Genomic DNA, 72,089 nt, shown 5'->3' on the forward strand with positions numbered 1-72,089 from the left:
TATGTTATCACGAATTCCTATCCCCTATGAATACTGTAAGGCCTTGAACAGAGTGGGTAAACTCAGCTCAAACTAACTAAACTGGATAGATGTGTCTGTGGCAGCCCAAATCCCATCTGTTGGAATCTGCATATAGATAATGTGTTGGCAATCCAGCAAGTTTGTTTGGTGCCTAGAGCTAAAGAGGAAGGAAGAGCAACACAGCTGTAATGTTTTTCTTACATCCAGTAAAGAAACCTAAGGCGCTGGAATCTTTCTTGGTCCCTTCACTGCTATCCAGCTATACATTGCCACTTGGGTTCCTGGACCCAACTTCCAATGTGTGGAGGTGGAAGGCTTCCCCACACATCCAATCAATGTACCAGGTATCAGCTCAGTGTCCTACAACTCAACTAAATTCTGGCACTATCTACTCAGAACGTTAGATTCCATTGGTTAAGGGTTTAGTCCTAGAAGACTGCTCTGCACCCCACCATTTCAGACACTAGCCACAATCCTCATGCTGTTACCTGTGCTACTGACCAACAGCTACAGGTTATGGAGTCTCCAGCCTCCTATTGGGTTGGATTAAATTGTTAGCGCAGCTCACAGAAGTCTGGGAAACACATTTACCAGTTTGTTGAAAGATAGGATAAAGGATAGGAACAAAGAACCAGAGTAAGGGCTATCAGGACAAGGCATGGGGAAAAGACATGGAAGCTTCCATACCTTCTCCATGTGTGCCACGTGTTCACCAACCCAGAAACTCTCCAAACCCAGTCCTTTCAGGTTTTTATGGAAGTTTCATTGCATAGGCATGATAGACCAAGTCATTAGCCATTGGCCGATTCAACTTCCAGCTCTGGCCTCCGGAGGTGGGTGGGGGTCAGGACTGAAAGTCCCAACCCTCGAATTACATGGTTGGTTCTCCTGGCTCACTCTTGGGGCTAGGACCTAAAAGTCACCTTCATTAATAACAAGACACCCATTTCACCTTTTTGTCTCTGAAGCATTTTCAGGAACATTGGATGAAGACCAAATATGTCTGAGAAATAATATTTTGGTCATCTGAATGACCACATCTATATTTATTACAAATCATTTTATTACAGGCTCCATCATTAGAGATTAGAATCACACGGACTGGGGTGCCTGGGTGGCTCACTGGGTTAAGGCCTCTGCCTTCAGCTCAGGTCATGATCCCAGGGTCCTGAGATCGAGCCCCGCATCGGGCTCTCTGCTCAGTGCGGAGCCTGCTTCCCCCTCTCTCTGCCTGCCTCTCTGCCTACTTGTGATATCTTTCTCTCTGTGAAATAAATTAAAAATCTTTTTAAAAATTTTTAAAAATCGGGCGCCTGGGTGGCTCAGTGGGTTAAGCCACTGCCTTCGGCTCAGGTCATGATCTCAGAGTCCTGGGATCGAGTCCCGCATCGGGCTCTCTGCTCAACAGAGAGCCTGCTTCCCTCTCTCTCTCTCTGCCTGCCTCTCCATCTACTTGTGATTTCTCTCTGTCAAATAAATAAATAAATAAATCTTTAAAAAAAAATTTTTTTAAAAATCACACAGACTAATGCTTTACTAGTAAATATGCCTCAAGACTCAAGAATTAGGGCGCCTGGGTGGCTCAGTGGTTTAAGCCGCTGCCTTCGGCTCAGGTCATGATCTCAGGGTCCTGGGATGGAGTCCCACATCGGGCTCTCTGCTTGGCGGGGAGCCTGCTTCCTCCTCTCTCTCTCTGCCTGCCTCTATGCCTCTATGCCTACTTGTGATCTCTGTCAAATAAATAAATAAAATCTTTAAAAAAAAAAGACTCAAGAATTAAACATTTGTCATGCACTTTCCTACCTGTTAGAACATAAGTTATTGGTCCAAGAAAAAAGATAGGTACGCAAATAATTTTAACACAGAACAGAACACAATTAGGGAGAAATAAGCATAATGTAATAGGTATTCAAAGGGGGAGGGAATCATATGGAAAAAAGGCTAATAAACAACCTAAATAACAGAAATGATCAGAATGATAGAAGGTTGACAGAGAAAAGAAAAAGAAGAAAAGAAAGCAAGACTTATGTTAGAGAAAAAAGAGCTGTCAGCCTGCCCCAAAGGCAGGGGAGATACAGAGAGTAGAGAGAAATATGCCTGGGAAGGTAGATCAGGGTCAGAGCACAAGGTACCTGAGGATACTCAGTTTCAATTCTATTTTGCAGTCTACAGGGAGCCTGGGGTCTACTGGGAATATTTTAATGTATGATTACATCCATTTTAAAAGGAAATTAAATTCCAGGAATTGAATGTAGATTACTGAGGGTGACAGAAGAGGTACTGAAGGCAGGAGACTAACTAACTGGAAGGTGGGTAGTAACAGGTCAGGGTGAGAACAGTTACAGAGAAGCTAGAAAAGGACAGATGAAAGCGGTACTTTGAAGGTAATAGTCACAGTTCAGTAATTTAGAAGATGTAAGGTTGAGGGCAAGAAGGGCATCAAAGCTGCCCGTGCATAGCATGGGTAACAGGAAACACTGCTCCACAATAACGGCATTTTTTGGTAGGGAAGTTTTATGAGTTTAGTTTTGTACACATTGAGTTGAAACAAAAGGATTCAAACTTAAATTTTTTTTCAGCTATTTTGAAAAATTTTGCTTTGACTGCTGAGTTCCAAAATTAGCTCTGAGCTGTCCAGCTCCATGCTCAAATGCTTTTTGTGGGGGGGCGTTAGAATATCCCCTTTCTCTAAGACCTGCCACTTTTACTGTGCAAAAATTTCATTAAATAAAAAAAGAGGACATGGTAATTTAAAAATGTTTTTCTCAGTAGTCTTTCCCCTCTCTGCCATCAGTAGATATTTTAATTTTTACTATAATAAAATTCCAGATGCAGTAAATTTTGTTAGTAAGATGGGTAAACAAAGAACCATAAAGTTTGGGGTTCTAACCTTATACCAAAGCCTCTGACTCTAAAACATATCTTTTAGCTGTTGTGCTATCTGTTTAGAAACTAATGGTTTAAAAATAGATGATCTTTTGAAGGCAAATGACTAGAAAATATTAATATAGCTCTCATAAACCTACACTACAGAAAACAATGGTGTGTTTCAGGCATTGCTTTTTTTTTTTTTCTTAAAGATTTTATTTATTTATTTATTTGACAGAGAGAAATCACAAGTAGATGGAGAGGCAGGCAGAGAGAGAGAGGGGGAAGCAGGCTCCCTGCTGAGCAGAGAGCCCAATTCGGGACTCGATCCCAGGACCCTGAGATCATGACCTGAGCCGAAGGCAGCAACTTAACCCACTGAGCCACCCAGGTGCCCTTCAGGCATTGCTTTAAAAGACAGGATGAGACGATGTCACAATGAGATGCTTAATAGAGTATGTGTACATTGTAATGTACACAGATAAAGAGAGAGCTACTTCAAAAAACTTTTAAGTCACAGTTACTAATTAGGTATTTCCATAGGTCTCGTTCACACTGTTATTGCTGGTGATTAATTTGTAAACTTTATCTAGTAGTGTGTACATTCATACCTATATACAAAAGGTGACCCTTCTGTTTCTATCTTCTAAGTCTATACTAATTTGTAAAATATAAACATACAAATCTGTTCTACCTTGTCTACTATCTTCATCTTCCCTTTCACAACTAAATTCTTGGAACAAGCTACCCACATATTAGTCTCTGTGTCCACACCTTCCACTCACTCCTCAGCCCCCTGCAACAGCCCCTTCCACATCCACAAGCCCAGTGAAGTCAGTTCTCACCAAGATCAGCAGGATCTAGGTGATGCTTAATCTAATGAAGACTTTGTGGGGTTAGCACCCTTGCTTTGGGGACTGAGTAAGTTAATTCTATATTTAGTACTAAGTGTCTGAAATGTTAAAAATGTTTCAAATGTATCTTTCATTGGTCTATCCATACCTTCTATAGGTATTCCAGCAAGTGGATCTTCATTATTTATTTATTTATTTTAAGATTCTATTTGAGAGAGCGAGCGAGCGAGAGAGAGCACGAGCGAGGGTAGGGGAAGGATAGGGGAGGAGAAGAGGGTAAAGCAGACTCCATGCTGAGTAAGGAGCCTGATGCAGGGTTCCATCTCAGGACCGTAAGATCATAACCCAAGCTGAAGGCAGATATTCAACCAACTTAGCCACCCAGGCACTCCTTTGAGGGTCTTTTTCAAAAGCAAAATATGTGAGGGTAGCTACCAGCTTCTGGGTATGGGGCTTTGTGACTGTTTTCCTTGATGCCAAGAGGCATTTCTTTTCTGGCTTATTGTCTTTGTGTCTGGCTATAACTGCCAAAATTTCATGCCAGGGTGAATTACTGTAATGTAATACTTCTTGAACTTTGCCCAGCCCTACCTGTCTCAGTAAGGTCTTTACACTTTTGAAAAAATACCAGTTGCCAAGTTCTGTAGTCCAACTAGAACATGAGTTCAAAAAGTTCTACAAATTTTTTATTATTATTTATTTGACAGAGAGAGATCACAGTAGGCAGAGAGGCAGGCAGAAAGAGGAGGAAGCAGGCTCCCCACTGCGCAGAGAGCCCGACACGGGGCTCTATCCCAGGACCCCGGGATCATGACCTGAGCCGAAGGCAGAGGCTTAACCCACTGAGCCACCCAGGCGCCCCAAGTTCTACAAATTTTGAGAACCGCAGCATTTATCTTTCTCTTTTTCCCAGATTCTGGAAAATTATGTGTTGATGTGATTCTTGTGAAGATTTATTATTATTATTATTTTAAAGATTTTATTTATTTGACAGAGAGAGAGATCACAAATAGGCAGAGAGACAGACAGACAGAGAGAGGAGAAGCAGGCTCCCTGCTGAGCAGAGAGCCCCATGCGGGACTCGATTCCAGGCCCCTGGGACCATGACCTGAGCCGAAGGCAGAGGCTTAACCCACTGAGCCACCCAGGCGCCCCAGATTCTTGTGAAGATTTAAAGTGGAAGAGCTTACTTTACCTTATTCTTTTTTCTGATTAGTTCTAAAAATACAAGCGAGTGTAAATATGATGGCTTCTCAATTATTTTAAACAATGAACATCTAAAAAAATATATTTAAAAAAAAAGAAAAGAAAAAGACCAGCTTGTTAGACTTTGGAAAAGTCCCTTCAATGGGCTCTTGAAGACTTCCAGACAACACAATGATCAATGCACATAAAACAAACTGTGGTCAATAAGTAAAGATGATGTCTGGGGTCACTAGTTAGCAACCACAGTGCAGGAGAGTGGTACAAGATTTGAAGAGGTAGGTGGGGACCAGTACACGCAGAGAGGGTGGTAGAGAAATCAACGAAGGGCTTTAAAAGTAGGGCAGCGACGCCTGCTGTTATAGGAAATGCATTGAAAGGGATAGAATGAAAGCAGGGAAATCAGGAAATTGTGACGGGAGTAAAGGCAAATTATGATGGAGCTTGACTAGGATACTGCAGTAAGGATTGGAGAAGGCAAGGGATATAAGATACATCATGGAGTAGTCAAAAATGTTTACTAAAAGGACTGGTTTTATATACTTGAGAGAATGAACAAAATCAACACTGAGAAATGACAGTGGAAGAATGCTTAGTGTGAGGAATAGTGTAATTAAGAATAGTTTGGAGGACAAATAAAAAGCTCAGTTTTGGACATGCTGTTTGGTGTGGGAGACATCTTATGTAAGCAACAGACTTTCTGAACCCTCTGTTCTACTTCTTACATCTTATGTTTTGATTTTGGTCACAGCAATTGCGTATCATTTTTTCTAAAACCATCTTTCACTTTTTTATGCACATTGCTCAGTAAATTCCTAGGCATATAGGTAGTGCCTAATAAATGTTTACTAATGTTCTCAAAAATAAACATCTTCAATCAACTCTATATTCATCAACGTGTTCTCATTCAAACCGCAAAATTCTGGGTAACTCTAGTCTAGTAGGTCTACAGAACAATGCTTGGGCTTAGAGCAACATAGCATACTATTCTGGGTCCAATTCACTTCACAATCTGGTCCATTTCTCCCCCAGGACTGTTTTAAAGATTCCTAGATTAGATTCTATATTTTATGACTTACCATGAAAAATTCAGAATGCTCCCAGTAGGTTAATGGAGAATAATTTGCTTCCCAAAGTTAGCACTGGATCAGGGCACACTTCCTGATAGTCTCAAGCTAGAGTGGGACTCCCATAACTGTGGTCTTGACTCAGACCTTCTTACCCATCCCCCCTTACTCCCAATAAACTGACTTAGGGATTACTAATAGGGTTTAATTGGCAACAAACCATAATTTTTTTTTTTAAGATTTTATTCATTTGACAGACAGAGATCACAAGTAGGCAGAGAGGCAGGCAGAGAGAGAGGAGGAAGCAGAGTCCCCACTGAGCAGAGAGCCCGATGCAGGGCTCTATCCCAGGACCCTGGGATCATGACCTGAGCTGAAGGCAGAGGCTTTAACCCACTGAGCCACCCAGGCGCCCCAACAAGCCGTAATCTTCTTCAAGTTCAAATTCTGGAATCCAACATTCTGGAATAGACTTTAAAAAAAAAAATAATTTGAAATTTCTGATTTCTGTGGGATCTAACTTGCTTGATAACAGTTTTGTGGTAGGTGACTAAAGAGATTATACTTCGGTTTTCAGGAGCACTGCATACAAATCTGGTTAGTAGCAAAGTCTTGGTGATTATTAGCCCAGCCTTCCCTACTAGAAAGGCCTCCTTAGAATGGCTAGAGGGTAAGTGTACTGCTTACTCCTTCCTTTTTCCCCAAAGCAATGGTTTCTGCTCCATTTGCACACATAAATTTAAAATCTCTATAAAGGCAGGGAAATTCTTTTATGTCCATAGCTCCCAAATAGCTTGACATGGTGACCTACAATAAAGTGCTTATTTTTCAGTTAGGTCTCTCTTTTACATAGGAAGATAAAAGGAAATTGAGCTGACCCTCGAACAACAGTTTGAACCGCATGGGCCCACTTACATGCAAATATTTTTTTTGGATAGATCCACCAGAGTACTATAAATGTAGTTTCTCTTTAGATTTTCTTTAAAACATTTTCTCTGCTTACTTTATTGTAAAAATATAGTATATCATGCATATAACATATAAAATATGTGTTAAGCAATTGTCTATATTATTGGTAGGCTTCAGGTCAACAGAAAACTGTTACGTTTTGGAGGAGTCGAAAGTTACACGTGGATTTTCAACTGTGTGGGGAGTAGACACCCCTAACCATTGCATTATTCAAGGGTCAGTTATACCATGTCTTTTAAGTAGCTGCTTATGTAAGAGATACTTCAGGTAGCAGGGAGTATAACTAACCAAGAGTATAACTAAACTGTCTTCTTCCTGGGTTTTGTTATTTCTATTACTGGTAAGACTTTTTCAAGTTGAACCATTTTCTTAGAACAATTCATACTCCAAAGCATACTGCTTATAATTCCTTTCTGCTTAAAAAGTGAGGTCATATGATATTAAGATAAAAAAGATCAGCCTGTACAATCTTCTATTTCTAGTCAAACATGCTGTTATCAATTCAAAAATAATTAAACAGATGAGAACAAAAATTTATAGAAGTCCTCTTCCATTCCAATAATCCTATTGGTAATAGAACTGAAATGCTGAACACTCACTTGGCAGACTTACTGAAAAAAACTTCAGGTTGGGCAGTTGAGATAAAATCATGACTAAAACACTTGCCAAATCCACCCTCACCTACCTACTTTCAGCATTACCTCCCCCAAATAATTCCTCAAATAAAAAACTAGATGAGTCAACCCCCCAACCAGAACCCCCCGAACACTTTGCTGGGGCAGCTAACCAAGGCTTGGGGGTGTAAGCCACAGACCAGACACAGTTGCTGTAGGCTCTTTTATTTTCCTAATGTGTAGCAGATGAGCTGATGGGGAGGAGAAGGCATTTTGGAAAATTGCTTAGAGCAGCAAGTCTTTGAGCAATAGTTGTATCAATAGTAAACCACAGCACAAAACAGTTCCTTCCCTTTCACATGTGCTAGGCAGTCTTGGCTGGGACCATCGCTCATCTAAAAATGGTTCCTGCCCAGGGAGCACGGGGACCAGCCTTGACCAACAATGCACCCACTGTGGTAGTGAGCCAGTCACAACAGGAGGGCACATGCAGCCCACAAAGGGGAGCTCTTGATTCTGGTCATCAGGTCATCTGGGCTCCACAGGACTCCTACAGGTCAATCCTTCATAACTAGGAAACATAGCTGATTTACCTTTTTTTTTTTTTAAGATTTTATTTATTTATTTGACAGATCACAAGTAGGCAGAGAGGCAGGCAGAGAGAGGGAGGAGGAAGGAATCAGGCTCCCTGCTGAACGGAGAGCCTGATGGAGGTCTCGATCCCAGGATCCTGGGAATATGACCTGAGCCAAAGGCAAAGGCTTTAACCCACTGAGCCACCCAGGTACCCTGCTGATTTACCTAATACATAGAAACAAATGCAGAGAGGTGGGCAAAATGAGAAGACAGAGGAACATGTTCCTAATAAAAGAACAAAACAACACCTCAGAAAAAGAACTAAATACAACAGAGATAAGCAATCTGTCTGATAAGGAATGCATAATGATACTGCACTGAGAAGAACACACATGAACACAAAACTTCAAAAAAAAAATGAGGTTAGATCTCTGGGCTAACATCAATCACACTAACATTCCCATTATAGGAATCCTAGAAGAGAAAGGAGCAGAAAACTTATTTGAAAAAACAGTTTGTGAAAGCTCCCCTAACCTGGAGAGGGAAACAGACATCAAGGTCCAGGAAGTGCAGAGCCCAAACAAGATGAATCCAAAGAGGTCCATACAAAGACACATACTAATTACAATGTCAAAAACTAAAAATAGAGAATCTTAAAAACCACAAGAGAAAAGCAACTAGTTATGTATAAGGGAAGACCTATAAGACTATCAGCTGACTTGTCCCTGGGAAGTTTGCAGGCCAGTAGGGAGTGGCTTGATATGTACTACAACCAGCAGTACTCCAACTGGCAAGGTTATCAATGGCAACTAATTGAAGGAGAGATAGAGATTCCCCAACAAACACAAGTGAAAGAAGTTCATCGCTCCTAAACTGCCCTTACAAGAAATGTTGAAGGGACCTGTTTAAGCGGAAAAGAAAAGGTCTGAAAAGAAAAGCTAGAAGAAAATGATGAGAAAAAAATCTCACTGGCTAAAGCAAACATACAGTAAAGGTAAGTGGATCAACCACTTATAAAGCTGGTATAAAGATTAAAAGACAAAAGTAGTAAGACCAACTATATCTACAATAATTAGTTATGGAATACATAAGATAAACTATGGACAATTTGACATAAATTACATAAGACCTGACTGGGGAGGAGTAAAAATGTAGTGCTTTTAGAATGCATTTGAACTTGAGTGACCGCCAACTTAAAATAGACTGCTACATACACAGGGTGTTATATATGAACGTCAAGGTAACCACAAACCAAAAACCTGTAATATATATACAAAAAATAAAAAGGAATCCAAATATAATACTGAAAGAAAGTCACCAAGTCAGAAGGGAAGACAGCAAGAAGAGAGGAACAGAGAATTACAAAAACAACCAAAACACAATCAATAAAATGGCAACAAAAGCACACACCTAAAATATATATATATATATATATATATATATATATATATATATATATATATATATATATATTCTGAGCAGAGAGCCCGATGTGGGGCTCGATCCCAGGACCCTGAGATCATGACCTGAGCCGAGGGCCGAGGCTTAGCCCACCGAGCCACCTAGGCACCCCCAAAATAGACTTTAAAACAAAGACTGTAACAAGAGACAAAGAAGGGTATTACATGATGATAAAGATATTGATCTAAAAAGATAGAACAATTTTCAGTATCTATGCACCCAAAAAGGAGCACCTAAATGTAGAAAGCAAATATTAACAGACATACAGGGTAAACTGTAATAGCAGGCAACTTTAACACCCCACTTAATCAGTGGTTAGATCATGCAGACAGAAAATCAATAAGGAGGGATGCCTGGATGGCTCAGTCAGTTAAGTGTCTGCCTTCAGCTCAAGTCATGATCCCAGGTTCCTGAGATTGAGTCCCATGTTGGGGCTCCCTGTCTTTCCCTCTACCCCACTTCCTGCTCATGCTCATTCTAATAAATAAATAAAATCTTTAAAAAAGGACAAAAAAAAAATCAATAAGGATATAGTGGTCTTGAATGGCACATTAGACCAGATAGACTTAACAGATAATACACAGAGCATTCCATCCCCAAACAGCTGAATACACATTCAAGTACACATGGAACATTCTCCATGATAGATTGTACTAGGCTACAAAATAAATCTCAATAACTTTAAGATCTAAATCATATCAAGCATCTTTTCTAACCACAACAGTATGAAACTAGAAATCAATTGCAAGAACAAAAAATGGAAAAAACAAAATACATGGAGGCTAAACAACCAATGGGTCAATGAAGAAATCAAGGAGGAAATAAAAAAAAATACCAGAGGCAAGTAAAAATAGAAACATAGCATTCTAAAATCTGTGGGATGTAGCAAAAGCAATTCTACCAGGGAAGTTCATAACTTACAGACCTACCTCAAGAAACAAGAAAAATAAACAATCTAACCTTAACACCTAAAGGAACTAGAAAAAGAACAAAGCCCAAAGTTATTGGAAGGAAGAAAATAATAAAGATCAGGGTGGACATAAGTGAAAGAAAAACTGAAAAAGCAATATAAAAGATCAGTGAAAATAAGAGCCAGTTCTTTGAAACAACAAACAAAACTGATAAACTTTAGCCAGACTCATCAAGGGGAAAAAAAAAAAACCCAGCTCAAAGTTAAAAATAAAGTTACAACCAACACCACAGATATACAAAAGATTATAAGAGACTACTACAATTAGATGTCAACAAATTGAACAAAAGAAATGGATAAATTCCTAGAAACATACAATCTTCCAAGAATGAATCAGGAAGAAATAGAAAATCTAAACTGACTGATCGCTAACCATGAAACTAAGTCAGTAACAACAAAAAAAACTCCCCACAAACAAAAGTCCTGAACTAGATGGCTTCATAGGTGAATTCTACCAAACATTTCAAAAATAATTACTCAAACTATTTTAGAAAACTTAAGAGGAAGGAATGCTTTCAGATTTGTTCTATGAGACTAACATTGCCCTAATACCAAAACTAGAAAGATACTATAAAAGTGAAATGTCCATGATGAATACTGATGCAAAAATCTTCAACAAAATATTAGCAAAGAAAATTCAACAATACATTCAAAGATTCATACAGCATGATCGTTTATTTCAGGGATGCAAAGATGGTTTAAGATCTGCAAATCAATGTGATGTAAAACATTAACAAAATGAAGGATGAATATCATGATCATCTCAACAGATGCAGAAAAAGCATTAGACAAAATTCAATATTCATTTACGATAAAAATTCTCAAAAAAGTAGATACAGAGGAAACATACCTCAACATAATAATAGTCATTTATAACAAACCCAAAGTTAAAATCACACTCAACAGTAAAAAGTTGAAAGCTTTTCCTCTAATATCAAGAACAAAACAAGAATGTCCACTCCTACCACTTTTATCCAACATAGTACTAGCAGTGCTAGCCAAAGCAATTAGACAAGTAAAGATATAAAAGCATCCACATTGGTAAGGAAGAAGTAGAACCGCCACAATTTGTAGATGACATGATACTATATATGGAAAACCCTAAAGATTCCACACAACAAAAATATGAGAATAAATGATTTCAGTAAAGTTTCAAAACACAAAATATACACAAATATGCTGCATTTAAATACACTATTAACTATCAGAAAGAGGAATTAAGAAACAATTCCACTGACAAATGCATGAAGAAGAATATAATACACAGAAATAAATTTAACCAGGAGGTGGAAGCCCTATACTCTGAAAACTGTAAGATGCTGATAAAAGAAACTGAAGATGACATAAATAAATAGGTACACCACACTCATGAATTGGAATACTACTAAAATGTCCATATTACCCAAAACAATCTATAGATTCAGTGCAATCCCTATCAAAATATCAGTAGCATTTTTCACAGAACTAAAATGAAGAATTCTAAAATTTGTGTGGAACCACAGGACACCCCAAATAGCCAAAGCAATGCTGGGGAAAAAAAAAAAAAAAAAAGAACAAAGCTAGAGGCTAGAAGAACAATGCAACCAAATCACACTTCCAGATTTCTAATTATATTATAAAGCTTTAGTAACCAAAACAGTAGGATACTGACACACTTACAAATAGTGGCACACACAAAAAAGAAAAATCCACACAGTTCAAAAGAACAGAATAGAGAACGCAGAAATAAACCCACACTTACAGAGTTAATCTATGAAAAAGGAGGCAAAAATATACAGTGGGGAATATTCAATGAAACTATATCACTATTTATACCATATATAAAAAAAAAAACTCAAAATGGACCAGGGAACTAAATGTAAGACTTGAAACTGTAAGACTCCTAAGAAAAAACATAGGCAGTAAACTCCTGGACATTGGTCTTAGCAACAGATATATATATTTTATTTCTCTCCTCAGGCAAGGGCAACAAAAGCAAAGATAAACAAATTTTTATATAGTGAAAGAAACCATCACCAAAATGTTAAGGTAACCTATGGAATTAAATAAGATATTTATAAATCATGTATCTGATATGGGCTTAATATCCAAAATATACAAAGAACTCATACAAATCAATCAATCCAAAGAAAAAATAAGTAGAGAACCTGAATAAGCATTTATCCAAAGAAGACATACATATGGCCAGTCACAAGAAGGGATCCTCAATATCAGTAATTATCAGGAAAATACAAATCAAAAATACAATAAGAAATCAACTCACACAAGTCAGAATGGCTAGTATCAAAAAGACAAGAACAACTTGTTCCATTGAGCACAGGGTGATATATTGAACTGTTGAATAACTGTATTTTACACCTGAAACTAATATAACACTGTATGATAACTAATGGGAATTAAAATAAAAACTTAAAAAAATGAAATGGGGAAAAAAAAAAAGAGAAGAACAAGCGTTGATGAGGATGTAGAAAAATGGAACCCTTAGGCACTGTTGGTAGGAAGGTAAACTGGTACTGCCACTATGAATAACTATGGATAGCATGGAGGTTCCTCAAAATGTTAAAAATGTTAACACCAGATGTTTCACTTCTGGGTACTTACCTAAGAAAATAGAAACATGATTCAAAAATATATATGTATTCCTATGTTTACTTCAGCATTACTTACAATAGCCAACATATGGGAAACAACCTATGTGTCCATCAATAGATGAACTGATAAAGATACAGTATATATACACAATGGAGTATTAATCAGCCATAAAAAAAAAAATCGTGCCATCTGAGACAATATGAATGGACCTAGCGGGTATTATGCTAAGTGAAATAAGCCAACGACAAATACTGTGATTTCATATGTAGAATCTGAAAAACAAAACAAATGAACGAACAAAACAACAACAGACTCATAAATATGGAGACTTGGTGGTTGCCAGCAGGGAGAACGGGTGGATGGGCAAATGAGATGAAGTGGATTAAGAGGTACAGATTTCCGGGCGCCTGGGTGGCTCAGTGGGTTAAGCCGCTGCCTTCGGCTCAGGTCATGATCTCAGGGTCCTGGGATCGAGTCCCGCATCGGGCTCTCTGCTCAGCAGGGAGCCTGCTTCCTCCTCTCTCTCTCTCTCTCTGCTTGCCTCTCTGCCTACTTGTGATCTCTCTCTGTCAAATAAATAAATAAAATCTTTAAAAAAAAAAAAAAAAAAAAAAAAGAGGTACAGATTTCCAGTTATAAAATAGTAAATCACAGGGATGTAAAGTATAGCAACAGGGGATACAGACAATAATATTGTAATAACAACGTATGGTGACAGACTGTAACTAGACTTATGGCAGTGATCACTTTGTAATGTATACATGGCAAATCACTATGTTGTATAGCTAAAACTAATAGAATACCATATGTCAACTATATTTCAATTTTAAAAACATTAAAGTATATATATAAATATATAAAATACTAAAATACAGCAACCACATCTTTATCTGTCCCAGATATGTAATTTACCATTTCTTCCTAAGTTAGCCAAAAAATTATTTACTTATTTGTTGAGGGAGGGGGAGTATACAAGCAGGGGAAGCGGTGGGCAGAGGGAGAAGTAGGCTTCCTGCTGAACAAGAAGCCTGATGCAGGGGCGCCTGGGTGGCTCAGTGGGTTAAGCCACTGCCTTCGGCTCAGGTCATGATCTCAGAGTCCTGGGATCGAGTCCTGCATCGGGCTCTCTGCTCAGCGGAGAGCCTGCTTCCCTCTCTCTCTCTGCCTTTCTCTCCATCTACTTGTGATTTCTGTCAAATAAATAAATAAAATCTTTGAAAAAAAAAAAAGGAAGCCCGATGCAGGACTCAATCCCAAGACCCTGGGATCATGACCTAAGCCAAAGACAGATGATTAACCACTGGGCCACCCAGGCATCCCATAAGTCAGCAAAAAATTGAAGTCTTATTTTAACAAATTATATACCACCTACAGATACTGTGCACTTACAGCTACCAAGCCTTACCTTTTTTTTTTTTTAAGGATTTTATTTATTTATTTGAGAGAGAGATCACAAGTAGGCAGAGCAGCAGGCAGAGAGAGGGGGAAACAGGCTCCCCGCTGAGCAGAGAGCCCGATGTGGGGCTCGATCCCAGGACCCTGGGATCCTTCGGACCAAGCAGAAGGCAGAGGCTTTAACCCACTGAGCTACCCAGGCGCCCCAACAATTACGGTTTCTTAAAAGAATTTATTTATTTGAGAGAGAGAGAGAACATGAGCAGAGTGAGGGGCAAAGGGAGAACCATGCTCCCCACTCAGCAGGGAGCCTGATGCGGGGCTGAATCCCAGGACTCGGGGATCATGACCTGAGCCAAAGGCAGAGGTTTAACCCACTGGGCCACTCAGGTGCCCCAAGCCCTTCCTTTTCCTTTTTTTTTTTTTTTTTCAAAGATTTTTATTTATTTATTTGACAGAGGGAGAGCAAGAGAAGGAACACAGCAGAGGGAGTAGGAGAGGGAGAAGTGGGCACCCTGCGGAGCAGCGAGCCAGATGTGGGGCTTGATCCCAGAACCCTGGGATCATGACCTGAGCCAAATCAAAGGCAGATGCTTAACCGACTGAGCCACCCAGGTGTCCCACCAAGTTTTCAGTTTAAAACAAGAAATAAAAACTCAAACACATGAAAAATATTCCTACAAGCACACAATGTTTATCAATAATCCAAATAAAGTTTATTTGTAAGGTGCAACTTCTAAGGAATTTTATGTATCTAAAAAAGCATGAATAAAAAACATAGTTAGTTGGTCTGGATTTGAATCCTGTCATTTAGCATTTGTGAGAGACTGAATATTTATGAGAGACTGAATAACTTGGCCAAGAGCTTTTTCCTTCCTACAAAGTATTACTAAGAATATTTGCTTTGTGTGATTGTTCTGAGGATCAGATAATACTGAGCACAATGATGGGCAAGAACAAGTAATAGTTTTCAAGAAATGGTGGTTCTTGTTACATATAACAAAACAATTAGTTTGCCACAATATAGTCCAAGAACCTCTCATGGTATCCAGAACACGTGGTAAACAGAACATGGGCCTAAGACAGGTGGGTAACAATAAAATAAAACCCACAGGAAGAAAACTGTCATACTGCTATAGTTTCTTATAATGTGTTTACTTAACTAAAGGGGAAAAAATTATGAATATTTGGAGAAAATGGCACTTTCCTTCAATATTCAATTTAAAGTTATTAATATTTTAACAATCTTTCATACCATTATGTCTCAGATTTTAAAGAGCATCATTGCTCAATTTCAGACTGAAAAATGAACAAACAAAAAAAGATACTAAAAAAACTAATAAGTAATGCTAACTAAAAACCCATCATGGCTAGAACTGAACACTGACAGACAACTTTCTCCAAAGGAAGATCTAACTTGAATTATATTCATTTTTTTATACAGTCCAATAACATGTCAGTGAGGAATTCATGACACGAAAATGGTTTTACTCAATTACATAAGACTACCTAAAATTCTACTGAGCATGTCAGTTTTTACATCTTACTCCTCTGATATAATTATGTACTTCCTGAAACCAGAAATGAGTGTTTGCCTTTGAGTTTGTAGAAAACAGCAAAACAAATCAGTTGTTAAAGGTCTTACCTTTTCTTCACTATACAGCAGCTATTTCTACAGAGTACATGCATACTTTCTTTGAGCTCAAAATGAGAACACCAAGAACAGAAGTCCATGTGCATGAACATATGAATACACATATGTATCAACTTAAATTCCCCAAAGTGGATTTAAACCAGTAAGAATACTTCAACATTCTAAATTCAGAAAGCAAAAAGCAGACACAAACACTATTTTGTTTATAAATCAGAGACGTAATGAGCTAGTAAGTTTCAGTCAGAATACTATACAGTTTAGAAGTACTCTGACTGGATCCCGTTTAAAAAAAAAAAAAGTCATTCAAAATAAAAAGCACATTCTTCTAACAGCAAAGAATTCCCCCACTTTTTATTTATTTTGACATATTGGTATTTTCATAAACTTGCAAGTGGAAGTTAAGCTGTTCAATAAAAGCCATTTCATATATACAATATACAGAAATTATTTTAAAAGTCTGTTCATATAATGAATTCTTTTGGTACTGACAAAAAAATTAAGATACAAATAATTGACTAGAAATGAAACTATCACTAAACTAACACAGGAACTGCACTTCATTTCAGGAAAAAAATCCAGATCTTACTGTGTTAGAAGAATAAAGCACATTTGTAGTATACATTATCATATTCCCTTAAAGCAGGGACTATTTAAAGTTTTTAAATTAGAAAGTTTCAGGATTATTCTATCTGTACATTCAGGAACTATCATATCACCGGTTACACACAATTCTCTCATCATGCAAAAAAACCTGCTAGCTGTTTTCTAAGGTCTAATCAAGTCAAACAATAAACTAATTATAGCAATTTAATTAGCAAGCTGCAAATCAGAGAGGTGTAGAAACTCCACAGCTGAATTGTATTTTCTGTCTATAGTATGGCTGCTGTTCAACTTTCTCCATACATTAGAAGAACTAATAGGCATTGATAGTCAAACATTTCATTGTAGCAGCAAATGATAGAATATGTGAGAGAAAGAAGAGTTCCTAATTCCATGACCATCTTTATTACACTTTATAAAGGTAAAGAGCTGTGTGTGTATATGTGGAAAGAAGAAAGAAACAAAGGCAGGAGGTTAAGACAGGGAATGTTGAGACTGTATCAGAATTGTATTTGTTTAAAAAACTGATCTGAAAGTCTGCCCATCGAGTGTACAAAAAACAGAGCAGATGTTACTGCAAGTTTAACCCGGTAATTTATTTGTGAAAAAAGCTAGTTTTAATGAGGAAAAAATCAATCCTGTCCTTGTAAACATAAAGAAACTCAAGGGGAATTTTAGAGATAGTAGGCCAGAAAATGCCAAGTTACTCTTATGATCCTTTTCAATTAAACAAACAAATCAAGTTGAAGACACATGTTAAAATACTGTTCAGACTGAATATTACCAGCTTATATAATCTGCTATTTCAACTGGATTATGATAAAAAAAAAAACCACTTTTTATAAGAGCTATCACATCTAGAAGTGAAGAAAATAAATTAGATCCCCCAAAAGATATTATTTTAACTTCTAAAGCATAAAAAGCTATATAATATACAAATTAACCAGTGTTCTTACAAAAGTAATGTAGTTTTGGACTGATGACATTATGCTATATTTGTTGTACTAGGCACAAGAATATATGTATCAATTAGGCATTTTCAGTCTAATTAGTCTTGAAAGTCATTTAATTCTTGGCAATATATAATAACTGGTACGCATTTTGGTACTTAAGTCATGAATTGTTGAGAACAAGAAGCAGTGTATTATAGGAACAGGGTCTGTATCTGACAATTACAGTGCTGAACAAATCTTTTCTATGAACTCTGTGATTTGTTTTGCAGTTGGTCACTTGTAGTAGATCCTGCAAAAATAAAAGGAAAACAAGTCAATGTAATTTATTGTGTATTGCCAACCTTGGAACTACCTGAGCTAAATTCCCCTTTTACTGCCATGGATAATAAATATAAAAACCTAAAAAACAAATAAGGTATATATGATGTAGCCTGATTAGCCTAACATAAAAGAATTAGTATACCTCCTAAATATTCTAAAGACCAAAACAAGAGTATCTACTTGGTATTGGGACAAAAGGTTTCAGATTAAATATTTCTGTGAATAAATCACAAGTAGCAGATAAGACAACTCAAATATCCAAAGTTATTAAAAGATCTCAAAACAAGAAAATTATTTCCTTAGTATCTAAACATGCTACTTTTCTTTTTACAAAAACAGCAATAAAACAGATGAGGATCAGCAGAGGTTGGGGAGAGGAGGAGAATGACAATGTTCATAAGTAGTGGGCTATTGAGAACCTGGAGATTTTAAAAGCTGTTAATTTTTTTTTTTAAGGGCTCAAAAAGAGTAGAATACAAATAAGGAATTGACTTCCCTAAGTCTGATTACAGAGTTTTTTCTATCCTTGTGGAATTGATGCTAAATAAGATATACTCCTGTGTAAAAAGTACTCCAAAGAAAAAACAGGCACTGAGCTAACACAAATTTTAATCATTTATTTATTTATTTATAAATATTTTATTTATTTATTTGACAGAGATCACAAGTAGGCAGAGAGAGAGGGGTAGGGGGAAGCAGACTCCCCACCGAGCAGAGAGCCCGATGCGGGGCTGGATGATCCTAGGACCCTGAGATCATGACCTGAGCCGAAGGCAGAGGTTTTAACCCACTGAGCCCCCCAGGCGCCCCTCATTTATTATATTTAAAAGAAAAAAAATTATTTATGTACTAAATGTGTGAAATCTAATACCTTACCAGCAATTACAGACAAATGACAAGAATTATTTTTCAAAAGCCATGACTTAAAGAAAAAGAACTCCATGGCACCTGGGTGGTACAATTAGTTAGGTGTTCAACTCTTGGTTTCAGCTCAGGCCATGATCTTAGGGTCATGAGATCAAGTCCTACATTGGGTCCACCCTCAGAGCAGAGTCTGCTTAAGACTCTCTCCCCATCTAACCCTCTTACACTGTTGGTGGGAATGCAAGTTGGTGCAACCACTTTAGAAAACAGTGTGGAGATTCCTTAAGAGATTAAAATTAGAGCTACCCTATGACCTTGCAATTGCTCTACTGGGTATTTACCCCAGAGATACAGAGGTAGTGAGAAGAAGGGCCATCTGTACCCCAATCTTCAAAGCAGCAATGGCCACAATCGACAAACTGTGGAAAGAGCCATGATGAATGGATAAAGAAGATATGGTCTATATATACAATGGAATATTATGCCTCCATGAGAAAGGATGAATACCCAACTTTTTTTTTTTTTTTTTAATATTTTTTTTTAAATTTATTTTTTATTTTCAGCATAACAGTATTCATTATTTTTCACCACACCCAGTGCTCCATGCAATTCGTGCCCTTTATAATACCCACCACCTAGTACCCCAACCTCCCACCCCCCACCCCTTCAAAACCCTCAGATTGTTTTTCAGAGTCCATAGTCTCTCATGGTTCACCTCCCCTTCCAATTTCCCCCAACTCCCTTCTCCTCTCTAACTCCCCATGTCCTCCATGCTATTTGTTATGCTCCACAAATAAGTGAAACCATATGATAATTGACTCTCTCTGCTTGACTTATTTCACTCAGCATAATAATCTCTTCCAGTCCCGTCCATGTTGCTACAAAAGTTGGGTATTGGTCCTTTCTTTTTTTTTTTTTTTTTTTTTTTTTTTATAAACATATATTTTTATCCCCAGAATGGGAGTGGAGGAGATTATACTGAGTGAAATAAGTCAAGCAGAGAGAGTCAATTATAATATGGTTTCGCTTACTTGTGGAGCAAAAGGAATAACACGAAGAAAAGGAAAAGTGAACTGGGGGAAATTGGAGGGGGAGACAAACTGTGAGAGACTGTGGACTCTGAGAAACAAACAGGGTTTTGGAGGGGAGGGGGGTAGAGCTTGGTGGTGGGTACTAAGGAGGGCATGTATTGCATGGAGCACTGGGTGTGGTGCATAAACAATGAATCTTGGAACACTGGGGGAAAAAAAAAGACTCTCCTTCTCTGCCTCTCCCCACCCCCTCAGTAAACAAATAAATCTTAAAAAAAAAAAAAAATCCTTTTAATCTCTGACACAGTGTTACTGATGCAAATTTGCAGCAAATGAAGGACATTCCTTGTGCTCTGCCAGAGTCACCAAGAACTGGTATTAAAAGTCTGAGCAGGAGCGCCAGGGTGGCTCAGTTGTTAAGTGTCTGTCTCTGGCTCAGGTTGTGATTCCAGGGTCCTGGGATCAAGCCCTGCCTCGGGCTCCCTACTCAGTGGGAAGGCTGCTTCTCCTTCTCCCACTCCCCCTGCTTGTGTTCCCTCTCTCCTGGTGTCTCTGTCACTCTGTCAAGTGAATAAAACCTTAAAAAAAAAGTATGAGGAGAAACTGATGAAAAGCTATAACCAAAAAAACATTCACTCTGAATACATTAAAATAAATCACCAAGATATAGATAAATATCACCTAAAAATGGATAATAAACTTTAAAAGAGGAAGAGGGAGACATGTAACACTAATTACTTAAAATGAAGTTTGTTCAGTTAAATATAAGCTAAAAAAAACAAAAAACAAAAAACAAAACAACCATGGTGAATAAAATGGAAGTGAAATGCTATATGAAACAAAAGGCAAAAGCTTAATAGGGAATAAAAAATATTATAATTAGGGTATTAAATGAGACAGTCATTAGGTTCTATCACAGAATCCTTCACACTTCATATATGCACACCAAAACAATAATATATATATATATATATATATATATATACACACATAGTGATTTACTTTCTTAAGACTTAACCATTTGAGGCACAACAAATAAAGTTACATCTCCAGTTTTCAAGTACAAAGGGAAATGGGCACAAAATCTGCATTAGCAGTACAGAAGATTCATCTTCATTAAATACCAGAATTTAATTAAAAAAATAAACTCTATTAACTATGATGGATTAACAGTTGGCAGGTTGCAAGGGCTGACTGTCCAAGACTTAAAAACAAAAATCAGACAAGCATTTTTGTCAATCCAGTAGTCAAAAGAGTCAACATCGGAAAGATATGACATACTCTACTTGAAAGGATGTTAAGAACAAATCTTCCAAATTAAAAGCGTGCTTCTTTTGGAAAGTTTAAACCTTAATTTAGATTGGTGTGACAGATAAGAATATAATCTGAAACATCAAAAACAAAATACAGCTTAATGTGAAGACAAACATCACTGCTTAAGCTAAGTAAACAAAACCCCCATATACATATAGTCTTAAATCAAAACAACTTTGGGAATAAAAACTTTATTTTGATATTGGCCACAGGGGCTGAGATTTTAGAAAGTTTGGCATAATAAATTTAAGTGAATTTCAAGAAAATTTTCTGAGCTTCTCCAAACATGTAAAGCAAAATAAAATATGTTTAGGCACAAAGAACTACAAGAGTCTCCATGAAAATCTCAGAAACATCTAACCTTGATTTAACTCTTCCGTGTTCATGCTTTCTTCAGCTGCAGTCTCTGACATTTCTTCATCTTCCTCATCATCATGTAGGTCTTTTGAAATTAATTGTCTAGCTAATTTAATATTCAGTCCTTCATTGTAGTGAAGCTTCCTTTTCATTTCAAACTGTCGCTTTTTTTCTATAAGATACAAAAAGTAGGCTTAGGAAGTCTTTAACTCAAAGATTAGGAAAATAAAGCCTGCTCTGTTTGGTAAATAAACTATTATTGGGGGTGTCCTGGGGGGCTCAATCAGTTAAGCAGTTAAGCATCTGCTTCAGCTCAGGTCCTGGGATCCAGGGTAGGGCTCTCTGTTCAGTGGGAAGTTTCCCTCAGCCCCTCCCCTCTCCTCATGGGCACGCTCTCTCAAATAAGTAAAATCTTTAAAAAAAAAAAAAAAAAAAAAAAAAACTTCGGGGGATCTGGGTGGCTCAGTGGGTTAAACCTCTGCCTTTGGCTCAGGTCATGATCTGAGGGTCCTGGGATCAAGCCCCGCATCGGGCTCTCTGCTTGGCAGGGAGTCTGCTTCCCCTCTCTCTCTGCCTGCCTCTCTGTCTACTTGTGAACTCTGTCTGCCAAATAAATTTTAAAAATAATAAATAATAATAATAAAAAAACCTTATTGGAACATGATTGTGCTCATTTGGTTCTATAATGCTTATAGCAGAGTCGAGTAGGTGCAATCAAGACGACATGGGCCATAAGACCTAAAATATTTAGTTTTTTTTTTTTTACATAAAAACCTAAATCTGGCCTTTTACAGAAAATCTGCACACCTCTGCTTTTAGATGGTTCAAATACATCTTACTAGGAAAATAGGACGTAAGAAAAATCTCCAGAAAAAGTTGAAAATGAGCTACATTTGGCTAAAGAGTGTAAAAAAGCTTTTTTTTTTTAAACAAGGGAGAAAAACAAGCTACGTACACCATGTGTATGTCATTTAAAAAGTCTGCATGCATGTGTATACTACATACACACAGAAAATAAGACAACAATTAGCATGCTTAACTTCGAGTCAATGAACTGTAGGGTAACCTTAGTATGTTCAAGTCTTCCAGTTTTATAATTAATTACAAATTCCCTGAAAAATTCTTTTTAGCAGGGTGCCTGGGTGGCTCAGGCACTTGAATATCTCTGCCTTTGGCCCAGGTCATGATTCCAGGGTCTTGGGATCGAGTCCTTCATGGGGCTCCCTGCTCAGCCAGGAGCATGCTTCTCCCCCTACCTCTCCCTGCTACTCGTACTCTTGCTCTCAAATAAAGTCTTCAAAAAAATAATTCTTAGTAGCAAATAAATAAATAAAAATTCTCATTATCCATGAAGAAACTGCAGTGATTTTAAACACTGCTAGTTAAAATGTAACCTCATTCCCAGAGTAATTTTAAGAAAAAGCTGTTATAAGGCACAGTGAAGTAATCCTAGATTATTCTTTCATTTATAGTGTGCACCACAGAAACACAGGTCAGGAGCAAATCAACATAACTGATCATATTTTATTAACAGCATTTAAAGACTGATTATTTCTGTAGAAATAGTTATAGACTGGTAAATAAAAGGGGATGACGTAAAATTGCCACCTGTTTATTTTGTCAAACAAGAGCATTAAAATTCATTTATCATAGTTTTATTATATTCATGAAAGTATTTTAATGCAAAAAGCATAGAGAAATCTCTGCAAAAGGCTATTCAAAGTACTTTCTGAATCTCCTTTAATTCCCTCTCAGTTTTTATAACCATCTATACTCACAGATGACTTACACTTAAATTTGTTTCAAAAGCAGGCATTTATTGTTCTTTTCAGCCTCCATTTGGGTTGGGAAAAGGAAAGTTCTGAGACCACCAACTCAGTATTCCATAAACATTTGTTTCAAATGACCAAGATCTTGCCAGGCATCTTTCTTCTTCTCTACTTATGAATTACTTTTGTGATTTGTCTTACTGTTTGAGAATACCATATGGTAGAGGGAAGTAAAATTGAAAAAAGAGGGCAATAAAAAGACCAAATCCTCATGATTTAATTTTTAGTGATGCCTTTCAAGTATTCAAATGATGCAAAAACCAATGTTAAAAAACAAACAAAAAAATGGTTTACATGGGATGCCTGGGTGGCTCAGTTGGTTATGCTGCTGCCATCGGCTCAGGTCATGATCCCAGGATCCTGGGATTGAGTCCCACATCAGGCTCCTTGCTCGGCAGGGAGCCTGCTTCTCTTGCTGCCTCTGCCTGCTTGTGTGTACTCTCTATCTCTCTCTGGCAAACAAATAGAAATCTTTAAAAAAAAAAAAATGGTTTTACAAACTTCCAGTGACCAAATAAATAAGTCATGGAAATGTAAAGTACAACTTAGGGAAGATAGTCAATAATACTGTAATAACACTGTTCATTATATGGTGACAGATGGGGACTATACATATGATAAACACTGAATAATGTACAAAATTGTTTGATCAATACATTGTACATCTGAAAACCAATGTAACATGAATCGTATTTCAATAATTAATTTTTAAAAATGGTTCTGATTGCCTCCAGTACTGCAATACTCACTCAGAAATTAACCATTAATATATTTTTTAAAGATTTTATTTTTATTTATTTGACAGACAGAGATCACAAGTAGGCAGAGAGGCAGGCAGCACAGAGAGAGAGGAAGGGAAGTAGGCTCCCTGCTAAGCAGAGAGCCTGATGTTGGGGCTCACTCCCAGGACCCTGGGATCATGACCTGAGCCGAAGGCAGAGGCTTTAACCCACTGAGCCACCCAGGCACCTAACCATTAATATTTTATGATTTTATACTTTTTTCTAGAAAATTTTCTAAAAATAACTCCTATATTTTTCTATATGATGTTTTTTCACTTACTATATAGTTACAATTTCCGTTATGTTCACCCAGGCAAGGTTCAGTTTATGCCCACCATCTGAGGAAGTACAATATGACCCTTTCTTTCATGCTAAAATGATTCAGAGTTTAGACAATTAGGTATATGAAGATATAGTAAAAAATTCCACCATGTACATAGCAGATTTATATAATTTTTAAATGGTTATAAGGTATTGAGTGACTAATCCTCTATTCTTGGGGAAAAATTTCTTTCTTTTTTTTTTTTTTTTAAGATTTTAGTTATTTATTTGACAGACAGAGATCACAACTAGGCAGAGAGGCAGGCAGAGAGAGAGAGAGAGAGAGAGAGAGAGAGAGGGAAGCAGGCTTCCTGCAGAGCAGAGAGCCCGATGCGAGGCTCCATCCCAGGACCCTGGGACCATGACCTGAGTCGAAGGCAGAGGCTTTAACCCACTGAGCCACCAAGGCACCCCCTTTAATGGGTATGTTTAAAAAAATGAAATAAAACAAAATAAACTAGAATGCATTACACATAATAAAGGTGAGTACTGTTTTGTGAAATTTTTCTTTTTATAATTTATGCATACATATATAACATGTAGGACTTAGTCAATAATGTTTACAAAACATTGGAATAGACTCTGGGAAACTGAATTGCTAGATCAAAGGGTATCATTTTCTTTTAAAACTTCTGGCTCATATTTGCCATACTGCTTTCCAGAAAAGCCAAACCATTTTCATGCCCACCAATAGTACATAAATAACTTATTTCTCCATATTTATACCCAAAGAAACTCATTTTTTTTAACTTTTGTTGATCTGAAAGGAAAGAGACCATGATTCTGTGTATTTATTTATGTACTATGTAGGTACTATGTATGTATGTATGTATGTATGTATGTAGGCTCCACCCTGAGTCTGGAGCCCAAAGCAGGGGTTGAACTAACAACCCTGAGATCAAGACCTGAGCTGAAATCAAGAGTCAGCTGCTAAACCAACTGAATCACCAAGGTGCCCCCATGATGCTGTTTTAATTTACAGTTTTTTTTTTTTAAATATTTTTTTATTTATTTGACAGAGGGAGATCACAAGTAGGCAGAGAGGCAGACAGAGAGAGAGGAGGAAGCAGGCTTCCCGCTGAGCAGAGAGCCCGATGCGGGACTCGATCCCAGGACCCTGAGATCATGACCTGAGCCGAAGGCAGCGGCTTAACCCACTGAGCCACCCAGGCGCCCCATTAATTTACAGTTTTTTATTCCTAGAAGTTGATTATTATAGTATTTCTCTCTGGTGAATAATATTTACAGTCTAAGAAAATTATTTCTTTTTAATCCTAAGAGATACTGAATTTGATTTTGTTATACTTTCTAATTTTAGAATACTCAAAATGCTTTATATAAGTTTAAAGTATACAATATATTCATTTTGTAGAAAGAGGCTAATACAAGTGTTCTCAATCTTCTTTAACTATTTATATTCATTTTACCTGTTATCCTTGTATGATAGAGCAACATACTAAGAAGAGCTCAAGGATATTAAGATTTTAGGCCTAGTTCTAACAATAATCAACTCTCCATGTGAACTTCACAAGCAAATTCCCTTTTTTATACTTTTTTTTTTACTATTTTATAAAATAATGGAGAATACACCAATTATTTAAGTCATTAAAAGTTATTATTTACTGAATACATACAATATGACAGAATCAGAGTTAAGTGATTTAAATTCTTTATATCATTTAGTACTCACAATACCTCTGAATATTTTTATAGATCCCAATTTGAAATGAAGAAACTGAGGCTCAGAGAAATTACAAATTAGACACCTGATATACCTGGAGTACAAACTGGTATGTCTGACTCCATAGCCAATATCTTAATTGTTATACTATAAAAATTACAAGATATAATTTTTTCCAAGAATTTCTATCAATAAATAAGGACTTTCAGATATGTATTTTTTTTGTTTGTTTAAAAGCAATAAATAGGGGCGCCTGGGTGGCTCAGTGGGTTAAAGTCTCTGCCTTCGGCTCAGGTCATGATCCCAAAGTCCTGGGATGGAACCTCACATCAGGCTCTCTGCTCCGCAGGGAGCCTGCTTCCTCCTCTCTCTCTGCCTGCCTCTCTGCCTACTTGTGATTTCTGTCAAATAAATAAATAAAAATATTTTAAAAAAATAAAATAAAAGCAATAAACACCCATAGGAGTCAGTAACTCTACTAAAAGGACTTGAACTTTTGAACGTGTAACCAAATTGTTCCCCCTGCTGGCTAATTCACGGAACTACAATCTGAGGGGGAAAAAAAAATCCTTCAATGAAAACTGACAATATAGGCTAATAACAAATTCTTGTTCTTAATAGATCATGTTTTTAAGAGAATAATGAGGAAACCAGCTCCAGAAACAACTTATATTTAAAACAATTTTCAAGGGTCTTTGTAATTTATTTTTGGATAAGTTAGGAAGTCACTGAGGAGACAAGACCTACAATGTAACTTGGGATTAGGCTACATGTACTTTTTTTTGTCTCATACAACAATTAGGCTCAGACCATCACAATTTGTTGAATAAACTATATTCTGAAGATGACAGAAGTAGCAAATTATACCTTAGGAGATACACCTGACAAAGATTCTGACCATTAACTAGCAAATATTCAGAATCCAGATGAAATTTCTGAACTTCTTAAACATCCACATTTCAAGGCTTCAAGTACACCACTAACTCTTTTTCTTTTTTGTGAAGGTGTGTTTCTGTTTTTCTTGCATCTTTTTTCCTATACCTACACTTGGTTTTTCCTTTTAAAACTAGTTTTAAAAAACTATATAAACAATTTTAATTCTTGAAAAGACTGTACATTCACATGGTTCAAAGAGTGTAAAAAGCAACAAGATAAAATACCTTCCTTTTCTTCTTATCTCCACAGATAACCATTCTTACTTGAAATAACAAAAACCATGAGTAAGTAGCAATATAACTGTTTGTGTACTGTATGGACTACAAGAGCCTCTTCCAACCCTGTTGAGAAGGCTCTTTTATCTTCTTGCATATGACATTACTGTTCTTTTTTTGATTCAATGGAACCTAAAAAAGATCACTCTACATCTGACCATCTTGGTTCATCTGGTAAGTTTCACTACTGTTTTAAAACAGAAAAAGCACAAGCGATTGGTAAATTAGCTCTTACCGCTATCCATTTTAAGATCACCCAAACACTCACTGACACCAAAAGCATTACTATTTACTGAGCATCTACTCTGTATCAAACAGTAAAAAAGAAAAAAGTACAAAGAAAGAAACTATAATTACTTAAAAAATGGTAATACTTTCCCAAATTCTTGAAATCAAGGAAGGTGGTATGTGTGTGCAGGGGGAGGGAAACTGTTATCCACTAAACCCATGTAAGTAGAATCTGAATTATAAATATGTTGCTCCCTAACCTCCCACCATCCATTTTCCTAAAAGGAAAACCACTTGAAAACCTTCAAATAATGAATTTATTTAAGCAAAAATTATTAGCACAGTGCTGAAAGCAGTAAAGGAAATCAACTACCTTGTTCTTCAGGTGAGAGGTCACTATCCTCATCTTCACTGCTTGCTTGTTCATGAACCCGATACTTTGGCTCTGAGCCTTCAGCAGCAGCTAATCTACACAACAGTCATTTACAAAGAAATCAACACTGTGATATTCTTTTATTGAGTGTCTCATTCATTCAACTCTTGAGCCTTATAAAAACATTTAAAGATCATTACTATGCCAGCTATAACCTGATGAGGAAAATAAAAAGCAAGAAAGTGGGAATGAGCATAGAAACCAGTAAGCAATAAGAACAGTGGAAGGTGAAAGAAATCAATGAACAGCAAAGAAATAGAGTTTTTGTTTATGAACCCAGTTATTTTTGTGTAATCTCTAGGTGTAGACCCAATGTGGGGGCTCAAACGCACAACAATAAGAGTCGCATGCTTTTCTGACTGAGCCAGCCAGATGTACCATCTTACTTTAAAACATAGGATATTAAAAACACCAACAACAAAAATACAAACGCATAGGGGACTGACACAAGGAATCTGTGTACCAGGCTCTAGTACTCTTTCTGCTACCTGTACACTTTGATTTTAATCTAGAAACAAGACTATAAAAGTTGCTATGAGAAATCCAAATAAACTTAGCTTATGCTTTTTTACATTTGTACAAGTACAGCAGAATGCCTTTAACTCTGCACAATTAAAAGCAAGTGAAAATGTGTAAGTGAAAATACTTCATAGTCATCAGTACTTACTTCTTAGCTAAGATATCTGGGGTCAAGGCTTCATTGGTTTCAGAATCACTCAGTGCATCTTCATCATCACCTACCATACTAGAATGAAAAGCACATTATAATTAATACTTAAACCATAATTTTTCAAGCAGAAAAACAAGGTAGAAAACCATTATTCTATTGATTAAGTTATAGTATCAACATATTTATAGCTCTGTTGTTCTGAGGTTTAATTTTATTTTTTAAAAGATTTTATTTATTTGACACAGAGAGCACAAGCAGGGGGAGAAGCAGAGGGAGAGGGAGAAGCAGGCTCCTTTTTGAGCAGAAAGCCTGATACAGGGCTTGATCCCAGGACCCCGGGATCCTGACCTGAGCCAAAGGCAGATGCTTAACCAACTGAGCCATCCAAGTACCCGGAGGCTTAATTTCAAATTGTTTCTATTCCATGCAAGTTTTTGAAAATACAGCACCAATCAAGAAAACCCTCCAAATGACTTTAAAAAACCACTACTGTGACCATGAAAATAAATATTAAGAACTTGTATCATTTGTAAAAAATTTAGAAACTTCAATTATTCCATCCAGCGAGAGGGAACAAATATGTAGGAAAACAAAAACAAAACCAAAACCACTGTCTGGTTTTAGAAGAAGACAGAAACAAATGATCCATGCAGACATAAGGCTAGGTAAAATACCATAATTAGATCCTAAAGATCTAATTCAGGGCATTTAAAAGCTATTAGCTTTCTTCAATCTATCCTCTAATATAAAATTTTCTCCCCACTTAATTGCAAACATGAGCATATTTAATTCTGAGGCCACTGACAGGTATATAAAAGCAGAAGTCACCTATATTAAAAAAAAAAAAATACTGATTTATATCCTTCCTAGTTAGTTGATGAGACAAGTTAAAAAAGTGCTATAGTTTTGATGATGCATTTTTTCCATGGGAGGTTATCAATTTGTAGAACTTTTATAGACAACTCTATATTATAAAATTTATGGGCAAATTATATTTATGTGTGTGTATATACATACACATGTATATATAAAAGCATTAATAACTTCTGTATATTAACAGCGTGAAATTCTTAGATAGTATAACACAATCTTTCTATAAAAAGCATCCTCTTCTACTAAACAAAATTCTTTAAAAAAAGGGCCATGAAAGAAACTGGTAAAATTGAGCACTAAATTGATAAAAGCTGAGAACATGTACCTGTACATACATAAAGCTTCAATTACTTAGGAACCAAATAACTTTGGAAACTCCCAGAGGAAGGATATGGGTAAGGTAAAGGGGAAAAAAAAGTACCAGATAAATACCATTCACATTTAAGATAAACAATCTAAAAATAATGCCTACAACTTTTTCAGTTATGTTCAATTTTAATTCTTGTCAGATAGGTATTTCCAACCAAAAGATAAGGAAGGAATGTCTATCTACCACCATTACTGAAAAGGAAAAAAAGCCCTGACTGTGGCTTCTGGCACAATAAAAGGTTTAAGGTATGTTTTAAAATATATCTTTGGGGGGCCTGGGTGGCTCAGTCGTTAAGCGTCTGCCTTTAGCTCAGGTCATGGTCCTGACGTCCTGGGATCGAGCCCCACACTGGGCTGCTTGCTCTGCGGGAAGCCTGCTTCTCCCTCTCTCACTACCACTGCTTGTGTTCCCTCTCTCGCTGTGCCTGTCTGACAAATAAGTTTTTTAAAAAAAGTAAAAACAACAACAACAAAAACCATTCTTGTAATTAGGAGAAAAATAAGGGTATAAGCTTTTCATAAATCTTATTTCCATTTCTTCCCTCAAGCCTTATTAGTGTTCCGAGTTTTGGCACCTGTACCTATTTCATTATTTCTACCTTTGTCAAAATCTTCATACTTATCCTTGTTTTTACTGTTTTTGCTATCAACAAGGTGTAAGTTATCTCAACTTACTTTCCAAAGTTTTTATTCACTGATTTGAAATACAGACTTCCTTAAGTCTATTTTAACAGTAACTCCTGGATTTATGTTACCTTCCTTCATAGACCAAATATTTCATTCCTGGAAATCTTTTTCAATACAAATTAAGGCACAGTCTGAATTAGGTATTTCTATTATTTAGAATCTCCATCTTCTCATAATGCTTCCTGGTACATTATTTTTGTCTTCATACTAATTACTGCCACACACTATAATTTTATAATTCATTTAAAATATTTTGGAAGGCAAAAGCTGCCAATAATCACAATGTAATTATCTGAACTATAATATTACATAAGTTTAAAAATAAGGACATGTAACAATAGTAATGACCACTTGTCTTTGAATGGGTTTAAAAAAGCTGAAGTCATCCCTTTCTGCAAAGATTGAATAAGCTCCCAGTTTCTACTTAGAAAGGAAATAAGCCCAACCCTCATCTTCCTTTTTATAAATAGATTATTTTAAGGAAGGCAAAAGTCATTAATCTGTGTGTATCATTAGTGGCTAGGGATCACTGAGTTACAGCAAATAAACAGTTACTACAATTATAATGTACAAAATGGATTCTCGGGGCACCTGGGTGGCTCAGTGGGTTAAGCCTCTGCCTTCAGGTCAGGTCATGATCCTGGGTCCTAGGATCAAGCCCTGCATCGGGCTCTCTGCTCAGCGGGGAGCCTGCTTCCCTTCCTCTCTCTCTGCCTGTCTCTCTGCCTACTTGTGATCTCGATCTGTCAAAAAAATAAATAAAATCTTAAAAAAAAAAAAATGGACTCTCAATTTTTCCTTAAGGGGAGGTGGGGAGGGGCAGAGTGAGGGAGAGAGACTCTTAAGCAGGTTCCATGCCCAGTGTGGAACCTGATCTCATGACCCTGAGATCACGACCTGAGCCTAAATCAAGAGATGCTTAACCAACAGAGCTACCCAGGTACCCCTAGATCCCCAAGTTTTTAAAGTTACTTGTTACTGGGACGCCTGGGTTGCTCAGTGGTTAAGGATTTGCCTTTGGCACTGATCACGATCCCAGGGATCGGAGATCGAGTTCTGCATCAGGCTCCTGGCTCAGCGAGGAGTCTGCTTCTCCCTCTGCCTGCTGCTCCCCCTGCTTGTGTGTATGCATGCTCGCTCTCTCTCTCACAAATAAATAAAATCTTTAAAAAAATAAAATAAAGTGATGTATTACTTATACTATTATATACAAATATGCAGTTGGGTTATTGACTTGTGCTCTAATAACTACTATAAAATCAAACAGATACTTAAATCACCTGTTATCCAGAAGCTCATATAGAATGCAAAAAGGAAGTAAAAAAGGAACGAATCAACAAAACATTACCTATGGTAAGGAGTGCTAGGTTCATCTATTTTCATCAAACCATAGTCTTTGTCTGCTGGATGATATGTCGCCAGGATGTTCATTTCATCCCACTTCTGGGATTTTTTACTAAAATTAAAAAGAAAAAAGAATTTCCTCAGTGAAGTAAAAGACAAAAAAGTTACACATCTAAAATTGACAAACATCCAAATCCCACGTTTCAACTTCTATCTGACTGCCAGCTTCTATTTTTACATATACTTTCTTGGAATAGAAACTAATGTAGGGTAAAAACCGTAAGTAATTACAATAAAATAAATATTTTATAGTATACTTAGTGCCCACATATTAAAAAGACACTATTCAGAATCTTCATCAGATACTCAAGACACTATATTATGACACGCTTAGTCTTCATCTGGCCTTTACAAGTAATAATAGCAAAAAACTGAAATGTACACATTGTATAAACTCAGCAGTTGAGGATTTTTCACCTATTATATGTCGTTAACAGTTTAATAAAAAACAATGATATTTTCCAGACCCCTGGCTTTGGGCACTGACTATTAAAATGAGAGGATCCTGAGGCTGCTGGGTCCCCTTTCTGAGGGCACGAGTATCCTTTCCTCTGGCACCAGGACCCCATTTTGGTACACCAGGCTATCTGGGCCCTCACACTTCACTACGTTGTATTCCTCAGTTCCTCAGAGGGTGAAGCCTTCCACTTTCTGTCACAACTCTGGGCTCTCTCTTGCACTCAAACTGAGATGCCAGCCCTTCCCAGGAATGGGGGCCAGAGGAAGAGGGAGAGCTAGGGAAAGAGAACCTGGGGTTTGTTCCAGGGTTTTGGGATTAAGTTCTTCATTAAGAAAGAATCTGGGAATACAAAGGTGTTGGGGGGGGGCAGGGAATTTGGGGGGAATTAGTTGGAGGGAAGGAGAAGTTCAAGTATACTCTTGTTTTTAATCCCATTACTCATCACTCATTACTCATCATTTATTGTTAAATAAAGTAGCCTGGGACATACAAAAAAATAAATTAAAATTTAAAAAAAATGAATACCTCCTTGGCCTAATTTTTTCAGAGATATCCAAAACAATCAAAAGAATTAAAACATAAAAACTACAGGGAATACCTCACTAAACTTAAATACCATTAATATTTAGGTTGCAAAAACATAATAGTTAAGCTCTTTTTTTTTACCTAGAAAAATAAGAGTTTGCTAAGAAATGGTATATTCAGGATACCTGAGATAAATCTACTTAAGAAATAAAAATAACTGTTTTATGAACATCTGTATTAATATCTAGTCAACAAAATATTTAAGGTGCTAAATAATTAGTTGACTTAATTACAAACTCTTTGGATCTACTCATTATATAAAGGACATCAAAGACCTCTCTGCCACCCAACAATATTTTGTTACATATACAATTTGTGCCTTGGTTATATACTGGAAAATAAAACTACTATAAAATCAAATGTAGATTTTACACAGATTCAAATCTTTTCTGTACTTGCACATGTTGGTGAGATTTTAGCATAGATATTTTTAATTTTCCTAAATCTACCAACACCCATATTCTGAAATGTTCTTGAAAAATGATACACTCAAACTTTAATATCATATTCCCTTTACCATGCCCTGAGTCACCTTAAAATTATACATGCCAGCTCATGGCAGGTGAGCCTGATTTTTATGTTCTCTTGTTTTCTTCTCCAAAGCACCCAGTAACCCTATTTCAGACGAAGCACTTTTTTTCTTCTTAATTTAGTGTAGTAAAATGTGTATACCATAAAATTCACCATTTTAAACATTTTTAAGTGTATAGTAGTTGTGCAGCATTAAGTATAATCACATTGTTGTGAAACCCCCAACAACAACCATCTTCAGGACTTTTTCATCTTCCCCAACTGAAACTCTACCCAGTGAATACTAACTCCCCATCCTCTCCTCTCCCAGCCCCAGGCAACCACCATTCCGTTTTGTCTCTATGAATTTAACTACTCTGGGTACCTCATATAAATAGACTCATACAATATTTGTTCTTTTGTAACTGGCTTATTTCACTTAATGTCTTCAAAGCTCATCTGTGTGGTGGCATATATCAGATTTTTCTCCCTTTTTTGGCACGTGTACCTGAATGTTTATAGCAGCAATGTCCACAACAGCCAAACTCTGGAAAGAACCTAGACGTCCACCAACAGATGAATGGATAAAGATGTAGTATATATAAACAATGGAATACTATGCAGCCATCAAAAGAAATGAAATCTTGCCTTTTGCAACAACGTGGATGGAACCAGAGGGTATTATGCTGAGTGAAATAAGTCAATCAGAGAAAGACAATTATCTTATGATCTCCCTGATATGAAGAATTTGAGAGGCAATGTGGGGAGTTTGAGGGGGTAGGGAAGGAAAAAATGAAACAAGATGGGGTCAGGAGGGAGACAAAGTATAAGAGATCTTAATCTCACAAACCAAACTGAGGGTTGCGGGGGGAGGGGGACGAGGGAGAGGGGTATTAGGTTATGGACACTGGGGAGGGTATGTGCTACGGTGAGTGCTGTGAAGTATATAAACCTGGCGATTCACAGACCTGTACTCCTGGGGCTAATAATACATTATATGTTAATAAAAAATTTAAAAAAATTTTCTCCCTTTTTAAAGCTGATTAATGTTCCACTACAGACTACTTCCACTACAACTTCAAGTTGCTTATCCTTTGTTTTATCAAGAGGCAAAGGTTGGTCCAGATATACTGCACTTTTCTTTTTTAAATTCAGCATGGAATGTATCTGAACTTTGAACTAACAAACTTACTAATATTAAAAACACTTGAGTGAACTAAACTAGAAAAATAGAACCTGCTTTATAATATTGATTTCTTCATATGTCTAGCTGCTATCTGAGTAGTACATAATTGGTCTTATGGCAGAAAAACAAACAAACGAACAAACGAACCCCACTAGCACCGATGTTTAACGTTCAAGTTCCAGTTACCTTTCACTAGTCCTCCAACTACAGGCAAGTCCAACAAACACCCTCTTTGGGGCTACATTTACTCTACATGGAAACTGTAACAAAATGGGAGTTTTATTAACAGTCCTTCTTTTAATATAAGTTGTTGAGAGAATCAACTGAAATAATGTCTGTGACATCAAATTATAAAAGTACCACACAAACATAAAGGGTTTTTATGACTTTAAAATCTCCAGTTTGGGGGCACCTGGGTGGCTCAGTCGGTTAAGCGGCTGCTTTTAGCTCAGGTCCTGATCCCATGTCCTGGGATCGAGCCCCACCTCCGGCTCCCTGCTCAGGCAACAGCCTGCTTTTCCCTCTCCCTCTGCCTGCTGCTCTGCCTACTTACAGTCTCTCTCCATCTAATAAATAAATAAAATCTTAAAAAAAAAAAAAAAAAACACTACTGTTCAGGGTTAAAAATCCAGGTGCTATATCTCACTTAGAACTGTAGAAAATGGGTTGAGGAGGTTATTCTGAAGAAATGTTTAAAACTGCTTTTGAACTGAATCCCTTTCACCTTGCCTTGCCAAGACTCAACATTTAAGATTTTGAAAAACTTCTATGTGCCACAGAATGAATTTTTCTAAAAAGCAATCAGTTTTGTATTCGACTAAGTACACAGTTTCAGATATTTTGTTAAAATAGGTCCTATCTACAAATTACTCTGAATTTAGAAAGTAAATGCCTAGGTTTACTCATGCTACATAAAGAAAATAATCACAGTGAAGAGATATATTTCTAAAGATTCTAGATAGCAAACATGATCAAGCAGCTCTGATTAGAAGAATCATGAAAGAAACGTACACAAGCTTTAAGGGAATTAGATAAAGTTTGTGAAGAAAGCAATCCAATTAATAAGCAAAGGGAGTCTCAGGATACGATAACTAAATGTTCCCTCCTGAGAGAACAAATGCCTCTGAAGTGACAGCTGAGGTTAAGTGCCAGGCCGAAACAAAATCACAGGTGAAATTTCATAAAACCTGTATTAACAGGTAGTCCTATTAAGATTTCCTATTAAAGATACTGTAAAAGAAAGCACATCTCTACATAAAGTTTAAAAGCTGGCAAAACTAAACTGTGTTGGAATGTATACTTACATGATTACCATAGAAGTCTGAAAAGTGGTTACGTTGGGAGCCAGGGGAGGAAAGAGTGTGATTGGAAAGGACAGGGGACATTCCTGAGGTGATGGAAACATTCTTTTTCTTTACCAGGATGGCGGTTAAGGGGTGTTTTATAATATATATAATAATTTTATAATATAAATATAACCATTTATAATTTTGTGATTTCTTAAACTTTAAAATTACATTCAATACAACTTTCCATATTTGTATTACATTAAACAAAATATTTTAAAATAAATACATATTAATGACCTTGTTAGGTACTTCCTAACTTCAAAGTAAAATAAGTTATTTCTTAAATGATGTTAACAATATCAAATTAAAAATGACAACTTATCATCTTTACTGCTTAAGAATGACAGACCGTTAGAGGAGTTTAAAAGGCTTCTCCAATGGGTGGAAACCCAAACACCCTATAGACCTATTTGGTGAGATAACAGGGGGTGGAAAAAAAAAGAGAGAACTGTGCGATAAAGCAGAAATAATGTTTACTTAAAAATGAAGGATAAAATTTAATAATGATAATCCCAGCACCCTAACCCACTAACAGTTTTGATTTCTGCAAATTCCATTACCATATAAAATAATATATATATCATAAAAGTATATAAACAATCAGTATATATAAGAATACATATACTGTGTACATACATATATAAAACAGTAGATACAGTACATAAAAATACATATACTGATATGGAAGCATTAGTATATATATTTTATTTATAAAGCAGTAGATACTGTATACAAAAAATACATCTACTGACATGGAAGTTATTAGTATATATATTTTATTATAATAAGCCACTTGTATTTTCTAGTCTTTAGGTTTTTTTTAATACTTATTAAATATTTATTTATTTGGCAGACAGCAATCACAAGAAGGCAGAGAGGCAGGCAGGGAGTGGGGGGAAGCAGGCTCCCTGCTGAGCAGCGAGCCCGATGTGGGGCTTGATCCCAGGACCCTGAGATCACCACCTGAGCTGAAGGCAGAGGCTTATCCCACTGAGCCACACAGGTGCTCCTAGTATCAATACTCAATAATAACTATTCGCCCAATGTTAGATATTTATATTGAAACCAAGTTTTTCCTATTTAGAATAAAGCAGAAATGAACACACTTGTGCATATTCTGTTCAATGATATTTTTAGGATAACTTGCTAGGATAGGCTTATCTGGGTTAAAATGCAACGGCTTTATAGTTCACTCCAGGTTGCAGTATAGTTTCAAAAGAGAAATCAAGGGGCGCCTGGGTGGCTCAGTGGGTTAAAGCCTCTGCCTTCGGCTCAGGTGCTGGGATTGAGCCCCACATCAGGCTCTCTACCCGGCAGGGAGCCTGCTTCCCCCTTTCTCTCTCTGCCTGCCTCTCTGCCTACCTGTGATCTCTGTCAAATAAATAAAAATCTTAAAAAAAGAGAGAGAAAGAGATCAATTTGTAATGTCCCCAGTAATTGCCAAAACTTTGCCAAGATTGGTTATTTATGTATGTGTTATCTCCACCTGAGCAGTAGGAATCATTACTTAAAAGCTATTTTATGGGGACACCTAGGTGGCTCAGTTGGTTAAGCAGCTGCCTTCGGCTCAGGTCATGATCCCAGCGTCCTGGGATCGAGTCCCACATCGGGCTCCTTGCTCAGCAGGGAGCCTGCTTCTCCCTCAGCCTCTGTCTGCCATTCTGTCTGCCTGTGCTCGCTTGCTCTCCCTCTCTCTCTGAAGAATAAATAAAATCTTAAAAAAAATAAATAAAAATAAAGCTATTTTATGTTTCTTTGCTCATTACCTTATAAATGCTACATTTTACTTTCCTTTTATGAATTATGTTTATATCCTTTGGCTTTCTATTGGAAACCTCTTATAAATCTAAGTTTTTTACATTTAAATATGAGCAAGTTCTTGTACATCTATATATATATAGACTTACAATGATGTAGAAAAACATAAATAACTCAAATTTAAATGTAAAGATTTAAACCATGTTATGTATATATAAACAAAAGATACACACAAGGTATAAACCACATATCTATAACATTATATGTAACCCAAATTCTTCCTGGTTTGTCTTTTAGTTTACTTTCCACTATCAAAAGAACTAAAGTTTTATTTTTTCAAAGCTTTACTCCACTTCCTCAACACAATATTAAGAACAAAAGAAATTCTTAGAATTTTTTTGGCTCCAAAGAAGAGAACAGTATCTTGCAAAAACATCGATTTAAATAGGGCATAAAAAAATAGGTTACAAAGCACTCTGGAAAACAGCATGGAGGTTCCTCAAAATGTTGAAAATAGAACTACCCTATGACCCAGCAATTGCACTACTGGGTATTTACCCTAAAGATACAAACGTAGTGATCTGAAGGGGCACGTGCACCCGAACATTTATAGCCCCAATGTCTACAATAGCCAAACTATGGAAAGAACCTAGATGTCCATCAACAGATGAATGGAGAAAGAAGAAGTGGTATATATATATATATACAATGGAATACTATGCAGCCATCATAAGAAATGAAATCTTGCCATTTGCGACAACGTGGATGGAACTAGAGAGTATCATGCTTAGCGAAATAAGTCAATTGGAGAAAGACAATTATCATATGATCTCCCTGATATGAGGAAATGGAGATGCAACATGGGGAGTTAAGGGGGTAGGAGAAGAATAAATGAAACAAGATGGAGTCGGGAGGGAGACAAAGTATAAGAGACTCAATCTCACAAAACAAACTGAGGGTTGCTCAGGGGAGGGGGGTTGGGAGAAAGGGGGTGGGGTTATGGACATTGGGGAGGGTATGTGCTATGGTGAGTACTGTGAAGTGTGTAAACCTGGCGATTCACAGACCTGTACCCCTGGGGATAAAAATATATTATATGTTTATAAAAAATTTTAAAAAAATTAAAAATTTAAAAAAAAAAAAAAGGTTACAAAGCATACCGGGAATTCTTAGGTGGAAAGCAGTGAAGTAGAAGGAACTGAGGCACCTGGGTGGCTCACTGGGTTAAAACCTCTGCCTTCGGCTCAGATCGGGATCTCAAGGTCCTGGGATCGAGCCCCACATTGGGCTCTCTGCTCAGCAGGGAGCCTGCTTCCCCCCCTCTCTGCCTGCCTCTCTGTCTACTTGTGATCTGTTTGTCAAATAAATAAATTAAATCTTTAAAAAAAAAAAAAAGAAGGAACTGTCAGCAAAAAACACTAAATATGGAAATTAGGATCTCCAAAGTTTTGGCAGAATTAACATTTGTTATGGAGTAATAAAATCCAAAAAGCAAAAGTGAGTTTAATTCCAAGCTGTCTGTATTACCTTCTAATAGTTCATGATCTCTATCCAAAAAAAATATGGGCATCGCCACTTACATTGCAATCTGCTGGGAGGATGAAAGCACCCCCTGGTTTCATTTTACCCCTCACCTCTTGGAAGATTGGTTTTCATGCAGCCTAAATCTGGTCCAGAAAAAGTCACCCCTTCTCACTTTCACTTTGATAGCTCATTTGATACTGCCTCAAAGACCTACCCATACATCTCGTTGCTTGTGATTTGCTCATTTGGTAAGTTTTAGCCACGTTTGGAGTAAGAAGCGGAGCCTCAAGGTATTAAACTTTAATTGCACACTTCAAGAAATGGCTCTTTCTTTAAATAAAGATTCAACTTACATAGGTTGACAACGTACAAGACTATGAAGCTAGACACAATTACCAATTAAACTAAGAGCTGACAATAAAAGCAATCAGTAATCAAAAAGTCACTTTCATAAAACTTGACTCAGTGAGGCTTTATAGTCCGTATCCCAGAAAAAGATAAAGCTGAAGCATGTTTATATAAAATTATATTAAAGGAAATTAATTCAAGCGCAATGTTTTTAAGCAGAATTTTCCTACACTATCTAAGAGTACTACTAAATGGAACACAGCAACTTCAAAGTGTATTGTATAGAACGATCTGAGATGTGGAAAAATTAGATTCCTATAGTTCATTTCTATTTGAATAAGACTAACATTTGAGGATGAGATACTGAGCTAAACTAACTTTACATTTATTAACCAATTTATTTTATTTATTTAATTTTTGTAAAAGCAGGGGTGGGGGTTAGAGGGAAAGGGACAAACAGCTCCATCTCAGGACCCATGGATCACGACCTGAGCCCAAGGCAGACACTTAACAGACTGAGCCACCCAGACGCCCCTTATTAACTCATTTAATATAATTAAACGACACATGGATACAATGAATAAGTCACAGGAAGTCACAGAGCTAGTAAGTGGTAGACAAGACACAAACCCAGGCAATCTAGCCCCAGATTAATCACTAACCTGTAATACTTCTCATAACATAAGTTTTAGTAACATTTATTTTCACCAATTCAAAATGCATTCTCATTTTAATCTCTCTGAAAACAATTTATCTTAAAATGAATTTTATAATTGACGGCATTTTCTTCTTTTTTGGTGGTACATAAAATCACGGGTACTTCTTAGAATCAATGGTTTCTTGTTTTTGATGAAATGCACATTAGCTACTCACTAGATCTGTTCAGACCTTTACAAGTGGTACTCTATATTTAAGGTATCCTGACAGAATGAGAACTTCAAAATCATAGGAGACAACAGTGATGTTCTAACTAGTTGAATAGCGTAATACCATATATTGAGATTTTTGCCCGATAGGTGGATCTACAGATTCTATCCAGTTGTAACCGAACTAACCCTCAAAAAATTGGTATCTGACAAGTGGTAACTGAAGAAACAATTCATTGAAGATAACAGTATCAATGCAAAGCATAAAGTAAGTAAGAAAGTAACAGAACTGAGACAAAAAGAAAAGTCTGACAAGAACTGTATAAAAAAAATTCTAGGGCAGCACCTGGGTGGCTCAGTGGGTTAAAGTCTCTGCCTTCGGCTCAGGTCATGATCTCTGGGTCCTGGGATCAAGCCCCGCATCGGGCTCTCTGCTCAGCAGAGAGCAGGCAGGGGGCCTGCTTCTCTTCCTCTCTTTCTGCCTGCCTCTCTGCCTACTTGTGAACTCTCTGTCAAATAAATAAATAAAATATTAAAAAAAAAATTCTAAGACTATTTGAAATTTGGCATTATACGAATCTCTTTAAGTGTATACTGAGCCTTGAAATATTATCTAATGATAGTAATATATGAGATAAATCACAAAGATATCTGAAGCATATTTGAATTTTTTCCTACTAAAAAGGTAGACCCTTGAAGTAAGACAACTCAACTTCTGTTTTTCTTAAAAGAAAAAAAGTACCTTGGTAAAATCTCTTCATGTTAAATAAAATATTACATTAAGATATCCTCACAACTTATGAGGAGGCGGTGATGTGGTGTACAGAAAAAGGAAACTACCACTGCATTTAACTTGATAAAGGCACCAATAAAAGGTAAGTTATTTGCAGATTGTCTATTTACAAATTTGCCCACTTGATAAAATTCATTTGTAACTCTAAAATCTTACGTGAGAGAGGCACATTCTCTGTCTCTTGCAGACATGCACAGAACAGGGACAATTCTGAGATGCTCCATGCACATCTTCCCAGCTGTTAAAGAAGGTGATTGATACCTTACCTTGTTGTTTCAGCTCTCAAACTGTAAATAAGTGTCTCTTTTGTGTCCATTGAGTAACAGTGTTTTTTACTTTTTTGTACTTTTGTTGAATCCATTGTTTTAAATGGCTCCCAAGTGTAGTGCTCAAGTGCTGCTGAGTTTTTGAAACACAAGAGGGAAACTTGCAGGAACCTAACTCTGTATTTCCCCTAGAAGCAATGGTTCACTATTCACTAACTGAGAATTTGTGATGATTATAAAGAACAGAACTACCTAAAATAACAAGAATTGACTTAGATCCCGGGTCATTTTCATATTAATACGAAATTCTGTTGCCTTATATTCTGTTCCAACTTTTAAAGTTAAACCATTACACTACACTTACCAGTTTCTGAATTTTAAGTCTATTAATAAAGGGTATTAAATAAAATAATTATTTTCAGTACTTTTTATAACAAAAGGGGAATACTGGTTATAATTAAATGACAAACATTACAAAGAGAGTTCAACTATACTTTTATTGTTTCTGTTCAAAGAGGCACTTGTAAAGTTGCTAATAATGTTTGCATAAGCTGTGACATAAATAATGCATATTATATTACCAACAGAATTTGCTTTGCTTTACAGTCATATAAAACTAATAATGAAAAAGTCCATCTCCTTTTACTACTTGTTTACTTGTTTACTATAAACATCATGAACCTCAATGAATTAGAGCTTTAGTTTCCTTTAAAGACTTAAGTGCTGTCTAACCCTCTAAACAAGTCAATCAAAATCATCCATCTTGGAACCTAGTAAACGGCCCCTTTTAAGTGAATCTGTCCTGCTAGCAGCCTAGGATAGTAGCTTTCAAGACAGATACCTGGAAGTAAACCCCAGCCAATTACAGAAAGAGGCTGAAAGACTAAGACCACAGGAAACTATGGCAGATCCAAACTGAGAATAAGCAGAAGATAAGGAAGCAGAGAAAGATAGAGGAGAACAATAAGCCACTTGGTAGCCAAACAAAGAGAAGCTAACACTAAGAATAACTAAGTAACATAAATGCCAGTGAGAAAGATACTCTTGCTGTTGAATACCCTGAAACTGCTCTCTACAATTTGTTTTGTCTTCCTTAGTCTTCCTGCTATAGCTATGTTCCAGTGAGATTCTGTTTTCTTAATTCAGTAACCTACAACCATCATTCCCCACCAATTCCCATTTGAAGCAGCTTACCCAAAATAGAGGTTGGAAAATTTCCTGTTAGAGAATATAAGTCAAGCATCCAAAAGACAGTGGGAGTGTAGGAGTTGTGAGACAAATTAAGGTCCTTTCCAATCCCAAAAGGCCATGATTCTAAGCTGTCATCCTACTTTAATGTTTCTTCAAGGTAACATTTTCTTCAAGGTAACTTTCTATAAATTTACCACTACTAAGTAGTAGTTCCTTTCATAGTCCTAAACTGATTATTTAAACAGGTATGCTTTAGTTGTAATATTCCAAGTTTTTACATATGTCCCCATTTTAGTTTTTACTTTACCGATTTCAACGATAAGCCTTCTTTCTGGAATATAGAGTCTTTATATTTTTAGTATCTTGTAACACCCAAGACCCCTAGCACTTCTAATCCAGTGGTATATTTTACACTATGTGTATGGTACTATTTTCTCTTAGTTGAGCACTGCACCTTGGATAGCTTCCTCTGTGCATAAATATCTTTTTCGTTCTTTAAAAGGGTGATATGTTGTTTCATTACACAAATGTACCATAATTGGTATTTCACCAGTCCTTATTAATAAACCTTGGCTTGTTTCCAATTATTTACTATTACACACAATGCTATGGGAAACATCTTTTTAAACGTGTACCTGTGAGTATATACAACTAAAATATCACTGGATCATTTCAGTTTTAGTTGCTACTCTGAATTGTTCTGAGCTTAGGTCTTTCAAGAGCCACAAAGACTACAAAGCACTTCAAATTCTTGTTGCAAATGCAAAAATAATTAGTACTAGATTTCCATTAAATATAGATCAAGACTCGGAAAATTTTGGTTTCTCTTAGTGTAAAGATAATGACAGATCAGGATCTAAGAGTGAGGGTGGCATGAGGTCTCTGATAATGTTCACCTAAAAAGGAACGACTGTGGAAACTCAATTAGAAAAATGTGGAAAAGGTCTCGTATCGGCTAGAGACTGGATCTTAAAGGGTTCCTAAGCCAAGAAAAGATTTTTATTATTGAGGAATTTTAGATACTTCAGATACCACGTTAAGAAATAACGAACAGGTCAATCTCTGAAACTTCGATATGATTCTTTCATGTTCCCAATTTCCCTAAGTTCAAAGAACAGATGTTTGTTTAAAAAATATTACATATGCGCGTGTACTTTTTAAAGAAGGGGACAAAACGATTAACGTCATAGCTCCTGCCTTCTTTAGAATCACTAGAATCGGCAGCCTGGCTGGAGGAGGGAGACCCGAGCGGCGCGGGAGCCGCATCCACGCAGCCGCCCGAGCTGCCGGTCAGCGCTCGGGGTCGAAATGGGGCTGGAACAGGGGGTCGGGGCCGGTAACGGCGGCGCGGGGGAAGGCGAGGCCGCCCGGGCAGGAAGGAAGAGCTTCCTAGGCCCACCCGCGGTCGTCTCTCCCGGGTCTCACCTCAGCTCTTCGTCGACACTCCTGCCGGGCTGCTCGGCCGAGGCCACCACAGAGGAAGTCGTAGAACTCTTGTTCTTCAGGATCCCCTTGATGGGCCGATGCGAGGCCGTCGAGGCCGCCATTGCCCGCCGCTCCGGCGGTCGGCTCAGCGTCGCGGCTTGGCTCTGGGTCCAGGAAGGAAAGGGCTGGGCGCGAGCACAGACTCGCCAGGCAGCCGCTGAGCCCGCCTGGGGCTAAAGCGGCCGCACCAGCTGTCGCGGACACGGCTACCGGAGTCGTTGTCACGACACAACGACCCCGACGCCACGGCTGACGCCGCGTGGCTGACGGCCCTTCGCGCGCCCTGCGCCACCGACTCTTAACCGCGGCCTGCGGAGAAAAGCCGGCCTAGCTCCCCAGCGCGGGAGCGACGCCGACGCCGAAGCCAAGCGGACCCGCCCTCTCGCGATATCTAGGGAGGGGCGGGGGCGGGGCGAGAACAAAGCCAACCTCCCTCGCCCCGCCCCCTCCCGGCTCTTCAGTCAGCAGGCCCCTCCCTACCCAGACTCAGACGCAGAGTCCGGGAGCTGTTTCAGGGAACGTCCGGGAAGGTTCCTGGTTTGCCTCCGTGTAAAGTTACAGATCTCTCCAGGCACCCATCCACCCTCCCACCACCTCATAAGGTCTATATTGTTATTTTTGTGTTTTATAGATCGGAAAACTGAGGCTCACGGTGACATCATTCCACAAAGATGTTGGCTGATTTTCAGAGAAATGATATATGTCACCTCTTTCCTTCCATTTAACCGCATAAAAAGTTTTAGCTTTTATAAATTCATGGAATATCAGCATTAGAATGGCCCTTAGAGACCTATTATGAAATCACAGAATACTGACTTTTATGAAATCATAGAAGTAGTCTAACTGAAATAGTCTAACTTATTTTACCACGGGAGTAGCTAAAGTACAGAGAACCTCTAAAGTACAGACCACCACTATCACACTTCCATAGTGTGTGGTCATAGAACTTGGGGCTTCTGACCTCTGGTGTCTCTGAGTCTTGTCTTTCCCCATTTTACCACGATCTCCCTATGTGTTTGTAATCCTATGAAAGGAATTGCTGGCATAAATTTCTAGAATTGTGATTTATAATCTGTTTCCCTAAAAAAAATCCAGGAAATTCACTTAAGTTGGATGAAATAGGCCAGAAACCTTGGGTGCTGTGCTGCTGTTTAGGTAGTTGTAAGAAGAATCCCAAAAGAGAAAAACAAAAACCAAAAACCACACACACACACACACACACACACACACACCTTCCCCAAGTCTGCGTTGTTCTGTGCCTAGGTGTGAGGGAGAGATCCCAGAGAGAACTTTGATGAGAGGAGAGAGTTTGAGCCTCTAGTGTATCAGGAAAAGTGGGTGTCCATGTTGTGGAGTGCAGTGGATGTTGTGAAGTACGGGGAAGGGCAGAAATTTGAAGCCCTAGGAACAATCTCAGAATCATGCTGTATATAGAGTCAAGCTAGCAGAGGGCATGGCGTCTCTTCCAGCCCTCCAGCCTCTCTCCATGCAGGCCCACTGCCAAGAGTTTGTACAGATGGGAAAAGATGAGGTCTCAGAAATTAAGCAAGTTGCTCCCCCTTATGGATTGAATTGTATCCCCCCTAAAAATAAGATAAGTTGAAGTACCTCCAAGTGTAAACTTATTTGGAAATAGGGTAAGTGCAGATCTAATTAGTTAAATAATACAAGGTCATCCTGGAGTTGGGGGCGGTGTGACTCCAGTATGACTCTTGTCTCTCTAAGAAGCTGGTCGTGTTCAGACAAGGAGGGCACCATGAGATGAGAGAAGATTGGAGTGATGCATCCATAGGCCAGGGAAAAGGAGGGGTTATCCAAAGCTGGGAGAAAGATGGAGCAGATTCTCCTTTAGGGCTTTCAGAAGGAACCAGCCCTGCTGACACCTTGATTTTGGACTTCAAGCTTCAGAACTGTGAGACTTTAAATTTCTAAGTAGTTTAAAGGTACCCAGTTTGTGGTGCTTTGTTATGGCAGCCCTGTACACCCCTCTCCTGCCTACTCCTTCCCCCAGTTCCCAACTCTCTCCTCACCAGGCTTTATCGTAGCACCCTTTCCAGATCAGACCTCGTCATCTTCATGACCAGCTAGAGCAGAGCAGACTAGTTTACCCAGAACTTCCATCTCCAGGAGATCAGCCCCTTGGGGGATTCATAGATCACAGATCTGTAAGGAATCTTGTCAGTCCCACCAGTAGCTATCCAGCCTCTCCTCCAATAACCCCAGTGGCCAGGAGCTTGCCACCACCCTACACAGCTCAGTTTATCTTTGGACAATTTTGACTCAGAAAGTTCGTTCTCTGGTTGAGCTGACATGAGTTCCTGGGGTAGGAAGTGAGGTGAGAGAATGTGTCAGGGGATAAGGGCTGCACTCTACCTTAACCCAATGGCAGCCAGCTCTCTCATCTCCTATCTCTGGGCCCCACATCTCATCTCCCTTAACACAGGCTCTGCGCTTTAAGGAGCAACACAGTTCATGTCCTTAGAACTATGCTCCTCAGAAATGACTTCAGGGCTCCTGAAAATTATTCTGCTTCTATTGTCTGCCTCCCCCTACCCCCACCCCTGCATGTCGTTGAGATCCTAGCATGGAACAGTAAAGGAATGACTGCTGAATGAAGATAACAGAGGGGAAGTGAGCAGGAAGGGCAGAAAGGCAACAGCTTTGCCTTTAGGGTCCCCTGTGTTCCCCAGGGATTTCTGCAGGTGTGAGCTCCACAGTCATTCTTGGCACCTTCCTCTCCAGGCCCCACTTCTGTTCCAAGCCACAGGTTCCCAGCTGCCCTCCTCCTTCACCACCATTAGATCTGACCTCACACCCAGACAGCCCTGCCCCGCCCCTGGGGCAGAGAGAAGGTTCTCATTAAAGGGGAAGCAGGATGGCCACCTCCCTTCCTGAGTCCTTGACACCACATTTTCTCACACCTGCGTTGCCACTCTTGCCCTGTCAGCAGGAGCCCAGATCAGCAGAGCTAATCCTGTTTTCAAGGGAATACAAAAAACTTCCCATCATATTCTAAATTATTGGACAGATTTGCTTTGTTCCTGCTTGGGTTCACAGTCGCCTCCCTGAACCTGTGACTGGGCCCCTAATTAAGCACTGTCTTGCTTTGAGACCCTTTAATGAAAAGGCCTTCCAGAGTATGACCTAATGTGTTTTATTACAGTTAATAAAATAAAATACGTTGGAACAGGAAGTAATGAAGAGTTCTCTGAAGAACCTTGAAAAAATGTTTCCCTCATCCAAATTCAAACTCCGCCTCATGTATTATTTCTTTCACCCCCAAACCCACTAAAAGTGAATGCAAAGAGGACTTTCTTTTTTTTTTTTTTTTAAGATTTTATTTATTAATTTGACAGAGAGAAATCACAAGTACACGGAGAGGCAGCCAGAGAGAGAGAGAGAGGGAAGCAGGCTCTCTGCTGAGCAGAGAGCCCGATGCGGGACTCGATCCTAGGACTCTGAGATCATGACCTGAGCCGAAGGCAGCGGCTTAACCCACTGAGCCACCCAGGCGCCCCAGGACTTTCTTAATATTCAAAAAAATCATAATAAGATGCTAGTTTATAAGAGTGTGAGTGCCAGTGTAGATTTTCCTTATATTTTAGAATAATTGAACCACTTGATTCCTCAGCGTGACCCAAAGAAGTTTTCCAAATGCTTCTAAATAGAGCTCTCCTTCTACACCTTGCTGAGATCCACTCTTATAGGAAGTCATCTGGACAAAACAGCCCAAACACTAAATTTGGCTGTATTGGTATTATTTCCTGAATGTTGAGGGTTTGGCCGCCAAGAGATGGATTGTAGATGGCATCTTCCATTGTGGATCCAAGTTTCTGGAGGTAGCTATTAAGCTCAAGGCGAATAGTATATTTAAAAATATAATCATATTTAAGGACTTTCTCACAATTATTCCTGCTTTCTTTTTGAAGACTGCATATGGTTGCTGATTCAATGCTACATATAGAGAGGAGGACAGCAGATCCTTTTAAGGTACCCCCTTATGTGGCTGAGCCACTTGGCTCTCTGCTCATTTAAATTGGCTAACAGGCCAATACCACTTGGTTTTTCCCCAAGAAGAGAAGTTCAAACCTAGCAAGGGCTTCAGTAGCTGGCTCTACCAAGCCTGCCTAAGTCATCAACCAGGGTTCACTGAACAGAGAAATGATAGTACCTGCCTTCCAACCTCTGGAACAGTACCCAAAGGTTGTGACTTAATGACCACTAGTCAGCAGCAGTTCTTTCCCTGCCAAGAATAGCACACCATTAGTTCCAGTTTCAAGTAATTGCCCTACAAGACAAGAAAATCACAGATTTTGCAGTACACGTGGTAGAAATTCATGGTAGCATGGGGCAAGATTATTTAAACCAAATACAAAAAGTATTCAAAAAGAGAGAAAGCCAAGGACAAAGATGAATCATTTTCTGCTTTAAAAAACAAAACAAAACAAAAAAAAATGACTTTGATTTGCAACACTGTTCTCTTCAAAGATATCCCCCAACAGTTTTCTTAACCTTACCACAAAAGCCCCCAGTGTGCCAAAATACTTATCTGAGAAAACTCACAGAACATAGACAGACTTGTCAGGTATACAAAGATTTCATTAGTTTCCAAATGCTTCCTGACCCTTTAAGAACTAGTTAAATTGAGGGAATCTCAGGAAGCACTTCCTTTTTCAAAATCTTTAGTATGAAGGGCTTGGAACAGTAAGTAGGAAATATGAATTATTTTCTTGGCTAAGCCACCAATTTATCTTGTGCCTGCCAGAAATCACTCAGTTTTTTGTGACTGTAAATTTTTCATACATATCAACTGGTCTGGTTTGTAAATTATTGCAAGAAGTAAGCAACATTGCCATACACTGTAATTTCATTATGCTAATATTGCCAGACTCTATTGCGTTTTAATATTCTGTGGACTCATAATGGAATCAGGAGTACAGATTTTGATTCAGAATACATGCAATGTTTGTACAAACACTTCCTGGAAAACCTGAAATGTACTTTGAAGACTGTATAGTCATTGTTTACACTAGGAAGGCTTTTTCCTTTAATAACTATGTTTATGCTCACTTACATTTGTTCTACTTTGAAATTGCTCAACTATGTAATCTTCTTATTTGTATCTGATTGTTGTTGCTGTCTCCAGATTGGTCTAGGGGCCAATCTCCGTTTTCCTTGATGTCTGCTCATCTTCACTCTGCTCTCCTGCTAGAACAAAAATTGGGTTACATCTTGAGTCTGAATTTATAAATTAAATTTTGCTTTGGCAGCTGTGGCGTGGAGCACAGAGCCAGTAGACCTTTCTCTGCTTCCGTCCTTTGCTCAAGGAGCTCAGTCTTCAGAGACTACTTTTTGCATAAGATAAAGTTCAAATTCCTTGGGCCTTCACAATCTGGCCCCATCTGTTTCTCTTTTCACATCCCCTTTCTTTCTCCCTGTGTTCTTCACACCAGTCACACTACCCTTCTCAGGATGCCAGAGTGCCCCATGTGCCTTCACTTTTTCATGCCTTTCCCAATCTGCAAAATGCCACCCTCCTTTCTTGCCCTGGCATTACCCCAGCTCAAAGGCCACCTCCTTCCCCACTCCACTTAGGTAGAGTTAGTCTTTGCCTCCACCAAGATCCCTGGGAACAGTTTGCATTCCTCTATCTTATAGGGTCAAAAATTTCCAAGTGTCTGTCTGTCGCATGGTGGTCTCTTGAGGGCAGGTGGGTTTCTCCCTTCACTCGCCAACAGCACAGCTCAATGAACGTGGTGTCTGTCCATAAGATGCCCTGAGCAAATGTTGATCAAAGCAGTGAACAAACAGCTCTGAAATTCTCCCATCCAAATGATGGAAGACAAGCTGATTATATATCTTGTTCTATGGGCCAGTTGTGGTACAAACAGCTGTAACGCAGGAAAGGAAATTAAAGCAATGAGAAACACACTCACACGTGTGTGCATGCCCACATGCACACCGAACACTTACTTTGTTTAAATGCACATCTACCTTTAATTAGGTCTCTCCAAGTTTTGGTCCTATGTTCCATAAGAATAAAGTGTCTGTGTTTGTGAGGGTGTATCTTCCTATAATGTGTCCTTCAGATATTGTACCACGTGGGCATGTGCTCTGCATAGGATTCCAGACCCTCTGTGCTCTCCTGGGGCCAATGCAGGTGGGGAAAAAACCCTCAGTAAGGACACACAGAGTTCTCACAAGAGCATCTGGTGTCTAGCTCTCTCCACCATAGATAGAAAAGTCAGGAGAAAGCAAAACAAGGGACGCTGTGGGGAGAAGCTCACGTTGGGGAAACCAGCAGCAGGAGCCACGTGGGTTGGTGGTTTTTGTGCAAACATTCTCATCTATGAAACATAAAGCAGGAAATGATGAAGGTTTCCAATAACCTTTTTAAATATGTCTTATCCAGAACATGCTAGGGTGCAAAAGAATTTGCTTCTCACTGTTTCTCATATGGGGTTTTCTAGCCAGCATCTTGAATGAAACTGAATGAAAAAGGAAACCAAAGTGAAAACTAGTTTTGTCCCTAGGGTTTTTTTTTTTTTTTTTAAAGATTTTATTATTTATTTGCCAGACAGAGATTACAAGTAGGCAGAGAGGCAGGAAGAGAGAAAGAGAGGAGGAAGCAGGCTCCCTGCTAAGCAGAGAGCCTGATGTGGGGCTCAATCCCAGGACTCTGGGAACATGACCTGAGCCAAAGGCAGAGGCTTTAACCCATTGAGCCACCCAGGTGCCCCTGCCCCTACAACTTTTTTAGAGTTGAAGCAAATGCACAAAAATGCTAGCTACTTTTGTTTCATCTTTTGTCTCTCTATGTAAGAGGAAATAGAAACAAAGTAAATTTGTATGGAATGGGTAGGAATAAAATCCTCTGGTTAAGCAAATTAACATACCTAAGTGTGAGAATACATTTGAAGGATTAGGACATAATGAAATTAGGTCAATGCTAAAATAACCCTAAGCAGAATTTAGCATAAATATTACCTCCTCCCCCTCCGCAGGCACTAAACTCTGCTTTCAGTTTTGCCAGACTCTGGGACCTGGGCAGGCTTTTCCTTCTTGAGAAGTCAACTAGGAGCCAATTAGGCTAGCGGTGCTTCTCTCCCAGCTCAGCCAGCTCTCAGAGAGTTCAAAGGGCATAGTGGCTAGCTCTCTCACAGCCAAGGCCAGCTCCGCTCACCAGGTCTCCCAGTCCTGTCACCCTGGATATGCAGCCTCTTCCCCACTGTCATCTTCAAGCATCTCAGTGTTGCTTCTCCTCAACTCTTTCTTCTGGGCAACCCAGCCTCCATTCTTCACAATCTGCTTATACTGTGGGTAATAATCAGAGTATTTGATAACCAAAATGGTGCGGGCTGGCCCCAACCAAGCAGAGAGGAAAGTGGCCACCATGCAGGTGTGGGTTCACATAATTCAAGGCTTCTGCTGTACCAAGTGCTACCTACCCCTTTAGTTTGTGGGCTCACTGAGGGGGTGGTGGTTTGTACCAGGGTGGTCAGGTTATGGGGAACACTCTGGAAACTCAGAAGAGTGGCTTATCCTGGTCCTGTTGTGCTGGTACATACCCACTGAGTATCAGCCCTCCTGGGACCCCAAATGACTTCCCAGAAAGTTGTCTACCTTCCTCACCATGACAGAATTCTGGTTTTTCTCTCCCATTCAGCTCTTACAAATCACAGCTAGATGTTCACTGCGTGCCATGGAGCCCAGGGCCCAGAAGCGGTGGGGCTTTCCCTTGACTCTCCAGGCTGCTTCCTTCCTCATCACTCCTCTACCCCAGCCTGCAGGTAAAAACTCCCTCCTGAGCTACTTTGCATCCCTCTCTGCTCCTCTCAGTCGGGGCAATCTCATAAGCTCTTGGCAATCTTCACGTTTCATCAAGAGCTTTGATTCATTTCCTCCCCTCATTTTCACTGCAAATTAACAAGTAGCTATTCTGATTTTATTTTTTAAATGCAAGTTAAATTACTTCCTAGATCACTCCCCTCAACAGTAGCATTGCGACTCATATCTGTCATGGTTTTCATGGGGAGCGGACCCTTGACCATGGCTCCTCCACAGCCACCAGCCCCCAAACGATACTGAATGAAGTGAGTTCTCTTGTGTGAGTCTTTCCTCTGCCTGGGATGCCACCTCTTCCTTCTTCTAGTTTGGGCTTGCGCTGGTTTGTCCTGAATGAAACTCAGGATTTGCTCCTGAGTGAAACCTTCTTTGACTCTTTCAGGCCAGGGTCAAGTGATCCTCCTCTGTGCTCCCATAATGCCCCATTCTAACCTCGATTACAGGGTCCTTATTCTATGTGGTCTCTGAATCCTACGTTGCGATGCGATGATTGATTTTTTTGTTTATCTCTCCCTCTAGACTCTGGGCAACTCAAGTAAACTCAGGTCAGTTCTCCTAAAAGCAGTGTGCCTAACATACTGCCCCTTTTTAGTATTTGTGGGGGTAGCCTTTCCTTTTTCCCTCCTAACTTTTGGCATTTTTATTTTGTTTTCTCGTGTTGAAATTTTAATTTATTATTTTTTTAAATGAAATTTTATTTTTGCAATTCAGTTTGCTTTTTCTGGATGGAATTGCTGGCTTCCCACAGACATTAAATGTGGCTCTAGGGCACTCCCCTTCAAAGAGGTAGTGTTTGTGGTTACCTGTGGTGGAGGTTGAGCCGTAAAGCCTGAGATGGAGCAATTAGCAGACATCTGGAAGCATTGTTGTGGATGAGACATTGAGATATGGAGACTCCGAAGAGAAGACTGTTGCTTGTGGGTGGGTCCCAGGTATAAAGGCTTGAGAGAACTTGCTTTCTGTCCCCCACAATATTTGGTAAAAATAGCACTTACAACTAATATTTCAGAATTCAGTATATTTTATGGTGATTTTGAGATCTTGATTCATAGTAAACAAAAGAAAAATAACAGCTATAAGGGAAATAGCAATACCATCAATCATAAGATGTTGCAAATATGTTATGAGCTAATTTGAAATACAAAGTTTGAGTTGCTTTTGATCCAAGTATTTTAAAAAATCTTTAAAGTGCCAAAAATAAAGGAACAAAGAATAGAACAGATAAAAGACAAAGGTACTCAAAAAAGGGTCGACTTTCGAGCCAGGCTCCACACCTTGTCATGTGTTAACTTCATTTCTCTGCACTAGAAGTGAGGGATACAAATGTGAATGACAGAGTTCTTGCCCTGCAGGCCCTCACCATCTAGTAGGAGAGGTATGCCAGCCCACCAACAGCAAAGAGTCAAGGAGATAATTTAGGTTTATTATTTAGGGTGGACACATTGGATTTATCTTTGGAAGCGGTAATTCTAAGAAGAAGAATAACTGCCTTCCCGCCATAGCTAATATGTGAGCCACTGGAGTTCTTACACATGATTCAAATAATGAATCAAACCAGTCCTCAGAGCAGGTAACTGAAAACATTGCCCAGGTTACCAATCTTTGTCCCTTCGGTGGAAAACTACCGTACTATTTCTTGTCCAGTATTAAATCTGGTGGCTTCAGGTGATGTTTTCTGGCATGTTCTGTGGATTCTGTTTTTAGAAATTTGTTCTACCACCTAAATAGTTTATTTTGTTATTCTGAAATAAGAATTATGCTTAGTTTTAAATCGTTTTGCTTTGTGATTTTTTTTTTTTTTTGAGATTTGTGTTTAACACTTAGGGTATCATCATTCTGTATTAAAAATAATCTCTTAGGAAACCACCTATTGGTTACTCTTTGGGCTTTAAAAGTAATGCCTTTCTTTAAGATGGTGATAGAGTGGTTGCTACAATATTATTAACTACAATGAATATTATCGGTTAATTATGAGGTTTCTTTGGGACCTAAGAAAGATCTCAGACATAGGCTATTCTTTGGTAAAGAATATACCCTTACTGTGGTAATTCTTTTGCTGTTGGTTAGCGGTAAACTTACTTAGGGAAGATATGGCACCTCAGGGTTTTGTTTGTTGGAAGTTATTAGAATTGAAATTATTTGAAATGCCTTCTCCTTTCAATGAGAGATAACTTTTCTATTATAATTCAAAACAGATTTAGGAATGGCCAACATTTTCAAGGAGCAAGAAGAAAGGATGAATGAATGAATTGGGGTGCATTTTCAATAACATACAAATGGAAAATGAGAACTGGACACAAATAAAATATTCAGGCTAATTTAAAAATTACCAATGTTTCTCAGTCAGTGTATCAAGTACATGCAATCAGTTTTTGTCCTTCAAGTCAAAAGGAGGCAACCTTTTGGGAAGAGAGGAAGTGGGTATTAGAAGCTCCTATTTTCATGGTTCCTGTTCTGTCCTTGACTAGACAGACCCAAATGTTGGGAGGCTCTCATGAAATCATTGCCTTGCTTCCTAGTAGAATTGCCTCTTAACTATGTGAAACAATATCCCTAAGGCTAAAAATAACCAGCATCTGAGTCCAAGACTTCCATGATGGTCATCTTGTATACCTAGTGGCCCTGGGGAGTCCTCCTCTCACTAATCTCTAATGACATCGAGTATCAATAAGCCTAGCCAAAGTTGCTTTCCTTTTTAAAAATATTTTATTTATTTATTGGAGAGAAAGAGAAAGAACACAAGCAGGCGGAGCAGCAGGCAGAGGGAGAAGCAGGCTCCCTGTTGAGCAAGGAGCCCAATGTGGGACTCAATCCCAGAACCCTGGGATCACGACCTGAGCCAAAGGCAGACATTTAATTGACGGAGCGACTCAGGTGTCCCACCAAAGTTGCTTTCTTGATAACCATGCCTTGTATATAACCTCCTGTGTAGTGATTATTGACTTCCTGAATGTAACCCTGACTTTAGACCATGTCTCTGTGGTACCCTTTTCTCATAGGAGGTGTTTTGTTGTTTTATTTGTGGGGGAAGGAGCAAAATGAGGCAAAAATCCCAAATCATACTATGAGTAAATTACTTCTCTGATAGGAAATAGGGTCCAAGTCAACCATAACTAGCCCCATACTTTTATTCAAATCATTTCACTTTGCTGAGTTTCAGTTTCTCCGTCTGGGAGACAAACGTGCAGATGTGTATCTATGAATATGCACATAGAGGTATATGTGGGAACAAAGCAGAAATAGTAAATTGGGACACAATCTGTGCTGAATATGTTGAAGCACATGAATATGGGATATTTACATTAATTTGGGTTCTGTTCTCATTTCCATGACTGATTCTTTTTGAGTTCTGGGGCATTGATTCAGCCTCTGCATTCATCCATTCATTTGTTCATTCACTCACTCATTCATTCAGTAAACATTTATTGTCTGGGGCGCCTGGGTGGCTCAGTGGTTGGGCTGCTGCCTTCGGCTCGGGTCATGATCTCAGGGTCCTGGGATTGAGTCCCGCATCGGGCTCTCTGCTCGGCGGGGAGCCTGCTTCCTCCTCTCTCTCTCTCTGCCTGCCTCTCTGCCTACTTGTGATTTCTCTCTGTCAAATAAATAAATAAAATCTTAAAAAAAAAAACATTTATTGTCTAATATGTCAGGGACTATGCTAACCTCTGAGGATACAAGATATAAGTAGAAAAGCGAGGATCCTGACTTCAGAAATCCTATATTCTAGTGGGAAAGGTGGACAATAACTACATAAGCAAGTAAGTATATAAGATAATCAGAGAGTAAAAAAGAGGTTAAGAAAGAAAAGGGGTTCTAGGATTAAGATCATCGAGCCAATCACTTGCATGTAGATGTTTCTAGAGATGCCATCTGAGCTGAGACTTGACAAATGAAATGTCAAACTTGAACCTCTCAGCCTGAAAAAGTAGAGAGGTTATTCACATTAGTAATCCATAAGTGCAAAAATGACCCATCTAGACTGTTTCCCGTGCACAGTAACACTTTGTACAAAATGAACAGAATGCCCTCAGGCATTATAACACAGAAGTCAGCCTCAATGTTTTAGATTTCCTTGGCATCCTCCGATAGGGTTGGTTCTGGCCATGACCAATGTGAACCTTAAAAATAAAACTGCCATTAATTTTACCAACAAAAGTGGATTTATTTGGAAATGACAGAGAATCACAATCCAGAACAAGCCACCTACTGCAAAACTATAGACAAGTCCTGTGAACAAAGGAGGAATACTCTTTTATAGAGGAAATAAGGAAGTTGGGGTGGGGCTGTTATAAATCAAAAGTCCATTGGAATAAACTGGGAATTCGTAGAAGAGTGGCTTTTCATTGGCTGAGTTATGCCGGTCTTTCATTGGCTGGGCTGTTGCCAGGGGAGGAGTAAAAACTTCCTTCTTTTTGCTGTCTTAGTAAGGTAGTATCCACGTGCAAGGTCTGGCTCTTCCTGTTGGGTCCGAGGCGGACTGGTGGGGCTCCAGAGCTCCCCCTGCTGACCTTCAGCTCCACTCTAAATGAGGTTTCCTGGTACTAATTTTCACACCCGCTGCTCCCTCATCTGGGGACAGGATGCAGGGAGTCCTCTGACTCTGGGGTACTTGGTTTCATCAGTTCTGCTCCCACCAGGCTGCAGGCAAAGAACAAACACCTGCTTAGTCATAGCTGAACCGTGCTGAGGAAAGAGTGCCCACCTGCTGCTGCTTCCAGCTCTGCTCACGCTAGCGGGCCAAGGAGCTCCTGAGCCCAGTTTGTCATCTCCTGGGAATAGAGCTGACTCAGAGCATCGGCTTCCTGTTTGACCTGGGAGCGGTTGGCAGCCAACGGCCTGGATGAGAAGCAGGTGAAGCTGGAGGCTGCCTATGTAATATGGCTGGAATTTTTCTCCCCTGACCTGTCCTCAGTGCTTGAAATTTGACTGCCAGAAGTGAGCATCCAATCCACCACTCAGTTTTGGAAGGTTTTTGTTTGTTTGTTTTTGGTCTTCAGTTCTCTCAAGTTTTGGAGGAGGGGCCACTCTTTAAATATGATAATTAAACATCTTAAAAGGGACACGCAAAAAATTCTAAAAATGACAAGAGTCTGTTTATAAGTGACTTACCCAGAATTACCCCATTTCTGAATGTTTCATACACTCGACTCTTGGAACATAACTCGGAGTTCTCTGACCTGCCCCCTGGGTTACTCTCATTTACCTTGCTCTTCAGACTCCTGGAGACCTCTCTTGCCATGACTGGTTCACAGTGTGTCTGATGTAACATACACACAGAGCTGCAACGCAAGGTAGAGTTCCGTGAGTTTATGTCTACTATTTCCCACCATTCAGCCTAAGAAACAAGACATTATGGGGCACCTGGGTGGCTCAGTCCATTAAGCATCTGCCTTCAGCTCAGGTCATGATCCTGGGGTCCTGGGACCAAGCCCTGCGTCTGGCTCCTTGCTTAGCGAGGAGCTTGCTTCTCCCTCTCTCCCTGGCCTGTAGCTTCCCCTGCTTGTCCTCTATGTGTGTATGTGTGTGTGTCAAATAAATAAAATATTAAAAAAATAAAAAAGAAATCAAACATTACTATGGTAGACTAAAAATTCCCTCCCTCCCAAAGATATCAGGCCTTAATCTCTAAAACATGTAAATGTTAAATTTGGAAAAAGCGTCTTTGCTGATGTGATTAAATTAAGGGCCTTGAGATGAGATTATCCTGGACTGTCCAGATGGGTTCTAAATATCATCACAAGTATCCTTATAAGGAAGGTGGTAGAAGGAGATTTCATACACACACACACACACACACACACACACACACGAAGGCCCTGTGAAGACAGAATAGGAAGAGATTTGAAGGTGGGAGAGGTAGGACCACAAACTGAGGAATGCCAGCAGCCACCAGAAGCTGGAAAAGGTAAAGAAGAGACTCTCCCTTAGGGGCTCCAGAAGGAGCATGGCCCTGCCTGTACTCTCATTCTGACCTTGACTTTGGACGTTAGGCCTACAGAACTGTGAGAAAATAAATGTTGGTTGTTTGAAGCCACCAAATTTGTGATAATTTCTTACAGCAGGCACAGGAAATTAATACAATTACCAATGCAGTGAAAGCCACTGGTGTTTCCCGACCCAACTGCAACTCACTCCTTCTATCTCAGGAGGTAACTAAGACCTTGAATTTGACATTTATAATTCTGAGTTTCATTCTACTTTGATGACATGTGTGTATTCCAAAATAACGTCATTTTATGTATTCTACTGTATCATTCCACATTTTCCTTTTTGCTTTTATGCTTCTGCATATTTTTGTTTATATATATAAATATATACATGTTATATATATTTACATATAACATAGATAGATAACCATATTATATATGGTGAAACATGTCACTCTAGTTCACTTTTACTGTTGCATAGTATTCCTGTGTGTGTGTGTGTGTGTGTGTGTGCGCATGCGCGCGCATACTCCAATTTTAAAATCAGTTTTTCTGCCAATGGATATTTATTTAGGTTGTTTATAGTTTTTCAGTCTTTCAGACAGCAGTGCAACGAAGATTTTTGCACATGTCTTCTTGTGCCCACGTGTGGAGTGTTTGTAAAGTATTTACCAGAGGATGCAGTTAGTAGATCAAAGCTTATGTCATCCTCAATTTGGCTAGACGCTGCCAAATGGCTCTGATAAAATATCAATGTACGCTTGGTGGGCTGGATTCTGACATCAGTAGATTGCAGGAAGGGGAATGATGTGTACCAAAGGTGCAGGCATGGGAAACACAGGCGGCGGTGAAAGACCCCCTCTCCCCTTGCTAAAGGCTTGTTTAAGTAACCTGATGTCCCCACAGCACCCCCTCTCCCCTTGCTGAAGGCTTGATTGTTCCCATAGCCGAATGACAACATATATCCTGCACAAGCAGGATGTCTGTGATCACCCGGTCTGTCAAAAGAAAAGACAAATGAAAAGTAAAATGTAACTGGGACTTTCCAGAGTGCTGACCCAAGGAACCACCAGAACGCCCTGACCCCAACGCCCAATCATGCCTGAATCAAATTAATCAATTAGACTCCTGTAACCATGCATATCTGCTTCTGTAGGATAGCTTCCCGCCACTGCCTCCCGCCAGAACAAACCATTATGTCCTTGCCTTGAACACAGTGCCTGACAATGCTTGATTTAAGTTAACCAATCAGATCCCTGTAACCAAGCATCTGCTTCTGTAAGCTCGCTTCCCACCACCCCAACCTTGCCCTATATAATCTGCTCCCCAACTTAGCCCGGGGCGCTCAGCCCACAAAGGCTGATGCCTCCGCAGGCGCCTGTGTAAGCAATAAACCTCTTGCAACTTGCATCCAGTGGAGGCTTGGTGTCTGCTTCTTGGGTGCGGATCGAGGGTCTTTCAGCGGTAAGTAGTCAGTTCTGTTTCACAAAACAGCAGTTCCCATTTGAAGCCTGAAAGCAAATCTGCATTGCGGCGGGGTGGGTGGGGGAGGGGGGGTCTTCTTGCAATCTTTGCCCTCTTCTCCCCATTCTGGGACGTCTTCTCAAGAAACAGATACACTCTCTCAAGTAATTGTGGCATGCCTTGGTTGAGACCAGTGGACTGGGTGCCTGAGAAGGAGCAAAGGGAGAGGGGGCAGGTAAACTGGGCTGGGAGGGCCACCGGGAGAGCTGAGATGTCACCCAGGAGAACGCAAGCAGGTGGCACCCAAAGTCTCCAGCAGAAGTGGGCACCGGCCCCTCTGTAGGTATCTGGAGACACCAGGAAGGCTCTAGCACGTTAGGGTAAGAGATTTGGAATAAAGGTTGGCATTTGGCCTCTGAAAACCCTTCTTTCTCTCAAGTCCCCTTTGTACTGTGCTCACTGAGAGTGACTTTATAATTCAGCTTGATGTTGCTTCCCCCCACATCTGGATGCACTGAACATGCTGCAGAGCTGGCTGAAGATTGGCATTCTAGATTTTAATTATAACTGGCAGTCCAGGAACAATGTAATCCATCCCATGCCTTTGCCGAATGTAACAAGTTATATGAATAAAATGTGAGTATCCCTCTGAAAAAAATGTATACATCCAAATAATGTATAGTTTGAAAAAGCCATGTATATTGATTAAAAAAATAAAGTGTGTAAGTGTATGCATGTGTGTACATTGATAAGGGTTAGAAGGGGATACAAAACAATGCAAAGAGTTTGTCTTTTAAGTTTATGATTCATTTTCCCTGTAAAGGTACAGGTACTTTCTTCTTTTTAGGAAAAGCTGCACTTCATTCATCCCGTGCAAAACTATAGAACGATAAAAGTCTGATCTGGAGGGTCATTGGAGATACATCATCTGGTTCAGCTCTTTCAGTGACATGTCGGGGAGGGGGCAAGGCTGCCAGGGGAGGGGGCTGCTGGGGTGAGCTGCTGGTTTGCCTGGGGCTGAGAGTAGTGCTAGATCCCATCCCAGAGCACTTTCCACCAAGGCGCCTCAGCATTGCCAGCTTGTTCTGCATTGCTGAGAAATGTTAGATAACTCTTGATGAGCCCGTTTTAAATTTCATATTTGGTATTTATTCAAGGTAGTAATTTTAGCATATGAGTTGACCATATTTTATTTACCCAAAGGATACAAACATAGTGATTCAAAGGGACACCTGCATTCCAATGTTTGTAGCAGCAATGTGCACAACAGCTAAACTGTGGAAAGAGCCCAGATGTCCGTTAACAGATGAATGGATAAAAAAGGTGTGATATATGTAGACAACAGAATATTATGCAGCCATCAAAAAAGAGAAATCTTACCACCTACAATGACGTGGATAGAACTAGAAGGCTAAGTGAAATAAGTCAATCAGAGAGAAAATTATGATACGATTTTACTCATATGTGGAATTTAAGAAACAAAACAAAAGATCACAGGAGAAGGGAGAGGAAAAATAAAAAGACAAAAATCAGAAGGAAGACAAACCAAAAGATACTATTTTTTAAAAATCAGCATATAATACATTATTGGTTTCAGGGGTACAGGTCTGTGAATCATCAGGCTTACACATTTCACAGCACTCACCATAGCACGTACCTGCCCCAGATCCATAACTCAGCCACCCCACCCCTATTTCCCACCCCCCAGCAACCCTCAGTTTGTTTTGTAAGATTAAGAGTCTCTTATGGTTTGTCTCCCTCCTCGGTCCTATCTTCTTTCATTTTTCCCCTCCCTACCCTCCACGACCCCCTACCCTGCCTCTCAAATTCTTCATATCAGAGAGATCATATGGTAATTGTCTTTCTCTGATTGACTTATTTCACTTAGCATAATGCCCTCTAGTTCCATCCATGTCATTGCAAATGGCAAGATTTCTTTTTTTTTTTTTTTTTTTTTTTTTTGGTGGCTGAGTAATATTCCATTGTATATATACACCACATCTTCTTTATCCATTCATTAGTTAATGGGCATCTGGGCTCTTTCCATAGTATGGCTCTTGTGGACATTGCTGTGAAAAACAGTGGGGTCAAGAAGCCACTTCAAATTACTACATTTTATCTTTGGTGTAAATACCCAGTAGTGCAGTTGCTGGGTCATAGGGTAGCTCTATTTTCAACCCTTTTGAGGAATCTCCATACTGTTTTCCAGAGTGACTGTACCAGCTTGCGTTCCCACCAACAGTGTAGGAGGGTTCCCCTTTCTCCACATCCTCGCCAACATCTATTGTTTCCGGAGACTCTTAATCATAGGAAACAAACTGAGGATTGCTGGAGGGGAAGTGGGTTGGGGGGAAGGGGTAAGTGGGTGATGGGCCTTAAGGAGGTAAGTACGTGATGTAATGAGTACTGGGTGTTACAGACAACTGATGAATCATAAACTCTACATCTGAAACTAATACTATATGTTAATTAATTGAATTTCAATAAACATTTTTAAAAAGTTGATCATATTTAACAAATATTTAGGGGTGCCTGGTTAGCTCAGTTGGTTAGTGTCTGATTCTTGCTGATGCCAGCACCCTAACACATTAATTGCTTTCAGTTTCTCTGCTCCATGCTAGGTGTGGAGCCTGCTTAAAAAAAACAAAACAAAACAAAACATGGGGTACCTGGGTGGCTCGGTCAGTTAAGCATCTGACTCTTGATTTTGGCTCAGGTCATAATCTCAGAGTTGTGAGACTGAGCCCCAGAGTGGTGAGACTGAGAGGTTTGCACTCAGTGAGGAGTCTGCTTTGGGATTCTCTCTCTCCCTCTCCCTCTGCTGCCCCCCACCCACCATACACACACACTCTCTCTCTCTCAAAGATAAAATAAATCTTAAACAAAACCCCTCAGATATTTAAAAATTTTAAAAGTTTGTCATATTATCAAAGTGAAAGTGATTGTTTTTTGGGGGAAATCTTTATAAATATGATATTTAGACAACAATCAAATAAAAACTTTCTAAATTACTTGAGAGCCTCCTTCATGTCTCCTAGAAGCAGGCAGAGGACCTTGTTAGTAGTAAATAAAGATTGCTTTAACAACACATCCTATATTCACACAATAAATCATCATTTCAAACATTGGGATTATGGTGGGATGGGAGAACAATCCAGAAAGGGCTGCAAGTCTGTGGTAGTTACTAGAAGAAAAAGCTTCTTTCTTGCTTGGTGCTCGACTTCCCAGAAGGTCAGGTTGAACTAGAAGGAAGTCTTAGGGTCTAAAGTTTTAAGGCCTACAGTACAAATATCTATAGCAAAAATTAGCAAAGGGGAAGATCACCTTGTAATGCCAGCACTCTAACACATTAATTGCTTTCAGTTTCTCTGTTCACTTTTAGTCCTTGATTTTATGCCTTCATTCCATGTAACTATAAGTATAGCATAGATACAATGGTACATTCTTTTTTTCACTCAACATTATAATGTGAACACTTTTGTCTTAGTGCTATTTTGGTTGCAAGGAACACTCAGTTAAATTACCTCAAAAAAAAAAAAAGAAGGTTGTGTGTGTGTGTGTGTGTGTGTGTGTGGCTAATCTTGCACAAATTGTAGGATGGAAAACTAAGACAGTTAAGCTCCATGGGAACTGGAGCCAAGACACAGTAAGCCATCAGCTAGGGAGCTGCTTTGTTTGGGTGGGGTCTCTGCTCATCTCTGTCTTGGGTGGGGTCTCGGCTCATCCCCGCGTTTCTGTTCCACACCCTCGTAAACTTCAGTTGTGCAACACCAACAACGAGCACCCCAAACGTGACCTCACGGTTCCAGAATTTTCAATCATCTTCTCTCCAGATCTCTTAATGCCAGATCCTGATGTGATGGACCTCATTTATCTTTTCCGTCCAGTTAGGCCACAAGACTCAGAGGTTTCTTCTCAGCCTGTGGCCTGGCCATCACTAGTCCAGGCGGATACATCTCGGTTCCAGACACCAGCTCTGCAGGGAGCAAGGCCACGTGCAGGGACGCCACCCCCCCACCCCAAGCACTGCGTGTGGCCTGGCAGGCCCCAGCTCTCTGGTGGCTGCCTTGTCTTTGTAACTAGGAACTTTCATGAAAGCACGTGAAGTCAGGGTCTAGCATTTATGATCCCGTCCCACTGCTGGTAGGGTTAGCTTCTGTTTAGCTCCTTTTGGTTTGGGGGCTGCTACCACTAAAACTAATGGACATTTTTGTGCATCCTTCTTCCTTTTCATCTGGATTATATAATCTTCCAATCCCATTGAAATGGCATTCTCTGAGCACCCTCAGGATATAAGACGTAACCTTAACTTTTTTTGTTTAAAAAGTACCTATATTTGCTAGAGATTTGTACATAGGCAGTTATAGGCCAAAATAAGAGGATGTGATATCTGGGATTTGCTTCAAATCCTCTAGGAAAAATATTGGGGGTCCTGGGGAGGTAGCCGAAACCAGACTGGTGAGATGTTGATGACTGTTAGGGCCCATCATAGTTCGTGGGGATTATTCTCTACTACTGTCTCTCTTTTGCTGTTTTCCCCACTTCTCTTCCTTTCCTCTCCCTTCTAGATTTTTCTGTTCTTTTCCCCATGTATTCTTTTGCTACTTGATGGCCACATACCTCCCTCTGGATTACCCGAGAAAGTTTTTCTGTGGCTTCGTCACCCCTGATATCTGCTTCACAGGTCCCCTTTCCTTTACTAGGAAACTGCAGTCCATCCATCTACACACGCAGCCAGTAACTCATTCTCCACGCCCTTTGAGGTTCTGTATCAGGCCAGACACTGTAAAAGGTACTAACTTCAGTCACCTTCATGGTCTTTGATGTTGCCAAATAGGTGTAAAGAGGAATGCAGTCACACCTTATCTTGTGCCATGAGTTAAGAGGTCGGTAACACTCTCAGGGATAATAGTATTTGAGAAGAGGAGCCAAGAGCTCTCTGGTCAGTAGGATAAAGCACAGGGCACAATGGCAGGCAGAGCTGGGGTGAGGTCTTCTCCTTTAGTACCTACCTCCCCCTTACCACCTTCTTGCCTGGTAGTTTTCAGACCTTAGGAATGTCAAACTGGAACCTGCAATCTGAGGTTCTATTTATTTAGAAAGAGAAAAAATTGTACCTTTGAGATGCTTGGGATTCTTGGGCGCCTGGGTGGCTCAGTGGGTTAAGCTGCTGCCTTTGGCTCAGGTCATGATCTCAGGGTCCTGGGATCAAGCCCCACATTGGGCTTTCTGCTCAGTGGGGAGCCTACTTCCCCCTCTATCTCTGCCTGCCTCTGCCTACTTGTGATCTCTCTGTAAAAAAAAAAAAAAAAAAAAAAAAAAGATGCTTGGGATTCTTGTGACATTTAATAGAAAGCATTAAGGGCGCCTGGGTGGCTCAGTGGGTTAAAGCCTCTGCCTTCGGCTCGGGTCATGAGGTCCCAGGGTCCCAGGATCGAGCCCCGCATTGGGTTCTCTGCTCAGCAGGGAGCCTGCTTCCCTTCCTCTCTCTGCCTGCCTCTGCCTACTTGTGATCTCTGTCAAATAAATAAATAAAATCTTTTAAAAAAATTGAAAGCATTAATAGTTTCCAGTGCTCAAGGAAATTCATACCTTAGGTCATGCTGAAAAAGCAAAACTCTCATCAGATGGCTTAATTTTGTCTTCATTTCCCAAAGCATTAGTAGATTACAAATGCTATGTGAACTAAGTGAAATTGCAGGGGAAGAATTCTGAGACCTTTCTTATTTTAAAAGTCATGATGTAAAAATAAACAAAGAAACAAAACCCCCAAAAAACAAAACCTCAAGGTGATTCCCAATTCTCTGAAGTTGGGACACCCAGAGCTGTGACTGTGAGACCCCATGGGCGCCTATGTCTTGCAGGGACTGAGACTCTCCCGGAGCTCCCCACGGTTCCCTCCATGTGGTGCTACCTTTGCACACCTCAGCTTGGATTATACATGCATCTATACTTGTCAGTCTCCCTCGCTAGTCTGGGAGTTTCTGTTCAATGCCTGGAATACAGCTGGGCTTCAGTAAATATCAGTTGAATGAAAGATACCCAAAAAGTATTTTCTTAAAAAACAAAAATCCCCATAGTCTTCTCTCTTATTCTCCCCTGCACAGACTCCAAGATGGCCCCCTGATTTAGCCTGACTCTGAGGACCTCCTGATGAGAAAATAAATACTTCAAAGAGACTGCCTGTCAGAGACTCAAAAAACAGAAGTGATTCCCCCCTAAAGGAGTGCCCACTGCAAGATGGGGACACCTGGATTCAGGCCACCCACCACTGGCCTTTGCCACCAGCTGTCCCCTTCCAGAAACAGGATTGTTACCTTTTAACTGTGACTGCTTTGTTTCTTTCAGCAGAACTGTTCAGGGATCTCCAAACATAAGCTTATAACTTCCAGAAACAGGATTGTTACCTTTTAACTGTGACTGCTTTGTTTCTTTCAGCAGAACTGTTCAGGGATCTCCAAACATAAGCTTATAATGAAAACCCCACAATAACCAATTCAGAATCTACTGTGAGCACAGCAGGTCAGCAACAAGTTTATTATTAGACTGGCAAGGTCACAGACTGGTGCATGGCTAAGTGTTTGGGCCAACTCTCCTTGACTTTCTCTGCATGGGTTTCTGCTGTCAAATTTCCCTTCTTGGTGTTTGCAATGGTTTGCGGTGGTGCGTTTGTCTTTATGGGGGTGGGGAGCAAAGCAAAAGAAGTAACAGGAAGTAATGCAGGTTCCCTCGAGCCTCTCACAGTGACTCAGGGCAATTCACTTGATCAGTGATAGTCATTTTCTCAATGTCAATGTCATTAGAGGTCAGGATATCTTTTAGATAGGTCACAGTTTCTGGAGGGAGATAAGGGTTTCTTCCCAAGATCCAAACATGATCCATGTGAAAAAGCCAGACGATTGTGGTGCAGGAGTACACGAGGGCGTAGTTCTCGTAGTCGGTGGCCAGAACCCAGTATGGAGCCGATGGCATCACTGAGAACCAGAGGAGGGCAGTGTTAAGCGGGAACAGGGCAAGAGGAACCTTCCTCTCCAGGACCCAGGAAGTCAGGGTCCTAGTTCTTCTACATTAGTGCTTCTTTTTCTTTTTTTTTTTTTTTTAGTCTTTTTTCTTATTTACTTATTTATTCATTTGACAGAGATCACAAGCAGGCAAAGGCAGGCAGAGAGAGAGAGGAGGAAGCAGGCTCCCTGCTGAGCAGAGAGCCCAATGCGGGACTCGATCCCAGGACCCTGAGATCACGACCCGAGCCTAAAGCAGCGGCTTAACCCACTGAGCCACCCAGGCGCCCTACATTAGTGCTTCTTCTTTTTTTTTTTTTTTAAAAGAGGTCATCCCTCATCAGAGATACCCACTTTTTTTTTTTAAAGATTTTATTTATTTATTTGACCGAGAGAGATCACAAGTAGGCAGAGAGGAAGGCAGAGAGAGAGAGAGGAGGAAGCAGACTCCCTGCTGAGCAGAGAGCCCGATGCGGGACTCGATCCCAGGACCCTGAGATCATGACCTGAGCCAAAGGCAGCGGCTTAACTCACTGAGCCACCCAGGCGCCCTACATTAGTGCTTCTTAACTCTGAATTCATGTGGGAATCTTATGGGAGCTTTAAAAAATCCTAGGCCACCACCTTCAGGCCTGCCCTGATGTGGAAGTGACTGGATGTGGAAGTGACTGGAACTCCTGAAGTCTCCCCCAGTGATTCCAGTCTGCAGCCCGAGCTCAGAGCCATCATTCTGGATCCTCCCTCCCTGGCAGCAGATTGGTGACGGTTCATAGGGAATTTTGTTGGACGCCCTAGACTAATAGGCTGACTGAGCACTAGTACAAATGGAGGCACCACTTAGATAAGTGGAGTCAAGAATGTGAAGTCAGGGGATGCCCGGGTGGCTCAGTTCACGATTTCAGGGTCCTGGGATGGAGTCCGACATCAGGCTCCCTGCTCATCGGGGAGTCTCCTTGTCCCTCTGCAGCTCCCTCTGCTTATGTGCGCTCTCTGCCCGCCCCCCCAAATAAATTTTTAAAAATCTTTAGAAGAAAAGAGAATGTGAGGTCAGGGGCCCCAGGCTTTCCAGGTCTGTACTTCCCCGCTTCCTTTAGAAACTGCCTGGGGAAGGAATTAAGGACTAATGTTGATTTGTTGTTCTTTTTGTGTGATCTTCAAAAGTTCCTCTGTTCTTAAGAATATGGTAAATCAGGTGATAACAGGTTAAAAACTCTCACAAAGGGCCTATAAGGGTTCATTGAATGACATCTGCCTAGTATCAAAATTTCAGCATTAATGGGTCTTTATGGAAAAAGAGGGAAGATTTACCTTCTCCATCTGAATCCAGAAACTTCCTCTATTAACTTAACCTCCACACTGCAGTCCAAGGCAAGGAAAAGTCATAGCCTACCTTGTTAAAGTTAAGTGGAATATGAACCCAAATGCAGAAAGCTGTGAGCTGACCCCATAAGAACAAAAGATTTCGACACATATCCCATCATGGGTGGTTTGCTTTCCTGGGTTTCAAGCATCCCACCTCCTCCACTCCAAAATAATCCCCGTTTGCCAAGCCAAACCATATCTCAACACTCGTGAATGACCATGAGAAGCTGGACAAAGGAGGCAGTGTGTGAGAGGTTAGAGCTTGGCTGGGCGTCAAAGACCCAGCTGGTCATCAGTATAATACAAGAGGGCCAATCCAGATGACAACCCAGCAAGGTCCCTCCTCTGTCTGACTTTCTACCTGTTTTATAAATATGAAAAAGGAAGGACACTTGGAGGATGCCTGATGGACAGAAGCCTGTACAAGGCTACGGGGCCCACACTGAGTGCGGTTTCTGACTTACCTTTCTAGCCCTGTTGGTGCCTGCCTGCTGGGCTCCCCATGAGAAGCTCGTATTTGTCACATATCTGCTATCTGTGACTTTCCACTGCTTTGTGTGTTCCCAGCTGGACTCTGCAACCCTGAGCTGTCTGGAGGAAATGTTCTTCCAACCTCTTTTGGTGATGGCCTCATGCTGTCTTCCTCCCACAGGGTCTAGATCTCAAGACCCATTTACCCAGATGTTTCTTCTCAGCAAAGAAAATTTCCATGATTCTCTATTGGAAAACTCTGACAGCCTCCTACTGCCTCTGGGAGGCACTTCAACCCAGAAACATGGCTTTTGAGGCTCTACCCAGTCTTGTCTTGTGCTCCACGTATCTGCCCATCCTCTGGGCTTCTCTCTGCAGGCCTTTCCTCTTGCCATTCTTGCACTTGGGATAGCCTTTCCCATAATCCTCCACACACCCTGGAAAACCCAGTGCAAATGTCTGATCCTCCACCAGAATACATCTCCTCCTCCTCTGCTTGCCCTGCCAGGAGCTCCTGCCTCTTCCAGCTCCTGTTCCAGGCTTCTTTTGTAAGGTCATGCCCTTAATATTTGGCCTTGCCTCCTATCCCCACCCCTCAATTGAGAGTTTGGGGTCCTATGTTTTGGTCCCAAGTCTGCCTCTAATTAGTCCAGTGACCTTGCCTCCATCATCTAGCTCTTCTGCACTTGGACTTTCTTATTTGTGATATAAACAAGAGAAACTGACATGTACAAAGCCCCTTCCGTTTACGGAGCATTTGCCATCTCGTTTACCTTTGCGACACTGGGCACAGAGGTGACGATATCTGCCTATGGTCACATGTGCAGGAAGAACAGTTTTCATCTCCCAGCGTTCCTATCTTGGTGTATAAAATAAGAGTGTCCTCTCTGCTCCCCTCTATGGGCTTGATGAGGGGTGGGAGGTAGTGATTCCTCTTGCAGCTGTGACTTCAGTATCCGCCACTTGGGTGGGGAGAGGGAACTTCGAGCACACTGGGAATTAAGAAATCTCACATTTCTGACCTGCCTTCTCCCGTGTGTCTCTATCAACAGTAAAACTAGTATTTGGTGTTTTCTCTGTTGCCCGTGTCCATTCCTCCATGAGCCCAGAGCTCAGAGGGCACATGCCCATGATCAAATATCCCTCAGAGAAACCCACAGTGTGGCCAGAAAGTGGCAGACAGAGCTGGGGCTCAGATTTGCCTTCACTGTTATCTCTTGCTGTCAAGCTTCTGTGCATATCAATTGTTCTGCTAAGAACACCATTATTAACTATTACTAACCAGTAATGTTTCCAGCCTCTGTTTCCTGGGGGGGGTGGGGAGAGGTGGGAAGTGGGAAAGGCGGGATTGGTTATCCTACTGCTCAGACCCTGTGTGCTGTTCTTTGTGCTTCCTCTATGGAAACGTGGTAGTTTTTAATAGTAAATCGCCTATGTACTTGTCAGTATCCACACTGGGTTTTAAGTCCCTCAGGGACAAGCCCAGCTCTGTCTGGCTCATTATTGTATCTTTGGTGCCTAGCCCTGAGCTGCATGTAGCCGGTGCTCAACAAATAATTATGTATTAAGTCATGACAGGTGACACCCAGATGTGACAGGAGTGTTCCCACCCAGGGCTCTAACTTCTCATGTGAGGTAGAAAAGGCTCTAGCTTTCCGTATCTCTTATCCCTGAAACCTCCCAAGGGAAGTGAATACTTACACCAGAAAAACTTAACTCCCAGCTTGGCAGGCTCTGTAAGGTTGCCCTGGGTGGCTTCACCTTCGATTTGATTCACAGTTCCATCAGATCTGCAATGCGTTAAAACAAAAAAAAACAAAACAACGAAAAACCTTAACTCATGGGAAGCCAAAAATCAGTGAAAGGCCGGCAAGAATGTGATTGCTGGTTAGGAAGGCTCTGTCCCCTCTCCTTTGTCACTGTCTCACACCAGGCGGAAGCAAATGGCCTTGGAGTGATAAGAAGCAAGAACTGAAATGCTCCAGGACCGGATAACATGTTAGGCCTTTGCCCTTTAGGGCTATTTTTTGGGTCCTGCAAGGCCATTTTCCATTCTCAGGCTCCAGAGGGAGGGAGTAAAAGAGAAGGAAAAAACAAACAAATGAAACAACCCAACACACTAAGAAGATTAGCTTCTTTAGAAACAAGAAAGAGCCAAAGGAAAAAACAAACAAACAAACAAAAAAAACAAGGACTGCTGGAAGTCTGGAGATCTGCAAGCTTTCCCTGCTCTTGGGGTCTCAGTGACATCTGTCCCATAAAGGCATTCATTCACCTGAGCTCCAAGACCCCTATCCAGCCCAGCAGGCTTCTGACTGAGTGTGGGAGGTTTTGACCCCGGCCAGGTACAGCAGGCAAAGAGAAAACAATTGTGATTCTCAGAGATGTTGAATGAGAAGAAATGCCCATCTCACAACGAGTGCCACCTTCCACTTACAATTGGCAGTGTCATTTCTTTCTTAGTGGTTTATAAAATGGTGGTGTTTCTGAAGTGATGGTCTCAGATTGGATGAAGTACTTTCACTCTTTTGAAGGGAGCTGGCTCCATTTCCGGGTAACTGGCCATGACCTTGGGGACCTGGGGGAGCGGGAAAAGGCCTGGGGATAGACTGAAGGAAGGTGCTCACATATCACAGGGCTCTTTGAGGACACTGAAGGATGAGGAGCCCATTTGTCTCTCCTCAAGGGGCAAACTAAAACTAGAGGAGTAGCGTGTGTTAGAAAGTCAGTAGGAGGGGCGCCCAGGTGCCTCAGTGGTTTAAGCCTCTGCCTTTGGCTCAGGTCATGATCTCAGGGTCCTGGGATCCAGCCATGGGCTGGGCTCTCTGCTCAGCAGGGAGCCTGCTTACCCCCCTCCCCTGCCCCCTCTCTGTGTGCTGTTCTGCCTACTTGTGATCTCTCTCACTCTCTATCAAATAAAGTCAGTAGGCTATGTTTAGTGTTGATGTCCAGAAACCAGACAAGAAACAGGTAAGGAAGGAAGGCAGGGGTACTCTGATGCTGTTGGATATGCTGCTGGATGTCTGTCCTCAAGTAGGGCTGGAGACCAGACCCTGAGCTGTCGCCTGGAACTCCACTGGGAAGACAAGAAGAAGGTCCGTTTCCATCTGCATATGGTTGCTTAGCAACAAACCAGCCTCTTCTCAACAGACTCCTCCCCTTTCCTTCATCATTTATGCTTTGTCCAGAACAGTTTCCAAAAAAAATTCTCTGATCATAAGCTCACAGTTTGATCATGGGAAAAACACACATGTCTTTTTCAAGGGAGGCAGCAGTATTTATTAAATGATTAGACCACACCAAACACTGTTCTAAGTGATTTGCACGTGTTATCTCACCCAAAGCTCACAAAGCCCTAAGGGAGGGAAGTTTTATGATTATCGCCATTTTACAGAGAGGAAACGGAGGCTTAGAGAATGAGCATAAATCACTGAAGATCCCATTGTCAGTATCTGGCAGAACCAGGATTTGAAACTGGGCAGCCTAATTCTCCAGCCTGAACCCTTCAGCTCCCAGCCCTGTGCCA

General features: G+C 39.9%; 2 protein-coding genes and 2 long non-coding RNA genes across 4 annotated transcripts in view; 1 reads left to right on the forward strand and 3 right to left on the reverse strand.

Annotated features, from left to right (window-relative positions):
• Window positions 1–15,283: 15,283 nt before the first annotated feature.
• PPP1R2 (protein phosphatase 1 regulatory inhibitor subunit 2) lies at window positions 15,284–44,889 on the reverse strand. The gene is made up of 6 exons (XM_082700521.1): window positions 44,434–44,889; window positions 32,117–32,224; window positions 28,837–28,914; window positions 28,110–28,204; window positions 21,689–21,856; window positions 15,284–18,086 (listed from the first exon to the last, which is right to left on the reverse strand). Exons 1-6 carry the CDS (start codon window positions 44,553–44,555, stop codon window positions 18,040–18,042), a joined length of 618 nt encoding a protein of 205 aa, XP_082556647.1. The 5' UTR covers window positions 44,556–44,889; the 3' UTR covers window positions 15,284–18,039.
• Window positions 44,890–44,966: 77 nt separating this feature from the next.
• On the forward strand, window positions 44,967–57,508 carry LOC309848796. The gene is made up of 3 exons (XR_014303293.1): window positions 44,967–45,095; window positions 52,160–52,283; window positions 56,976–57,508. It is a non-coding gene; the product is annotated as an uncharacterized lncRNA (long non-coding RNA).
• Window positions 56,566–58,212, reverse strand: LOC309848799. Its single transcript, XR_014303294.1, has 2 exons — window positions 57,542–58,212; window positions 56,566–56,976 (listed from the first exon to the last, which is right to left on the reverse strand). It is a non-coding gene; the product is annotated as an uncharacterized lncRNA (long non-coding RNA).
• Window positions 58,213–66,225: 8,013 nt separating this feature from the next.
• Window positions 66,226–72,089, reverse strand: part of APOD (apolipoprotein D) — an 18,306-nt gene continuing 12,442 nt past the window's right edge. The window contains exons 4-5 of the mRNA XM_082700671.1: window positions 70,265–70,353; window positions 66,226–66,703 (exon numbers count right to left, since the gene is read on the reverse strand). Of these exons, the coding sequence (XP_082556797.1) occupies window positions 66,468–66,703; window positions 70,265–70,353 (325 nt within the window). The 3' untranslated portion in view covers window positions 66,226–66,467. The remainder of the gene's footprint in view (window positions 66,704–70,264; window positions 70,354–72,089) is intronic.

Source organism: Mustela nivalis (assembly GCF_964662115.1).
Source record: "Mustela nivalis genome assembly, chromosome: 1".
In the NCBI taxonomy this organism is placed as follows: domain Eukaryota; kingdom Metazoa; phylum Chordata; class Mammalia; order Carnivora; family Mustelidae; genus Mustela; species Mustela nivalis.

Coding starts and splice junctions, on each gene's coding strand:
- PPP1R2 (XM_082700521.1), bottom strand. CDS start 44,555: ATGGCGGCCTCGACGGCCTCGCATCGGCCCATCAAGGGGATCCTGAAG. Junction 32,225..44,433: donor AGTGTCGACGAAGAGCTGAG/GTGAGACCCGGG, acceptor TTTTAATTTTAG/TAAAAAATCCCAGAAGTGGG. Junction 28,915..32,116: donor CCTAGCACTCCTTACCATAG/GTAATGTTTTGT, acceptor TTTTCATTCTAG/TATGGTAGGTGATGATGAAG.